The following is a 72,089-nucleotide window of genomic DNA, read 5'->3' as shown; positions in this document are numbered from 1 at the left end:
TCTTAATGAGCGAGTCATTGAATCATTCGCTCAACCAATTCATTCAAACGGCTGATTCATTCAGGAACGAAGCATTTGACTGTCTTAATGAGTGAGTCATTGAATCATTCGCTCAACCAATTCATTCAAACAGCTGATTCATTCAGGAACGAAGCATTTGACTGTCTAAATGAGCGAGTCATTGAATCATTCGCTCAACCAATTCATTCAAACGGCTGATTCATTCAGGAACGAAGCATTTGATTGTCTTAATGAGCGAGTCATTGAATCATTCGCTCAACCAATTCATTCAAACGGCTGATTCATTCAGGAACGAAGCATTTGATTGTCTTAATGAGCGAGTCATTGAATCATTCACTCAGTAAGGAATCGCTGCTGTGTGTTGCTCAGTGATGTAAAACAATCCTGTGTCTTTGTTTGGAACTATTTTCGTTAGCGAAACAAAGCTAAAACAGACAATATTGTGTTTAAAATGTAAGTCACTTAATATTAACTTCTTGTTTATTAAACTGTTGTATAAAATCAATATCACGTTTGTAATCATGCAGATATTTGGAGAAAAAGACGAAACTCTTCGTGTGATATTGACTATATTAAATAATATAATTATAAAGACACACAGAGGTATTTTTGGTCCTTATCTTGAATATTGAGGGCATTATAGATGCATTTTAATGGAGTAAATCACGCAGTGTAAGTGTGTTTGTGTAAACTGAGGGATATACTCAATAATGTCAGATTTCAACAATCATAGACGATATATATCGCACATCCCTACTGTTTTGTATGAGGATGACTTCTCTTCTCCCCAATGATTCCTATGAGCATTAATCAAACAAGTGATGCTTTCTGCTGTAAATGTGTCATAGAGGCATCATCATTTGTTCTCCAGATGACGAGTTGATCTATCTGGACCCTCACACTACGCAGCAGGCCGTGGACTGTGAATCAGGCAGTGCTGTGGACGACCAGAGCTATCACTGCCAGAGGACCCCTCACCGCATGAAGATCACCAGCCTGGACCCTTCAGTGGCCCTGGTGAGAGAGCCCACAGCCCAGAGCCCACAGCCCACAGCCCACAGCCCACAGCCCACAGCCCAGAGCCCACAGCCCACAGCCCAGAGCCCACAGCCCAGAGCCCACAGCCCAGAGCCCACAGCCCAGAGCCCACAGCCCACAGCCCACAGCCCAGAGCCCAGAGCCCACAGCCCACAGCCCACAGCCCACAGCCCAGAGCCCACAGCCCACAGCCCAGAGCCCACAGCCCACAGCCCACAGCCCACAGCCCAGAGCCCACAGCCCAGAGCCCAGAGCCCACAGCCCACAGCCCAGAGCCCACAGCCCAGAGCCCACAGCCCAGAGCCCACAGCCCACAGCCCAGAGCCCACAGCCCAGAGCCCACAGCCCACAGCCCACAGCCCACAGCCCAGAGCCCACAGCCCAGAGCCCACAGCCCACAGCCCACAGCCCAGAGCCCACAGCCCAGAGCCCACAGCCCACAGCCCAGAGCCCACAGCCCAGAGCCCACAGCCCAGAGCCCACAGCCCACAGCCCACAGCCCAGAGCCCACAGCCCAGAGCCCACAGCCCAGAGCCCACAGCCCAGAGCCCACAGCCCAGAGCCCACAGCCCAGAGCCCACAGCCCACAGCCCACAGCCCACAGCCCAGAGCCCACAGCCCACAGCCCACAGCCCAGAGCCCACAGCCCACAGCCCACAGCCCACAGCCCACAGCCCAGAGCCCACAGCCCACAGCCCACAGCCCAGAGCCCAGAGCCCACAGCCCAGAGCCCACAGCCCAGAGCCCACAGCCCACAGCCCACAGCCCAGAGCCCACAGCCCAGAGCCCACAGCCCAGAGCCCAGAGCCCAGAGCCCACAGCCCACAGCCCACAGCCCAGAGCCCACAGCCCACAGCCCACAGCCCACAGCCCACAGCCCAGAGCCCAGAGCCCAGAGCCCAGAGCCCACAGCCCACAGCCCACAGCCCAGAGCCCAGAGCCCAGAGCCCACAGCCCAGAGCCCACAGCCCACAGCCCACAGCCCAGAGCCCAGAGCCCACAGCCCAGAGCCCACAGCCCAGAGCCCACAGCCCAGAGCCCACAGCCCACAGCCCACAGCCCACAGCCCACAGCCCAGAGCCCACAGCCCACAGCCCACAGCCCACAGCCCAGAGCCCACAGCCCACAGCCCACAGCCCAGAGCCCACAGCCCAGAGCCCACAGCCCACAGCCCACAGCCCACAGCCCAGAGCCCACAGCCCACAGCCCAGAGCCCACAGCCCACAGCCCACAGCCCACAGCCCACAGCCCAGAGCCCACAGCCCACAGCCCACAGCCCACAGCCCACAGCCCACAGCCCAGAGCCCACAGCCCAGAGCCCAGAGCCCACAGCCCACAGCCCACAGCCCAGAGCCCACAGCCCAGAGCCCACAGCCCAGAGCCCAGAGCCCACAGCCCAGAGCCCACAGCCCACAGCCCACAGCCCACAGCCCAGAGCCCACAGCCCAGAGCCCACAGCCCAGAGCCCACAGCCCAGAGCCCACAGCCCACAGCCCACAGCCCAGAGCCCACAGCCCACAGCCCAGAGCCCACAGCCCACAGCCCACAGCCCAGAGCCCACAGCCCACAGCCCACAGCCCACAGCCCAGAGCCCACAGCCCACAGCCCACAGCCCAGAGCCCAGAGCCCACAGCCCAGAGCCCACAGCCCACAGCCCACAGCCCACAGCCCAGAGCCCACAGCCCACAGCCCAGAGCCCACAGCCCACAGCCCACAGCCCAGAGCCCACAGCCCACAGCCCACAGCCCACAGCCCAGAGCCCAGAGCCCACAGCCCACAGCCCACAGCCCACAGCCCACAGCCCACAGCCCACAGCCCACAGCCCACAGCCCACAGCCCAGAGCCCACAGCCCAGAGCCCACAGCCCACAGCCCACAGCCCAGAGCCCACAGCCCAGAGCCCACAGCCCACAGCCCACAGCCCACAGCCCAGAGCCCACAGCCCAGAGCCCACAGCCCAGAGCCCACAGCCCACAGCCCAGAGCCCACAGCCCACAGCCCACAGCCCACAGCCCACAGCCCACAGCCCACAGCCCACAGCCCACAGCCCACAGCCCAGAGCCCACAGCCCAGAGCCCACAGCCCACAGCCCACAGCCCAGAGCCCACAGCCCAGAGCCCACAGCCCACAGCCCACAGCCCACAGCCCAGAGCCCACAGCCCAGAGCCCACAGCCCAGAGCCCACAGCCCACAGCCCAGAGCCCACAGCCCACAGCCCAGAGCCCACAGCCCACAGCCCTCTCTCTGCTTCAGCTTCTGTGGGCTTGGAAAACACCTGGAGTTGAGATGTGTTTGGAGGATCAGATCACAAGGAGACGATCATAAAATAATCAAATGTTCATAATGTAATCATTTTCTCAAAATGTAATCATGTCTTGGGCACATAATGTAACAATTTTTACATTATACATTATAAACTCACATTGCCATGTTTTCATAATTTTAATAGCTTTTAAAACGTAAAAAATATTAGTATTCCCTTAACAGTACATTTAAAAAAAATCTAAATCCAGTCTTAAATTACCTGCGAAATGCAACGCATGCACACACACACACACTCGCACGCACACAAGCACATGCTCTCACACACACGCACACACTCACGCACACTCACACACTTACACCCACACTCGAACACTCGCACACACACTTGCACGCGCACACACACACACACTTACACCCACACACACACACACACTCGCATACACACGCGCACACACTCTCAAACACACCCACACACTCACTTACACCTACACACGCACACACACACTCGCATACACACACACACACACTCGCATACACACGCGCACACACTAACAAACACATCCACACACTCACTTACACCTACACACACACACACTCGCATACACACGCGCACACACTCTCAAACACACCCACACACTCACTTACACCTACACACGCACACACACACTTGCATACACACACACACACACACTCGCATACACACGCGCACACACTAACAAACACATCCACACACTCACTTACACCTACACACACACACACTCGCATACACACGCGCACACACTCTCAAACACACCCACACACTCACTTACACCTACACACGCACACACACACTCGCATACACACGCGCACACACTCTCAAACACACCCACACACTCACTTACACCTACACACGCACACACACACTCGCATACACACGCGCACACACTAACAAACACATCCACACACTCACGTACACCTACACACGCACACACACACGCGCACACACTCACACACACATTTTTTTTTGTTTTAAAAACTTTTACAATTATGAAAATGACATTTTTGGTGAGTTTATAATGTAATGCATTTCTCATAATGTAAAATGTTTTATTACATCATGATCTCAAGACAAAAATTATTCTAGTATGAACATTTGATAACAACAGTAATGTGTTGTGCATTATATGCAGTTTTTACATTATGAGTTGATCAGATTGTGATATTAAAGGTGCAAACCTGGCAGATCAGATCAGATTTAAAATACAATAAAAAAAAAAAAAGACTTACTGGAAATAAATCAAAACTAATGCTAAAACTGAAATAACTAAATAGTAATATTTAAAAACAAAATCTCGTCTAGATCACATTTGCCCCACCAACGTGTTTTTATGTTTTTTTGCATTGAAACGTTGAAAATCGGATTGATTTTGATTTTGTTTTAAATGTGCATTTTAAGATAATACCGTTGGATATAAAGCAATGAATTAAAGCATTTACCCTCAGCCCACGTCCCTCAATCTAGAGCCTGTGAAACACATTCAAAGCTGAGAACACTTCCAGACCAATAACTGAGCCAATGAGCCAAGCGTTCTGGGTTACAGATGGCGGAGTGTGTGTAGGCTTTGCTCTCATTGGCCAGTAACCGTGAGTGTCTGTCCCCAGGGTTTCTTCTGTAAGAGTGAGGAGGACTTCGACAGCTGGTGTGATCTGGTTCAGCAGGTAAGACTGGCTCCACATCTGCTGGCTTGCTTTATGGTTTCCACGGGCTCTCATTATTCCTCTCTGCTTTAAAGGAGCTCCTGAAGAACAGAAACCTGCGTATGTTCGAGCTGGTGGAGAAACATCCCTCTCATTGGCCGCCGTTTGTTCCGCCCACAAAGCCAGATGTGCAGACCACAGGAGCAGGTAATGTGTCCGATCCTCACTTCCAGACATTAAAGGGTTAGTTCACCCAAAAATGAAAATTCTGTCATTAATTTCTCACCCTCATGTGGTTGGACACCCGTCAGACCTCCGTTCATCTTCAGACACAAATGAAGATATTTTAGTGTAAAGCTGATGCTGAGAAAGGCTTCAGATAGGCCTCCATTGGCATTCAGTACATTCACACTCACAAGACCCATAAAAGGCACTAAAAACATCGTTACAAAGTCCATCTCACCACAGTGACTCTACAATAATTTTACGATGCGACGACAATAGTTTTTGTGCGCAAAAAAAAATCTAAATAACGCCTTTATCCAACTTGTTCTTGTCTCCCGTGTGTGTCTCCACGACGCATGCGTGAGAATATGAGCAGATCCGGCGTTCGGGAATCCATGAAATGCACACTTTAGCCCCATTTTGAGCACTACACCGAGACCTAAAGCACGATCAATGTAGAATTCAACAGCTTAGATACGTCTTCCTCTGCTTGTAAACAAATCTCTTCTGGTCATCTGTCCGAACGCCGGATCTGCGTCATATTCTCACGCATGCGTCGTGGAGACACACACGGAAGACAAGAACAAGCTGGATAAAGGTGTTATTTTGATTTTTTTTTGCGCACAAAAACTATTGTCATCGCATCGTAAAATTATTGTAGAGTCACTGTGGTGAGATGGACTTTGTAACGACGTTTTTAGTGCCTTTTATGGGTCTTGTGAGTGTAAATGTACTGAATGCCAATGGAGGCCTATCTGAAGCCTTTCTCAGCATCAGCTTTACACTAAAATATCTTCATTTGTGTCTGAAGATGAACGGAGGTCTGACGGGTGTCCAACGACATGAGGGTGAGAAATTAATGACAGAATTGTCATTTTTGGGTGAACTAACCCTTTAACACCTGCTGTTGAGATGTGTTTGGGTCGATCGGATCACAAGTGGACGACGTTAAATACAGGTGTACATTTCTGAAACGTCCCCAGATCAAATTTGTTATTTTGTTAATATTTTATCTGTAGAAAGACAAACATATATAATGATGAAAGCCACAATATTAAATATCACAGATGTGTATTGACTGAGTTTTGTTGAGTCGGTCAAAATGGCGATTTTCACCTGAGATCTGGAGCCAAATTACAGGAGGTAAACATGACTTTAGAAAGACGGCAGCATCATTGTTTTATTTTCACACAGAGATTGGTAGATCTATTAGTGAAATCTGTTGACTTTATCAATCTGTGTTGCATTATAATCCAACGGCGACCGCTCAAAAATGGGAAATAAGCACTTCTTGTGTCATTTTCCCCAAGTTTGACTGCCTGTAACTCAAGAAGTATTAAAGATATCTCAATATCCTTTTAGATTCTGGTTCTTAACACACTTTTCTTGTGGTTTCTCCATTTTAAAGGCCCTCGATGGTCCAATCCCAGAGATATTGAGATCTCAATATGGCTCCGTGAGTCATTTGGTAAAGTTCAGTGGTCAAAAACTAAACGTGGGTCACTTTGCCCACAGCTGATACTTTTTACAAACATAAAACGTAACTCTCTGAGTGTCATAAGTATTGTTTTTCTAAAGTTTGAATGCTTGTAACTCTAAAAGTATTCAAGCAACAATTATCCAAACCATGTTTCTGAAATGAGATTTGGAGCCAAATTAGAGGAGGTAAAAATGACTTTAGAAAGACGGCAGCATCATTATTGTATTTTCACACAGAGATTGGTAGATCTATTAGTGAAATCTGTTGACTTTATCAATCTGTGTTGCATTATAATCCAACGGTGACCGTTCAAAAATGGGAAATAAGCACTTCTTGTGTCAATTTCCCCAAGTTTGACTGCCTGTAACTCAAGAAGTATTAAAGATATCTCAATATCCTTTTAGATTCTGGTTCTTAACACACTTTTCTTGTGGTTTCTCTATTTTAAAGGCCCTCGATGGTCCAATCCCAGAGATATTGAGATCTCAATATGGCTCCATGAGTAATTTGGTAAAGTTCAGTGGTCAAAAACCAAACCTGGGTCACTTTGCACACAGCTGCATTTAAAGATGAATATCGTTAGAATAAATATTGTTTAAACTAGAAATGTATCTTGTTTGTTTCCCTTATACACAATCGCATAAAATTATCGATAAACCTCGAAGTACCAAAGATCCACTGAAAATGGTTGAGACACATTAACTTGCTTTTATAAAATGTGTATTTATAAGAAACTATATTTGAATCAGTTTTGGGGAGATTTGGAAGATGTGATTTTGTTGAGTTTAACAGCTTCTGAAGCTAGCAAGAGTTCAAATACGCAGAATCGTAACTACACGTTATCACATTGACATCCCAATATCTCTAGAATTGACCCATACAGGGCCTTAATAAAATAAAGAAAATTTGGCACTTTTTAGGTTATGTTCTATGAAATTGGTTTGATAGAGGGAAACAAGATACATCTCTATTTTCAGTATTATTTGTTCTTCAAATGTTCTTCTTTAAACACAGTAAGTATCAGCTGTTTATTAAATTGCCTAGATTTGGTTTTTGACCATTAAAAATAGGTAAAATTCAACAATTTAGACATGGAGTCAGGTTGGGGTCCCTGTATCTATGGCACTGAACCATATAGGTCCTTAAAAATGAAGATTACAAAAGAAAAGTTAATTAAGAATGAGAATCTAGGAGGATATTGAGATATCTTGAATACTTTTAGAGTTGAAAGCATGCAAACTTTGGAAAAGGAATACTTATGGCACTCAGAGAGGCGTGTTCTCTGCAGTTGAGCTGATAGAAAAACACAGATTCATTTCTAGTTCCAACACTATTTGTTCTTCAGATATTCCTCTTTAAATATAAAAAGTATCAGCTGTGTGCAAAATGGCCCACATTTGGTTTTTGACCACTGCAAATTGACCAAATTACTCATGGAGCCACATTGAGATCTTAATATCTCTGGAACTGAACCATCGAGGGCCTTTAAAATGGAGGAACCACAAGAAACGTGTGTTAAGAACCAGAATCTAAAAGGATATTGAGATATCTTTAATACTTCTTGAGTTACAGGCAGTCAAACTTGGAGAAAATGACACAAGAAGTGCTTATTTCCCATTTTTGAACGGTCGCCGTTGGATTATAATGCAACACAGATTGATAAAGTCAACAGATTTCACTAATAGATCTACCAATCTCTGTGTGAAAATACAATAATGATGCTGCCGTCTTTCTAAAGTCATTTTTACCTTGTGTAATTTGGCTCCAAATCTCATTTCAGAAACATGGTTTGGATAATTGTTGCTTTAATACGCTCAAGAGTTACAACAAGCTTTTAAACTTTAGAAAAACAATACTTATGAAACTCAGAGAGTTACGTTTTATGTTTGTATAAAGTATCAGCTGTGGGCAAATTGACCCACGTTTGGTTTTTAAGCCACTGAACTTTACCAAATGACTCACGGAGCCATATTGAGATCTCAATATCTCTGGGATTGGACCATCAAGGGCCTTTAAAATGGAGAAACCACAAGAAAAGTGTGTTAAGAACCAGAATCTAAAAGGATATTGAGATATCTTTAATACTTCTTGAGTTACAGGCAGTCAAACTTGGGGAAAATGACACAATAAGTGCTTATTTCCCATTTTTGAGCGGTCGCCGTTGGATTATAATGCAACACAGATTGATAAAGTCAACAGATTTCACTAATAGATCTACCAATCTCTGTGTGAAAATACAATAACGATGCTGCCGTCTTTCTAAAGTCATGTTTACCTGCTGTAATTTTGGCTCCAAATCTCAGATGAAAATGGCCATTTTGACCAACAAAAGAGACGTATTTAAACACCGGGTGTGAATGTGTCTCCCTCATCTACTCGTGATCCGATCAGCTGTGAACAGGGCGTTCGATATTTCAACATGCTGGATAACTGTGGGAAAGTGAATTTGTGTCTCATAACCTGAACGTCATTCTTCTTCTAGAGTTCATCGAGTCCCCAGACAAGCTTTTCGAGTCGGAGGAGGAGTTTGAGATCCTAAACGTGTGACGTCCGAAGCCTTCCTCTGCTCCACAAGTGCCTCAGATCAACACCACACGCAAAAACCACCAGCGTCAGTCTGGGGTTAACCGGAGGAAGGACAAGCCCAGGATCCCGTAGCATCTTTGTGTGGCGTTTAGCCTGGCTCAGAGGCCTGTGTTTTTAACTACGGACACACAGAGCCTGTCCGGTTGCATGAACGGTCTCGTACTGTATGATGGAGTGGCTTTACACCTCAACACTCGACCTCCTGACCGCAGGAGAGCCACCATATGCAGAAGAACACTCAGTGTTACTTTAGAAAACCTCACTGGGTGAAAAAGTGCCTCTATTTGACGTATTTATGTTTCTGACTGGTAAAGGTGACGTTTCCTTTCCTCATTAATGGGTTAATTATTTCACCCACCCCTGCACATCTGTAAATATGGCTTCAAATGAAGATATTTAAATATGATATCGTGTTTCGGATTGGTCCTATCGCTTTTTTAGAACAAATAAACTACCTAATTATGATTTCCTGTCATCTTTTCACTGTCTTTGTGTGTTTGTGACAGAAAACTGGATTCTTCGTTGGTTGATGTATGAAATAATGTGAGCTTGGACCACAAAACCAGTCATATGGGTCAATTTGATGAATCTTTCCATTGATGTGTGGTTTGTTAGGACAATATTTAGCTGAACTATTTGAAAATCTGGAATCTGAGGGTGTAAAAACATCTAAATATTGAGAAAATCTCCTTTAAAGTTGTCCAAATGAAGCCCTTAGCAATGCATATCACCACTAATAATACATATTTACGGTAGGACATTTACTAAATATCTTCATGGAACATGATCTTAGTATTCTAATGATTTTTGGCATGAAAGAAAAATGTATAATTTTGACCCTTACGATGTATTATTGCCACAGATATACCTGTGAGACGCACGACTGCTGTTGAGCTCCAGGGTCACATGATCTTTAATGAAAGAATGTATTGCCCTAAATTAATGAAACATAAAGTACAGATAAAAAATAGTAATGTTTCCAAACTTTTGATACAGTACCAGTCAAATGACTGGTCTCTTCTGCTCATCAAGGCTGCATTTATTTGATAGAAAAAACAGTAATATTGTGAAATATTATTACTATTTAAAATAATGGTTTTCTATTCAAATATACTTCAAAATGTAATTTATATCCTGTGATCAAAGCTGAATTAATCATCATTACTCCAGTCTTCAGTGTCACATGACCCTTCAGAAATCATTCAATATGAGGATTTATTATCAATGTTGGAAACGGTTGTGCTGATTAATATGTTTTATAACCTGTGATACTTTTTCCAGGATTCATTGATGAATAAAAAGTAAAAAAAATAACATTCATTTAAGTTTTTTTTGTAACTATATACACTACTGTTCAAACGTTTGCGGTTCCGGTTAGTCATTTGTTTGTGCTTTTTTTAAAAAAGAAATTATTACTTTTATTCAGCAAGCATGTGTTAAATTGATAAATAAGTCCTGAAAAAAGTATCCCAGGTTCCAAAAAAATATTAATAGCATCAAATCCTCAAATGAGAGTGATTTGTGAAGGGTCATGTGACACTGAAGACTGGAGTAATGATGATAAATTCAGCTTTGATCACAGGATATAAATTACACTTTACTATATATTCACATATAAAACAGTTATTTTCAATTGTAATAATATTTCAAGATTTTTACTGTATATTTTGATTTTAAAAAATGCAGCCTTGGCGAATATAAGAGATTTGAATTTTATGTTATTTTTTTAATCGTACTGACCCCAGTTTGTGTAGCTTTGTGTGTCTTATATAGTAAATTAGGCAATGTAACTTGATTTCCTAATGGATTATATACATATTTAAGGCTTAATTTACCCCTCATTTCAGAGACAAGGTTGCTTAAAGCATTCAAACTTTAGAAAAACAATACTTATGGCACTCAGAGAGTTATGTTTTATGTTTGTAAAAAGTATCTACGGTTTCCAAAGTGACCCACGTTTAGTTTTTAAACCACTAAACTTTACCAAATGACTCACGGAGCCACATTGAGATCTCAATATCTCTGGAACTGAACCATCGAGGGCCTTTAAAATGGAGAAACCACAAGAAAAGTGTGTTAAGAACCAGAATCTAAAAGGATATTGAGATATCTTTAATACTTCTTGAGTTACAGGCAGTCAAACTTGGGGAAATTGACACAAGAAGTGCTTATTTCCCATTTTTGAGCGGTCACCGTTGGATTATAATGCAACACAGATTGATAAAGTCAACAGATTTCACTAATAGATCTACCAATCTCTGTGTGGAAATACAATAATGATGCTGCCGTCTTTCTAAAGTCATTTTTACCTCCTCTAATTTGGCTCCAGATCTCATTTCAGAAACATGGTTTGGATAATTGTTGCTTGAATACTTTTAGAGTTACAAGCATTCAAACTTTAGAAAAACAATACTTATTACACTCAGAGAGTTACGTTTTATGTTTGTATAAAGTATCAGCTGTGGGCAAATTGACCCACGTTTAGTTTTTTAACCACTAAACTTTACCAAATTACTCATGGAGCCACATTGAGATCTCAATATCTCTGGGATTGGACCATCGAGGGCCTTTAAAATGGAGAAACCACAAGAAAAGTGTGTTAAGAACCAGAATCTAAAAGGATATTGAGATATCTTTAATACTTCTTGAGTTACAGGCAGTCAAACTTGGGGAAAATGACACAAGAAGTGCTTATTTCCCATTTTTGAGCGGTCGCCGTTGGATTATAATGCAACACAGATTGATAAAGTCAACAGATTTCACTAATAGATCTACCAATCTCTGTGTGGAAATACAATAATGATGCTGCCGTCTTTCTAAAGTCATGTTTACCTGCTGTAATTTGGCTTTTAGAGATAATTGTTGCTAATCTCCTGTTTTTGTCCAGTAGAGGTCAGCCCTTCTCAAGATAAGAAGTGTAAAACGGGGGTCTTAACATGTCCACAGCGATCTTGCATCATCATTACCAGACATGAGAAATCACAATCACATGACTCAGTCAGAGATACCTTGGCACTTTTTTTTATTGCAATAGCTCTATTACAAGCAAAAAACAATCTAATAAATATACACAAAAAACAAAATATAAAAATGTAGAAGTGACCAAAAAAAAAAAAACTCAAACACCCTCATCCTTGAAACCAAACGAGGTGCCGTGTAGCATGTCGACTAGAGAAGGGATATCAAAAATTACAATATTTACAAAAGGAAGACGGCGCTGATAACGGTCTGCTATTATTATCAACATGTTTCGACCCGATCACAAGCTTAATAAGTGAGTACTGACCATATGAACAGCTCAAACGCTTCTCTTTTCTTTTTTTTGTCCATCTCTTCCTTTCAGTCATTGTAAAAGGCAAACAACTCGACACAACATCAGAATCCCCAAAATATAACCTCAGTAGAGCCCCAAGTATAAAAAAAAAACACACGTTTGATTATTTTCCCAGGCTGTCACGGTAGTTATTGTGTAGCAAAACCCCCAAGAAACGGTACTACTGGTTTTATCATTTCACATTTTACTTACATTAAAGCAACGCAATATCATGACACGATAGCTAGTCAAAAAAAAGAGCGCAACCCCAACCAATGGGAAAAAAGTCACGACGCATGATTTCGTCCCAACATAATCTGGACTACTACTGTAAAGCTTACACATCTTACTACACAGCTTTCAACCACAACCCAAAATCTCTTCATATAAAGCTTCCAGGTACAAGCGAACAAAGAACTCAAGGCCCGAGAGATGAGAGGTCGTCTGAACTTGTATATACACACTGAACTCGCCCTCTCAGCAACGCACCGAACCAACCGTCAAACGCGGAATAAATAACCAATAAATAAAACAAACGCGGGGAATGCGAAGTGGCACCACGACGTCGGGGCAGTTTGTAAGACTAGTAGTGAAATGCGAATACAAAAGTGGCGTCGTCGAGGCCTGAAAACACCCGCAATCTTATGTAAACAATGCATTGCATTCGAAACGAGGACGGAGAAGCCGCGGCGGTCGTGGAGAAACAGTGTTTTGCATCACTAACACGAGGATCATTTCGTGAGCGTTTTCAGGAGGTAGCAACTCACGTCTAAAAAGTGCGCGACCGGGAAAGCGTCTTCGTACACCTAATTCGTTTTCTCGCGGCGTTTTCATGCACCTCTCGGTGGTTTCGTCATCCGAACCGGACCCCTGAAAAAAAACGAAAAAACACTCGAAATCAGTAGAACTAAGTGCGGGCGACACACGGCTCGTCGTACAAAACGAGATTCGCTATACAAGCTTCTCCTATTTACACGGATCTCGCGTGGAGAAACATGGACCTGTAACCCAAAAGAGCTGATGCGATTCGTTTCGCACACACACACACACACACACACACACACACACACACACACACACACACACACACACACACACACACACACACACACACACACACACAAAAATAGAAGTGCTAGATATCTGAAGCTCACAGTTCTGACTCAGCTCTAGTAAACAAGACAGGGAAAAACAAACCGTGTCATTCGGACAGAAACAGACAAATGAAACCGGTTGTTGAGGCAGTTATGTGGGAGATACAGAGCGTAAGAGGTTGTGCAGTTTCTCAGTCTTTGTTGTTGGAGGACGAGGAGGCGGCGGCGGCGGCGTTCCTCTCCGGCGTTCCAGAGGTCGTGGATCCTCCATGTCCTGATTCTCCTTCGGGAACCGGCATGACTCTCTCAATCTGCAGGCGGGAGGAGAGAGATGTGTTAGCAGAGCTCATGGGAAATTGGATCTTTATGAGCTAGAGCTCATTCATATACTGGGTTTACTACCTTAGTATGAAAACTAAAGTGGTCAAGATTCAAACACTACATTGCCGTTTGGGAAAGAACAGACCAAAGATATATTTGGACCCCATTAGGGTTGACAGATGTGAAAAAATATTATCATAAATTGGAAATCGGGATAATGATGATGATGCTTAGACAACTTTTTTTATTTCGCTTCCAGAATAAATGTAAGAGCAAAACCTTTTAATGTTTTTTGCCTATAAATACTCATCTCTTATGAATGACGTTTAAAGGGATAGTTCATCCAAAAATGACCATTCTGTTATCTTTCTTCTGTTGAACACAAAAGATGGTACTTTTTGGAAGTCAATGGCTATCGTCCAACTGTCTTTTATGCTCAACAGAGGACAAAGTTTGGGGAGTAAATGATGGTCATTTTTTTGGGTGAACTATCCCTTTAATGCTTTGCTTATAGTGGTGTGGAATCTCTTGTGTTGTTGTTTATTAACCCTCTGGGGTTCTTCATTTATGGGTCACACTCAGGAGGGCGGGATTAAGATCAAAAAAGATTTGAGTAAAATCAATGAAATATATTTTTGTTCAATAATATTTTTTCTTTTCTGTTTGGGTGTTTTGAGATAATTTTATTATTTATAATTAATATTTATGCAATAATTATGACCCATTTTTTCCCATTGAATATAATAAAAAAATGTTTATATATATTTTTTTTTTACATTTTTTCTATTAAAGCTGCATTTCAATTTAGAGTCAAGCCTAGGCCTCATGAAAGCAATTTTTTTAATGAAATCGTGCCATTCGGTGGACACATTGAGCATTTTTATCACGCAATAGCACATTTTTACAACTATAGTGGATCTTGCGTTTTATTAAAGAATAAAATCGTAGCTTCATCGGAATGGTCCAAAACTTGGTGACTTTATTGGTACTTGGTATATGAACACCCCAAAAAATTGGGGACAGGATTTGAAAAGTCTAAGTGGTCGTGAAAAAAAAATAGTCACACTCAGGACCTTCAGGTCAAAAATGACCCCTATAGGAAATGAATGAGAAATTGGCAAAAACATGAAAATACAGAGTTTTTTTGTGCATACAATCTAGAAATCAGCCAGGATGCAGAAAAAAGACTCAACAGTGAAGATCTCTAAAACATCAAGAGTGCAAAACAGACAAAAAAACTCACACACACACACACACACACTTATACACACAAAAACACACGCACACACAAATGAATGCGTGCCATTCTAAAAGCTAATTGTGTTTTAGTGTTTGTGTGTGTGAGTTTTTTTGTCTGTTTTGCACTCTTGATGTTTTAGAGATTCACCCCTTCACTGTTGAGTCCTTTTTTTCTGCATCCTGGTTGATTTGTAGATTGTATGCACAAAAAAACTCTGTATTTTCATAGTTTTGCCAATTTCCCGAAGGTCCTGACTATTTTTTTTACAACCACTTAGACTTTTCAAATCCTGTCCCCAATTTTTTGGGGGTGTTCATATACCAAGTACCAATAAAGTCACCAAGTTTCGGACAATTCCGATGAAGCTACGATTTTTTTTTTTAAATGTATAAAACGCTTCAAGTCATTTTTGACCCGAAGTACCCCAGATGGGTTAATGTAATACGTGTGAGTGCAAGCCTCATCAAAGCTTTTATACATTTTAAATGGTCAACTTCAGCTTACTTGTATATGGCAATGTCACCTGCAAATGTCTTAATGGAATGATGTGTGCAAGAAAATCAGGGATGCATCTTTGATAGACCAGTCATCTTGTTGGAAGTTTTACTGGACTGTGTATTTTATGCAAGCATGCAAGTGGATTCCTTTAATATCATACTTGCACATTGTGTTCACAAGTTACCCAGTGCTATTCAAAGTGCAAAACTCAAATCAGTTCAATCAATAAAGGAAAAAAAAGAAAGTCTGTGAAAGATGAAATGACCATTCGGCTCCATCGTCTCTTCTCAGGACTGCAGGAAAGACTTGTTTGATTAGGAAAACTGCTACTAAACAACACAGGACAATGTCGACGCAGCATGCAGACTTTACTCGCGGTCACTTATCTTGTAGCATAACGGGAGACAGAGATGCAACCAACCTTTTGAGGCAGTGGCACGTCCTCCCGAAACGGAGAAGTCTATACCAGCGTAGGCATCGCTCTCTTGGAGGTTGCCTTGAGCTGTGTGTGGAGGGGGGGCGACTCTGGGCACTTCTCTCAGGTCCAGAGCGATGTAGTTGAGGTAGCTGGATGAGGTGTTCAGAGTCGTCCCGCTAGCAGAGTCCGGGTGCGACCACGCGCCGTTTTGCCATTTGCTAGCGTCGGCGAGATTCTGATTGGCTGAGGGCCTGATTCCGCAACCGCTAGGCGAGGGGATGAAAGTCTCCGAACTGTGTCGCCTCCTTCCCTGCGGGTCCGCCCTGATGACCTTGGGCTCCGTGTGGACGAACGCCGTTCTCAACGGGGCATCTCCGTGCGTCTCCAAATTGCTCGATGCCTGCCCGTAGGAGCACCCTTGGGGACGGGCGTAGTTGGGGGGATTCCACGGAGCAACAAGAGAGTGGCGAGGAGGACGGTCCTTTAGGAGGCTGTCCATGTTCAGGCCCAAGTAGTCGTGATCCGGTGAGGAGCAGCACAGCCGGTAGCACGGCTGCGAAGGCGGAGGAGTGGAGGGCGAGTCCGCGGCGGGATCAGGACGGGACTGGAAGTCCATGTGAATGTACTCTCCAGGACTAGGCGGGCTTAGCGGCTCAGGTGGGGACATGGGAATGTACTCCATCTTTTCGTGTTTGTCTCGCGACGGGGCTTTGTAGGAGCGCGGGAGAGAGAAGTACGAGGTCTTTGGGCCTTCGGGCGAGGCCTGGGAAAAGCCTTCGGCCACGGTAAGTTGGGACATGTCCATGTAGTCGTCGTACTCCGCCTGCTCGCCCGGGAGCATCATCATGTAAGGGTTTGCTTTGGGATGCATAGGGGTGTAATCCGCATTAGTGGGAGCAATGCTGTAAATCATGGGGGTGTAGCCATCATCTTTTGGGAGTTTCTTTTCGGAGCTGAGCAAGGGAGGCTTGTTTGGGTGATGCAACTCCTTATAGGCCGACTTCAGCATGCAGGAGCAAACCTGGAGCCGCTTCGACTCCACCGGGCTCGATTCATCCAAAGAGGTTTGCGTCGCTTTCTGCTGCGTGATACTCAACCCGCCGCCCAGCTTCGGCTTGGAGGACGAGTGCGCTAGCTTGAGGAAAGTCCTCTCCATGTAACCGCTCTCCTCCTCGAAAGTCCTCGCTCCATCTCGATGCCAATCCATGGTCATGTATTCAGTCAGCCGGGAGTCCTCCCGGATCGGCGGGGTGCTCCCGTGGGATTCGGGCGTGGTACAACTTGCGTGAAAGTACCTGAAGTCACAGGGGCTCGGGCAGAACTCGTCGGAGGAGTTGAATCCGCCATCGCTCGGGGAGCCACAAATGGAGGAGCTGGAGGGGCGGGTGTGTGTGTCGGAGGCCGAGCCGTGCCCGCTACTACTGGATACGCTGATGGGGCTGGTGGCGGACAGGAAGTGAGACACAGGAAGTGAAGCGGAACGGGTGTGATGGGTCGAACTAGGTGAGGCATGTCCGCTTTCTTCTCGGCCTACGCTGAGAATAGGGGTGTTGAGGTGTACCAGGCTGCCCGTGCCTGAGCTCAAGGGGCGCTCTTGAGTCCCTTCGCCCTCGCTGGACGTCCGGTAGCGTTGACCTCGCCCTCGGGTCTTCCCCGTCGGCGGCGTGCCCGTGACGGAATCGGTTCTGGACGGGCGTTGAAGCCCGGTTTGGCTTGGGGGAAGGTTGCCAAGATGCCGGCGCGTAGTTATAAACGCCATGGGGTTCGTACCGGAGGACTGGCTTTTACTCCGCGGCCTAAAGTCAGGAAAGGCCTTCAGAGCCTTCATAGTGTCCAGGATGGTTTCATGCATGTTCTGCGCCACCACCGAATCCTCGACTTGCACCCATATCTCGCCCGGCCCGATGGAAGACGAGCGGCCCACCTCGATAAAGAAGAAGCTCTCGGAGTGGCCGCAGCGGCGAATGTTCATCAGCGGCAGGTTGACGGCGGGCGTCTCCGAGTTCAGCTTCACCAGGTGGATAGTCTTGGCGGAAAGGCACAGACGGTACACCCCCATTAAATTCCTAGTCTGACCTAAGCCTTTAGGTTTGACGTTGACCTGCCACACCTCCTTGAATATCGTTCCCGGCGAAATCGTCCCATAGCCGTCGTCAAGCTCGTCGTTGTCCAGCTTTTTCCCCTCCGTCATAAGTTCGGTGAGGGATAAGTACCACTCCTCTTGCTCCTGCTCGCTTTCGGCGACCACCGCAAAGTACTCGTCTTTCGTATAAAGGGCAATGAGGTATTTGTTCTTGGCATCCGCCCTCTTGTTGACCGTGAAACACTGGGATAGATAAATCACCCTCTTGGCGGGGCACGCGACCCCGGAGGAAGCAGCTTTTAGGGCGTTTCGGAATTTCTTCTCGCTATCGTAGTACTCCAACCGACTGGGGCCCAGATTGCTGGCCCCCCTCAGCACAAAGAACCTCTTATGGCCGTGTTTCTGTTTTCGGAGATATCCGCATTTCCATATATCGCGGTCCACACCACCGGAGCAAACGGCGGCCGCGGCCAGGGCAGCGGCGGTGGTGTCAGCGCTTAACACACGGCAAAAGGCAGAATCGTGGACCTTATACTGGAGGGGGGGCAGGTTTTTCCTCAATACAGCGTCCTGAGGGCTCTCATCTGGGAACAGATGATGCACTTTAAAGTGGTAAGGCGGATGGTACCTCCTCTGAGAATGAGAGGAGGCCGTTAAGTGCATGGGCAAACGGGAGCCGCTGTTATTGATTGAGGTGGAGGAGGTGGAGGATGAGGAGGATGGTGGCTCCCCGGCAGCACAAGAGATGTCGCCGTTACTCGCGGTCGTTTTCGTGACAGCGCGACGCGGTTGTGCCTCCAGTGTCAACATGACGCCGTGATTCGGTAAACGCGGCCGATCTTCCATGGGACAATGCGATGAAAGGTCACTTTACCTCCGCTTTACGCCGATGCACGGCCCATTTTGTTGGCTAGCTCAGATACAATTACACGTTCGAGTAATCCGTGCTGCTGCTTCCCGATGTATCGCCCCGGTGATTGATCAGCACGACGAAACGTTGCATCTTCGCGGAGCCTCCATCATCGCTCGCTGCCATTATAAATCTTTATTTGCCCGCTTCACTCATGGTGGCTACACATCACTACAGCCCAGCGAAAACATCACGTGACGCGCACGTCAACGCAGGGGTGAACGGGGACAGCAGACGCTCCTCATTGGTCCGCTCGCGTGACAGACAGCACTCTAAACCAATCAGAGCTGGCCTTCCAGCAACCGCGTCCTGCCGATTGGATGAGCGCTCTGCCTCAGTGTGCTGGAGCTGGAATATATATCTCTTTGCGATGAAAATAAGTATTATTTCACACAATAATGTAGTGTTACATCTTTTAAATGTTGGAAATGAAATATTGAAGGATTTTATTGATCGATAGGCTCGATAGTGTCTCGCGCTGATCTGTCAGTCAAAAGTTTGGATACTCCTGCTCATTCGTTATTATTATAATTCTTATTATTGGGACACTATTCACATTATTTTACAATAATAGCAAAGTCATCACAAGGAATTGAAGCATAGAAACCGTGTGGCCAGAAAATGTATATAGATACATACACATATATATAGCGATATTATTTTATTATCTACATTGTTTTTATGTTTTGACTGTAGGGCCAGACAATAATCTGACCGTAATATTTCAGATAATTATCGATATCCCTCCATACACCTCGTCAACAGATGTGTTTGCACTGTTTTTCTTTTGTCCTAATAAAGAATAATGTTGTATCTGAATTTACTTAAACACTCATCATGACCCAGTAACACATTAAATATGAGTTTGATTATTGAATAATCTTGATTGTATCTCTGACTGTCACAAAGAAAGTGTTATTATACCTGCTGCTTCAACACCTCGAGACATTATTCTCTCAACCAACAGAAACTAATAAAACATGACAAGTAGCCTAATAACTTTATTTCACGTTATGAGGTCGCATATGTTTTAGAAGGATATAATGTTTGAATATGAGGCTATTAGAGGTGTTTTCTTACACATTTACACACTTGTGTTTCTGCATAGGCAAAGCTATTGGAAATACATTTCATAACTCAACACATCTAAATGCAACATTTACATTGAACATATATTGAAAGGAAAGGCATTGTCTAATGATTTCTATTAAACTGATATTGTAAGCCTTTACAACTCCCCATAACCCTAGTCGGGTCAATATGACCCACATGAAAAAATACTATAGAATATTATAGTAAAATTACAGTAAAATTACTCTAGTTAATACTATAGTGTTTTTGAACCATATAGTAAAGATACTTCAGTAAATTGTAGTATATTGTTGTATATTAAAGTATTTACTACACTTTGTTAATTTACTGTATTATTTACTACGGTTCAAAAACACTATAGTATTTACTAGAGTAATTTTACTATAATATACTATAGTATTTTTTCATATGGGACTCAATTTGAGCTTTCCTTAGTTAAAAAAAAAAATACTGTGATTGTGTGGCTTTTGTTACATTATATGTCTAAACACACACTGAGTAGTCACACTTTAGGTGTTTGGGCTCATTTATAGATTTCATTTTATTTCATTCATTTAAAAAAATCAACAAATCCAGCATGAATATGACAATTTACACACATAAATGAAAGCGTGGTACTAGAGCACGACGACTGATCACACACACACACACACACACACACACACACACACACACACACACACACACACACACACACACACACACACACACACACACACACACACACACACACACACACACACACACACACACACACACACACACACACACACACACACACACACACACACACACACACACACACACACACACAGGTGTCTCTTCACTCCTGGTCATATCTGCTTTTTTTGTTGGTTTTATTTCCTTTTTTTAATTATTTTTTTATTCTAAACATAATTATTTTATTCATTTGGATTATTTAAATAAATAATATGTCATTTCAATCAACTTTTGCAGCATTTGTGCAAAAACAAGACACTTCAAAAGGCCATAAACAACAACCAAAAATGATATATGTATTTTAAAATGTATATATACTGTATATAATCACAGCAGTTGAATGGATCTCTCTCTCCCTCTGCTGGATATATATGGTCAAAACACTTTATTTCTAAAACTGTAATTCTGCCTCTAACATCTAGATCAATATCCACAAACTCATATTTCATTTAGATCATCATTAAAGTGTTTTCTTTTCATTAAAAAAAAAAAAATATTTCCTATGCACGATAATAGTGTAGTTGAGTAATTATAAGGTAAAAAAAAAAAGTACTTCATATCCCCCAAAACACAGCATAAATGTATAGTTGAGAAGTAAATAAAAAAAAAGATATATCATTTACATACTTAAAAATGAATATATTGGCTATGTAATTATTTGGCCGCTGTATACTGCAGAATTATCATTTCTCCTCATCCAGGACTATTACACTTTACAAAATTACACAATTTACAGGGCTATTTAACCTCCAAAAGAACCTTTTTTGTAAATTTGTTAATATTTTCCTCTGTTAATAATCTTTTGTCCAATAAAAAGGTTCCATGGATGTTTAAGGTTCTTCATGGAACCATCAATGCCAATAAAGATCCCTTATTTGTGGTCATTGTTTGATCATTTTAGATTGAAAAATAAAAGTTTTGAAATGTTAAAAATCGCCATTTCATCGGAACGGTACAGAACTCTGCTGTGTGACCACAAAAACTATACCAAGACTTTGAATGATTGTAAAAAAAAAAAATTGTAACACTTGTGTTGTTCGCGGTCAAAAATGGCATAGGACCGGCCTAGGAAACAAATGGGAAATAGACAAAAACACAGATTTTTTTGTGTGTGTGTTGTGTACAATCTACAAATCAACTACAAAAAAAGTTTAGGAAGGAAGAGGTAACACTCTAAAACATTGACAGCATCACAGTGTCGGCCCACATCTGGAAACATGTGGATTCAACACACACCAGATCCGGCCCACATCTGAATCTCCAAATCCCCCAGATCTCAATCCAATCGGGCATCTGTGGGATGTGCTGAACACACAAGTCCGATCCATGGAGGTCCTGCCTCGCAACTTACAGGACTTAAAGGATCTGCTGCTAACATCTTGGTGTCAGATACCACAGCACACCTTCAGGGGTCTAGAGGAGTCCATGCCTCGACGGGGGACCGACACAACGTTATAGTCATAATGTTATGCCTGATCGGTGTAGAGTATACACACCATGGCATTACATCAGTTTTTCTCCTTTTACTCCCACCAGAGGGCACTAATCTACCTCCAAAAATTTAATAAAGGCATTGTCTCTATTTTAACATAAATAATGCTCTCAATGAAAAACAGATTTGACGCTGCACCTGTCATTCAATATGAAAATACATTTTGATTTGGTTAAATATGTATAAATGTAGGCTATTCTGCTGCATATAATATTCCTGAGGGAAATAAAGTAAAATATTAAAAAATGACAGCCCTCAGCTGCTTCTCAACACTTTTAATTTGTTTACATATTCATAAAAATATAATATACGAATGTAACAGTTATTGCCATAACCATTCATAAACACTCTAGTTTGCATAATAACTATGAATATTCAAATGCATATGTTAAACTCTGCTACGTCCTGTGAAGTGAGGTATCGACATACAGGTAAATAACATAATAAAACAATGATTACATTTAAATGTGTTGAAAAGTTAAATTAAAACTGTACATTAAACTTTACTCAAATAAAGATTCAATTAAACTGTAGGGGAGAGCAGGGTAAATCCATTTACTCAGTTTGTGTAAATCCACTTGGGGTTCAGAGGATTTATTGTTTCCCACATTAATTTCACACATGTCTAGTACAATTATGTGGTTTTGTTTCATTAATACAGTGTATACTTTTTTCTTGATTTACCCCGAAAGAATGGAAGTGAAATGTGACAACATGCCCCATAGGTGGAGTACATTATAACATGACCAAATGACAGCTTAAAATGATACCTGATATAATCAAACAAATATACAAGACAAACTAAAATATTTTGTCAAAAAAATACAATTATTCACTTTTTAAAATAAAATAATGGCATTTTTTAATCATTAAAAATATAAGTATTTTTGAGTTTGACTACAAACACATCGCTAAATACAGCTATACAGCACAGTTCAAAACATAATTATGATTATTAATATCTGAACATTAACTCTCAGTCATTATTCACCCTTTTCTCGTGGTTTCTCAAGAATTCATAAAAGTATAGAATATAATGGCATATTTCTAATAGGGGCTGATTGTAACGCAGTGTTAACACACACACCATCTGTGTCTTCTGCTGTTAGATCAGCATTAAAGAACTATATCAACTGATAAATAACAGATAGAAGATTAAAATAATATCGGATTTGTCTTATTTTAAATAAACACAAAAAACAGAGATGAAAACTAAACTTAAGTCAGAAATTTACTTTTGCTCTGGTTAAAAACATGTTCAGTAATATCTTCCAGAGATTTTTTAATTTTGGCGCTATTTTTTCTCTAAATAACTAAATGCACTGAGTTTCGTCATTCTGGCATGTGTGGGTTAAAACGCGTTACATGCGCGTTACAAAATGCACGTTACAACTAATATATTGTCCTAACCCTAACCCCTAACTGTACCACACTTTGAGAACCACTGTCTAAGTTTATCAACCATCAAAAACATAGAGCAATAATTATTTTAAGGATACAAATGTCCCTCAACACTGTTAGTCACACTAGCTGTTCATCAGTTGGACATTAGCATTTCTATTGTGAACACACATTAGTTAACACAAACTAATAATAAACAGTTCTGCTGCAGCATTTATTATTTGTTAATTTCAATATTTACTAATACACATTCAAATCAAAATGATTTACTGTGAACATGATCAGCTGTATTTTTATTACTCAATACTAAATAGATGAATAAACACTGTATAAAATGTATTGCTCATAGTTAATGTTACCCTAAAAACGATGTTTTGCCTGAGACAAATATTGATAAACTGTTGATAAAAGTCACACAAAAAAAAGAGATACAAATTGTTTAGAAAGAGACAGACACAGCTTTATCCACTAAAACATTTATTTAGGTTTCCATTTCATTTCTCTTTCATTTCTTTCTTTCACATTGATGAATTAATGCTGTAGCAGTCCATGGAACAGATCCCATCACGAGCCCCTTCTTTCCATCGCCAGTCTCCAGTATTCAGTGGTGTTTTTGTAGAGACAATAAAAGTAATAAATACACACACTGTCCAGCCGGGCAAAGAGAGCTTTTCTTCCAAAACTTTGATGGCTGACCATGTGGTTAAACTTTCTGCACATTGACCGAGTGAGAAAGGCTCCATCTCCTTCACCACATCTAGAAGAATCTGTCTGAGCAGCTCTGGTGGAAGCTCAATCAAATATACATAACCATTTTAAATATGAAATGACAACAAATAGTTTAATGAAACACTTCATATTAATACATAGGTGGAGTGGGGGAAACGCCCCCTTAAGGAAAATATGACATTACAGTGAAACAAAACATAAATGTGACTAGAATTGCCATCCCGGTTTTGAGTGACTATGGCAGGAGTTATTCACCAAATATTAAAATTGCTCAGCCTTCATAATTAATTAGTATTTTGACTGAAAATATTTTTGTACAAAGGGGGCGTTTTGCCCCAAGGTGGGGTAAAATGACCCCTTTCTTACCAACCAGTTTGCTTCATAGACAGCTAAATGAACAGACTAGTTTTTAATCTCTAAAAGTAAAAGGCAAGTAATGTATCAGGCATATATATATTAATATTTATTTGAGGAATGTCCAACATATCCACATGTTTAACATTTAAATGTATACATATAACTAAGTCATGCAAACAAATATATTGTAATAAATAAACAAACAAATAAATCAATCAATAAATAAATAAACATTAATTCATTAGCCATTCACAGCCATTTTAACATTTATATTTATACATATAACTAAGCCATGCAAACAAATATGTTGTAATAAATAAATACATAAATAAACAGTAATTCATTAGCCATTCACAGCCATTTTAACATTTATATAATTGTTTTTATTTTGTTAAACTATTTTGATTTTATCACCTAGTTATTCTGCATTAAGTGTAAAACAGGATTTGATAGACAGAAATATGTTATTATAGTAATTATGATAGAGAGAAACTATGCCCTCAGAAGGGGGTTTTACCCCACAAGCTATGACTTTAAAAAAAAATATATAATATTCCTTATAAATAACATATCCTCTCAAACTACAGACTTCACTATTCATCTATCATACATCACTGTGATATCTTGCAGAACAATATTCTCTTAAACACTAATATCTGAAAATTATAGCCTTATAAAATTCTATAAATTATTATAATCCTCTTCTCTTCAGATACGTAGATGGTGTCAGCTTCCCCAAGGAGATTTGTTTATCCCCTTTGTCAAACGCAGTGCATAGCAACAGTGAAAATGTATCTTGACTCCCTCTAGTGGTTATTTTAGGAAAAACAAAATAACCTCCAGCTGGGTCCATGACAAACATACTTATTGAAAAACTTACATATATATTTATAACATTGTAAATGTAAATGACTTGATTGATTGCTTGATTTAATTTCTTTATGGGGTAGTTGTAGCAGCCATATATGCATTTAATGTCTGCCAAATGGTTTTGACTGAGGGCAAAGAGAAGTTTCATAACTATTTTTTTAAGGATATTTAAATACACATGCAGTGAAGATAATGTAGGCTTTTCCTGGACCACATTTGTATGGCTATTAATGTTTAATATATATTTTTAATGAAAATGAAAAGAGGCAGAGTGGTGTTTTATGACATATTTTGCTTCAAACGCTCGATTTATACGCGCGTGAATGTGGACGCGCAAATGGATTCAAAATATTCAAGCGTCCAACTAGACGCGGACGCGATAAAGCGTCACGTGACCTAATTAATATTCAAGGTGAGCTAATTATACTCAAACTGCTGGAGACAGGTGTTATGAATGAAGGAGCCTAACACTTTAAAGATGTGTTTTTGCAGCACTAGTCGTTCTATCTTTTGCTGCGTTTGCACACATGGCTTGGCAGGGAGTGAAAGCGATCGTTTTGTTTGTGTGCTGTATCGGTTCGGTTCTAGCACATGAGCCGATCTCCACTTTAGATCGTTTTTCTGGAGTAGATTATGATTCTTCTGATGGTGAAGTGCTGGCTCAAGACAGAGGACATGACATGAAATCAGAGGTGGCCGTTTTCTGTAATAATAACACTATGAAAGTGACTTTGCCCTCTGGTTCTCTCAGTCAGGTGAAGATTTTGGGTAAGTGTTAGTATATCAATTGTTTTGTTTTTCATACATGTGATCTTAACTGACATTTTCAATGTTTGCTTAAATATTTCCAGGTTTTGGAGTAAGTGAATCTGTGCTTGAAGCCCCAGAGACCTGTGGATACTCTCTGACACAAGGCCATGGCCATAATGTTTTGCTTGTTGACTACACTGGCTGTCATGTCACCTTGAAGGTATTGAAGTTATGGAAACATTTCTGCTCTTGAAGTTAACTTCAAGTCAGCTTTTAAAGGAGTAGTTATTTACTCACTCTTGATGTTCCCAACCTGCACGCGTTTCTCTCTTCAGTCTAAAAAATGCTAGGTTAAAAATGGACTAACCCAGCAATTGGGTTGTTTTAAGCAAACATTTAACCCAACTGCTGGGTTAACACAACCCAATTGCAGGGTTGGTCCATTTCCAACCCAACTTGGGTTATTTTTAACCCAGCATCTTTTAGAGTGAATTCTGTGAAACACAAGACTTTTTGAGATGTGATTGGTGTTTGTTTTTATTTATTTTGCGCGCAGTAAAGTCGATGTAGTTTGAACCCTATTGACTGCCATAATGTGTTCCACAGAAGAATTACATTTAGGCCTGTTTGCATTATTGGAAGATGCTCTTTGTCTAAAGTGAGTTACAAATGAGTGGCTTTGGATTAAAACTTACAAAACGGGTGAACAAACTATTTAACTCTGACCCATTCAAACAGGACCATGAATGTATATTCAAAAGAGAAAGTTATAGCAAAATGTAATGTCTTTTATGCACCTCTAGAACAAATGCTCTTCATTTGATGTCCAAGCCCTTATCCCCCCCCCCCCCCAAACCTTTCTCCTCTGAGCTACTCTGAATCTTAAAGGGCCAGTTCACCCAAAAATGAAATTTCTGTCACCCGCATATTGTTCCAAACCCGGAAGACCTTCGCTCATCTTCAGAATACAAATTAATATTCTTTTTTTTATGAAGTCTGACAGCTTTCTGTCCCCTAATATAGACTGAGCTCCACTACCAAAGGCGTAGTATAGTACTGATAATATTTACACTATATAGTAGGCCTACTGATAATATTTACAATAATGTATTGAATTAGATTTCTCACATTGTCCCACAGCAACATTACAACGGTGTACATTAATGTACAATGTTTTATAATAATAATTTATTCTATTTAGTGTCCAATTCATTTAACATATTTAATATTGGGGCATCCAAGTTATTTGACATATTTGAACATTTGAAAAAAAGTAACACAGTAGTTACTTTCCCTGGTAATTAGTTACTTTTATAATGTAACTCAGTTACTATTTGGAAGCAGTGTTGCCATAGTTACTTTGAAAAAGTAATCTGATTACTGACTACTCCTTTAAAAGTAACTTAGTTACTTTACAGATTACGTGATTTTTAAAAGTAACTAAGTTAGATTACAAGTTACTTTATTAGTTACATTCAGCAGCTGCCGACAATACCCCTGCCGCCTCAACATAGAAATCACAACCGTTTTGCCAAAACTCACTTTATTGGAAGTGCATTTTTTACAGTAACGTCAACAATGTATCTCCTGACATTTGAAGTTGAAATAAAAAAATATTTCCTGAAAAAAAAGGTTTGAATAAAAAATGTAAATCTTTCTTGACTTAACTTAATATAAATACTCTCCCCGAGATGCAAGAAGAAAGCAAAAAAATTACTAAAATAGTAACTCCCAGTGACTTGGATAAATTACTTTAATCTGGTTACTGGTTTGGAAATTGGAATGTGTTAGATTACTCGTTACTGGAAAAAAGTAGTCAGATTAGAGTAACACGTTACTGCCATCACTGGTAAGAAGTAACAAGTAACTATTACTAATTACTTTTTTAAAGCGTCCAACATTATTTTAACATATTTAATATTGGGGGCATCAAAGTTATTTGAGATTTGAACATTTGAAGGAAAAAAAAAGTAACAGCAGTTACTTTCCCTGGTAATTCATTACTTTTATAATGATGTAACTCAGTTACTAACTCACTTACTATTTGTAAGAAGCAGTGTTGCCACAGTTACTTTGAAAAAATAATCTGATTACTGATTACTCCTTTAAAATAACTTAGTTACTTTTAAAATCAAGTAATATTTAAAGTAACTAAGTTAGATTACGTTACTTTATTAGTTACATTCAGCAGTTGCCGATAACACCCCTGCCGCCTCAACATAGAAATGACAACAGTTTTTGCCAAAACTCACTTTATTGGAAGTGCATTTTTAACAGTAATGTCAACAATGTATCTCCTGACACAAAATATTTCCTGAAAAAAAAAAAAACCCAACATGCTTTAAAACATTTTAATAAAAACGGTCTTTCTTGACTTCACTTAATATAAATACTCTCCCCGAAATGCAAGAGAGCCTATATATTTTATTAAGGAATGACTAAAATAGTAACTCGCGGTGACTTGGATAAGTTACTTTAATCTGATTACTGATTTGGAAATGGTAACGCGTTAGATTACTCGTTAGTGGAAAGAGTCAGAATAGAGTAACTCGTTACTGGCATCACTGGTAAGAAGTAACTAGTAACTATAACTAATTACTTTTTAAAGTGTCCAATTCATTTAACATATTTAATATTGGGGGCATCAAAGTTATTTGACAAATTTGAACATTTGAAAAAGTAATCTGGTTACTCCTTTTAAAATAACTTGGTTACTTTTAAAATCAAGTAATCTATAAAGCTATGAAGTAACCAAGTTGGATTACAAGTTACTGGCATCACTGGTAAGTAGTAACTAGTAACTAAATTACTTTTTTTTTTTTTAGTGATGCTAGTAACTTGTAATCCAACTTGGTTACTTTATAGCGTTATAGAATACTTGATTTTAAAAGTAACTTGGTAACTTTTAAAATCGAGTAATCGGATTACTTTTTCAAAGTAACTGTGGCAACACTGCTTCTTACAAAAAAGTAACCGAGTTACATCATTATAAATAACTAATTACCAGGGAAAGTAACTGCGGTTACTTTTTTCTTCAAATGTCATAACTTTGTTGCCCCCAATATTAAATATGTTAAATGAATAAATTGGACACTTTAAAAGAGTAATTAGTTAGTTACTAGTACTTACAAATAGTAACTGAGTTAGTAACGGTTACATCATATTAAAAAAGTAACAGTACTTTCCCTGGTAATTAGTTACTTTTTTTTCTTCAAATATGTCAAATAACATCGATGCCCCCAATATTAAATGTTAAATGAATAAATTGGACACTTAAAAAAAGTAATTAGTTAGTTACTAGTTACTACTTACCAAAGTGTCCAATTTATTAATTTAACATATTTAATATTGGGGGCATCAAAGTTATTTGACATATTTGAACATTTGAAGAAAAAAAAGTAACTAATTACCAGGGAAAGTAACTATTACTTTTTTAATATGATGTAAGTCAGTTACTAACTCCGTTACTATTTGTAAGAAGTAACTATAACGAATTGCTTTTTTTAAAGTAACGTGCCCAAACACTGATCCTAGGTGCACATGATAGTTATATTTAAATGAATGAGATGGGGATGGCTTGAGGGTGAGTAAATCATGGGGTAATTTTCCTTTTTGGCCGATCTATCCTTTGCATTTGCAACTCATTTTAGAGGCCGAACTTAAGTTTCACCCAGCTTTCTCTCATGATTGTTCTGTCTTTAGGACGGCCGTTATACTCTGAGGGTCCTCTACCCGACTGAAGCTGGAAAGTTGGATGCCGCTATGTTGTCTTGTCATGCAAACCAAAGTCTCACTGCTTCCCTAAAACCGCTGGATGTGCAGTCAGATCAACCGCTGGATGTGCAGTCAGATCAACCGCTGGATGTGCAGTCAGATCAACCGCTGGATGTGCAGTCAGATCAACCGCTGGATGTGCAGTCAGATCAACCGCTGGATGTGCAGTCAGATCAACCGCTGGATGTGCAGTCAGATCAACCATGTCCAAAACTACCCCTTACAGAACCTTCTCAATCATCGCCTTCCCTATACCCACCATCCTTGATACTGCTGAAAAGCAAACCAGGAGGTGAATGTGACGCTTGCTTATGATTGCTCTTTAATGTTAATGATTTTGACTTCATTTCTTTGCATTAAGTCCTGCTGCTTTCCTCAAATTAACTCAGCTTTTCATGTTTTAATTCAAGGCTGCACCATCAATGACGATCAGAAAGTGTCGTGTAGCACGTCGGGTATAACTCGAGAAGAGTGCCTGACCAGAGGATGCTGCTTTGATGCAGACACCTCGGTCTGCTACTATCCCATGGATGGTGTGTTCTTTCTTGTGTACTAATACTGTAACAATGTCAACAATGGTGCCAGGATTTGCACGTCTTTAGCTAAAATCAATATCATTTGTCTTTGAGTAAATTAACTGAAGTAGTACATAGTCTTGGCCACAACCTACCAAAGGTTTGTTGCTTTTGTACATTAAGCTAGTATGGCAGAAACCTAAAAAAATGACACTGCACTTTATTGAATACCGCGTCTTATTCACTAACCGTGTGTACACACCGATTTGTGTGTACGAATATTTTCACAAACAAATCATGATTCATCATTAACCTTCGTTTCTAAATTCACAAAGTAATGTTGAAACAACACGTAGGCTATGCAAAGATCACGTGCTCTTAAATGTTTTAAGATTTAATTAATTTGAACATTTAGATATGTATGTGTGTATGACTGCGTTATTGTTTGAGTGTTTCCTCTACATCAGGGGTGGCGAACTCCGGTCCTGGATAGTTTTGCTTCAACCCTAATCAAACACCTGAACAAGCTTATGCTCTGAAGGGTTGCTAGCATAGATGTACATAAGGCTAGATGTCTCGTCCGCTGCTGGCCAATGGAGGTGGACGTCTGCTCCTGGCAGCCATCTTGTCTCAGTCAGCTCGCTCACTCCTAACATTGTGTTTTAATGGTGCGTGTGCTTTTTAAATAACCATAACTTGATCAATTTTCTACCGATTTTCAAACTGTTTGGTTTGTTATAAACGTCAGAGATGTAGTTATGACACTGCACACTTATGAATAATTATTCATAATTTGTTCAAGCATCCAGAATTATAGCCACGTTAATAACGTTTGTAAGAAACCAAACCGTTTGTAAATCCGTCAAGATTTCAGCGAGATAAGAGTATTTGTGTTCAGATCACTCGCCTTACAGAAAGCTTGCCTGAGACAAGATGGCCGCCGTGATGACGTTAGAGACTCCGCCGTAAGACATCTAGCCTTTATTATGGATGTCTATGATTTTAAACCCAAAATTACCCACTACATTTGAATGGATACCGGGTCTCATTCACTAACTGTTTGCTGAGAGCGAAAGGAAAGTTTCCAGAATGCACTTTTATGGACCTGTTATGGTTGGAGCATCTAATGCAAATTTCTAACCTTGTGCATGTGGTCACATGTTTCCTTTAGACTACTCCAAGTGTATTACCGTTGGAACGAGGTTAAGAATACACGTGTTGTATAAATACTTGACTGTGCTGTTTCCATTAGTCTCAACCTTGTTTTCCCAGAATGCACTGCTGATATGAATTTTGTGTTTGCAATTCACAACGATTTCGCAAACGTCCCTGTGGACCCGATGAGCTTCATTGTTGCTGGGAAGACTGGTTGCAAACCTGTTATCGCCAACAAAGACTTCGCCATCTTCAAATTTTCTGTCACTGAGTGTGGAACGCGTTCTTTTGTAAGTATTTTGACTTGTTTTTTTCTCTCTCCAATGAATTTTCAAAAATATCAGCTTAATTTTCCATATATATGCCATCTGTATTTGCTCAGTAGCGGCAGGTTTTTATTTATTTAGTCCCTTTCACTTCTTCAGACGCCCCTTCTGCTGGCTCTGGCTTGTACATTGATTCAACTGGTGGATTGAAAGAATATTTTTATTTTATTATTATTTTTTTCTTCCATCAGGTCATCGGCGAGACGACAATTTACCTGGCTGAGGTACAGACCGTCATCAAAGTTCGCAACCTGAAGTATGGCATGATCTCCAGAGATAATCCCATCAGGTTTTTGCAAATTGTTTCTTTTCTCTATTTGTTTGTCCCCGAAGGGCAAGTTGTTTTGCAACAAGACCAACATGCATGCATGAAAACAGTTTACAAACATTAAAAATACCTAAATAATGCAAGACTGCAGCAGCCCAAAAGTCTACACTCTAAAAAATGCTGGGTTAAAAATAACCCAAGTTGGGTTGAAAATGGACTAACCCAGCAATTGGGTCGTTTTAAAGGATTAGTTATCTTTTAAATAAACTTTTGCTGATAATTTACTCACACCCATGTCATCCAAGATGTCAATTTCTTTTTGACTGCAGAAAGATATGAAGTTTTGATAAACACTCCAGGGTTTTTCTCCATATAATGGACTTCAATGGGCTCCAAACGGTTCAAGGTCAAAATGAGTTTCAATGCAGCTTCAAAGGGCTTTAAACGACACCAGATGATGAATAAGGGTCTTATCTAGCCAAACCATCAGTTTCTGAGAGAAACCCAGCAGTATTTATGCTGTTATTTTACCTCTTATCAGACGAACGTGATCATCTCTGAGCTCCACCATAACTTCCACTAAGTGAGGTCAAATACGAGTGTGGTCATAGATATATTGATCGTAGATGCCTCATTCTACTGATCCGTACAGGCGCTAATGAGGCATCTACGTATACATCTATGAACACGCTCGTATTTGACATGACATTGAGTGATTAACTCCCGTCAAGCCAGTGATGACGAAAATAGTCTGCACACTTTCATTCAGCGAGTCTTCAGTCATACCTTTCAATAAAATAAAACCTCATATTTTCTTAATTTTTTACTTAAAGGTCCCATGGCATGAAATTTTCATTTTATGAGGTTTTTCAACATTAATATGAGTTCCCCTAGCCTGAATATTGTCCCCAAGTGGATAGAAATGTTGATCGGTGTAAAACCGAGTTCTGGCTGTCTTTCTCTGCCTTTGAGAAAATGACAGGCCAGACGAGCCAATCCTGAAGTCTCCTGGTTTGACGTCCAAGCAGGAGCGGTTACCTCCCTTTCCTCCGCCCAGAGAATCTGCCACGCCCATGCAAACGCTCGTCGAGAGATCATTGCATCATTGCTTGTGAACGAGTGAACTGGCAGTTTCTCAGTGTTTGGATGTACAAATGAAAACAGAAGTCTTTTTTCAGTTCCTTCTGATCTGTGATCAGTGATTTCTGATGTGTAGCTAATTATTTATTCGTGCACACAATGCGGCTTCTCTCTCTCCAGACAGAATGGTGTTTTCGTGTTTTATATCTTGTGAGTCAGTGTTTTTGTACGTCCTCGTCGCGTCTATCGGTTCTAAAATGTGCATACAGTCATGAGTTTCTGCTCAATATCAGCAGAGATACGCCGAAGCTCGGCCTTCAACATCCCCGACCCCCAGTACTGCATCTGGCCCACAGCGGAGGCACCAAACGCGGCGTGAGATTAAGCAGAAGGGGGGTAAGGGTGAGCATATCCGGGCTAGCCAGCCTAGCCCCACAATAAACTGGATTACATTCGATTACTGCTGTTGTGTCTTTGTTTGCGCTGTGTACTCAACGCGCGTCACTGACGCTTTTATTTTATTTTAAAAATAATGCTATTATCAACACTTTTAACTCGTTCATCTCGACAGCTGTAATGGTACTTTGCATGTGTTACAAAGTTGGTAGAATAATGACGAAGAGACGGACTCGGTGTGACTGTTTATTCAGAACTCTCAGATACAGACACAATAAACTCGCGCTGACTGACAGCGCTCTCATAACTCAGTAGTTACTATAAATAACTTTGTTAGCAATCGCTGAGCTCAGTCTCTGATACATTAGTGATGTCCGGTTCGCGAACGATCTTTCTTTTGAACCAGTTCTTTTTAGTGAACCGAATCAGTTCACCAAATCGGACTGAATCATTCTAAACGGTTCGCGTCTCCAGTCAGCGCTGATCCATAATTTACTAAAGTTACTAACTTTCTGACATGAGTGACAGTCCCTCCGACTAGAGAGACTAATAACCTGAAGTATATGCTGTAACTAAAACAGTTCAGACATGCTGAGAACTGATGTGAAGTGAACTCAGGTCCATCCGTCTCTCTGGCAGACTCGTGCCTGCTCGTGCCTCGTTAAACCACGCCCCCTCCGCTCATATAAAATGCAAAGATGTCAGCCAATCACAACAGTGGGTGTTTTTACTGAAGTCTCACAGCAGACACGCCTCTTGAAGCAGGGCATTCAAGCCACAGGGCAAACAGCAGTATAGAAAAAATGCCTTTTATTTCTAAATTATGACATTTTATGATGTAAAAGTCATACTAACAATATAAGTACAGCTCAGGAAACATTATAAAATAATAGAAAAATGCCATGCCATGGGACCTTTAAGAAAATAAAAACTTCTTAAGAATTGCACTTAGGAACATTCTTACGAACTTCTTAGAATTTATCTTAAGAATTTTCGTAACTTAAGATTTTCGTGAATCCGGCCCCTGATCTTTTAATGCATGGTTCCAAGCCTTTGTAATCTTTCATCAAAATGTGGTAACTTCCTCGGTCTCTGAAACAACCTTCCTGTTCAGCTTTTCTTTTTTTTTTTCTTTCACCTTGGTCACATGGTTGGTGTAGTTTTAAAGTCACAAAGGGTGGGATTGCAGTATTTATTAGAAACTTAAATGCGCACCTTTTTCATATGCCTTGGTAATTTTTAAATAAACCTGTCACTCTGAGATCACAGCAATAGCAAAATCAAGTCCTGCCCTACTTTTCTTCTCTCCCTGAAACGTTTGAGCTATTTCACACAACTTGTCACAATGGGAATAAAAACACTTGCAATGGTTTCATGCCGACTTTAATAAAATGGCAATGTAAAGATTCTTTTATTCTCATTTTTCCTTTTGCTCTGTGCTCCAGACTGATGGTTGAATGCCGCTATCCGAAGGTTTTGGCTGATCCTCGGCTCTCCAGACCTGTGCTGGCCAGTGCAGGGTATATGGTAATGAGTCCCAGTCTTCCTCCATACCTGCTCTCTGAAGGACTGTTTGGAGTTCAGCTTTTGATTTCTGAGGGTGAATATCTCTCTAGTTGTCACACTGGTTTCTCTGGTTGATCAGAATGGCAATCGGATGATCTCTTCTGCCCCCTTTTCCCTTGCAGATGCGACTTTCACCAACTTCTATCCACACTGTCATCTGCCCCTACATGTTCTTCTGGGGAAGCCTGTATATCTGGAGTTGCGTCTGAGCTCTCCCCAACCTGCAGCTACACTTCTAGTTCACTACTGTGTGGCCTATCCACGCTCCGCTACCAGTGCCCTGATTCTGCTTTTTGAGGGGTGAGAACCTGAATTTTAAATTGAAAGCAAATGATTGATGCAGATTTGCAACTTTTAATTTAAATGGAATTTAAAAATTAATTTTGAAATCAAATGCACATCTGCAATGTCGAATTTTTAAATGGATAAACACAATGTATGGTTGTGAGCCCAGTTTGAAAGTTAAACTATTACAAAGTTTAAAATATTACATTGTTAGTTGTCTGTCAGTAGATGCACAATTGTTCAAAATGCCACATATAGAAGCTTCTTTGTCTTATATTTTTATATTTAGTTACCTTCCGTAATGCTTACCTGTGAACTTCCTTGAATTTCAGTTAAATAAGTTACAGAGGCTGGTAAGATCTTAAAGGGTTAGTTCACCCAAAAATGTAAATTCTGTCATTAATGACTTCCCCTCATGTGGTTGGACACCCGTCAGACCTCCGTTCATCTTCAGACACAAATGAAGATATTTTAGTGTAAATCTGATGCTCTGAAAGGCCTCCATTGGCTCAATGCACTTTACACTCTCAAGACCCTTTAAAGACGTCGTTACAAAGTCCATCTCACTACAGTGGCTCTACAATAACTTTATGAAGTGACGAGAATAGATTTTGTGCTAAACCTAAATAACGACTTATATAGTTATGACTGATTTCAAAACACTGCATCATGAAGCTTCGAAGACTTACTGATTCATAACGCTATTTCAGCGGTTTGGATCGGCAAAGTCACGTGATTTCAGCAGTTTGACACACAGATATCCATAATAAAGGCTAGATGTCTTACGGCGGAGTCTCTAACGTCATCACGGCGGCCATCTTGTCTCAGGCAAGCTTTCTGTAAGGCGAGTGATCTGAACACAAATACTCTCATCTCACTGAAATCTTGACGGATTTACAAATGGTTTGGTTTCTTACAAACTTTATTAATGTGGCTATAATTATGGATGCTTGAACAAATTATGAATTATCCATAAGTGTGCTGTCATAACTACATCTCTGACGTTTATAACAAACCAAACAGTTTGAAAATCGGTAGAAAATTGAGCAAGTTATGGTTATTCAAAAAGTACACGCACCATTAAAACCATGTTAGTGAGCGAGCTGACTGAGACAAGATGGCCGCCAGGTGTGGACGTCCACCTCCATTGGCCAGCAGCGGACGAGACATCTAGCCTTTATTATGTATATCTATGGTTTGACACGCGATCTGAATCATGATTCGACTCACTGATTCATAACGCTTCTAAGCTTCATGAGGCCGTGTTTTGAAATCGTCATCACTATAAGTCGTTATTTAGGGGTTTTTTTCCGCACAAAAACTATTCTCGTCTTCATAAAGTTATTGTAGAGCCACTGTAGTGAGATGGACTTTGTATCGACGTCTTTAGTGTCTTTTAAGGGTCTTGAGAGTGTAAAGTGAGCCAATGGAGGCCTTTCAGAGCCATCAGATTTACACTAAAATATCTTCATTTGTGTCTGAAGATGAACGGAGGTCTGACGGCATGAGGGGGAAGTCATTAATAACAAATTACTTTTTTTTTTTTTTTTTTTGGGTGAACTAACCCTTTAAGCAAAACTTTTAAATATGCATATGTCGGATGTCTCTTTATCCATCATGATCAATCCTTGATAGCGATTGTTTATTTTTCTGCAGATGCCCAAATCCTCTGGACTCTGGCAGCACCTCCATCCTTTATGTGAAACATCTGCCTCAGAATCGGTACCAGCGTCGCTTTGAGATTAAAGCCTTTCAGTTCATGGATTTGTCCACCAATAAATATATAAACGAGGAGGTAACGACTAGACGACAGGGGAATCATAATCATGAATTTGGGAAGGTAACCTGACGCTTGTGTTTCCTCCCTGCAAACAGATTTACTTCATGTGTTCAACTGAAGTGTGCATGCCCTCGGTGTCACCCTGTGCAGAGACCTGCTTTGATGGAAAGGTGTGTTGTGCATAATTTATATACATTAAAGGGATAGTTCACCCAAAAATGAAAAATTAGCCCATGATTTACTCACCCTCAAGTCATCCTAGGTGTGTATGACAACTCAGATTTTATTCATCTGAAAGAAGAACATTACAAAAGTCCAGGCTAATCCAAGCATTAGAAGTGGATTCATAGTTGCTCTGTTTTTGAAGTCCATAAAAAGTGCATCTGTCTGTCATATAACTGCTCTGGGGTGTTAATAAAGGCCTTCTGAAGCGAATCAACACATTTGTGTAAGAAAAATATACACATTAACTTTATCAAGTAAACTTTCGACCGACCACCCGTGGAAAAGTGTTGAATGTTGACGGTGAAACTCAAGATGTGTCAGACGAAAGTTAACCTGATAAAGTTTTAAATGTGTATATTTTTCTTACACAAACGCGTTGATTCGCTTCAGAAGGCCTTTATTAACACCCCAGAGCCGCTGGAGCAGTTATATGACGGACAGATGCACTTTATAATGGACTTCAAAAACAGAGCAACTATGAATCCAATTCTAATGCTTGGATTAGCCTGGACTTTTGTAATATAACTAATTTTATTCGTATGAAAAAAGAATGTCATATACACCTCGGATGACTTGAGGGAGTAAATTATGGGCTAATTTTAATTTTTGGATGAACTTTCCCTTTAAAGGCAAGCTCACACTACAGGACTGCAAAACTACCTGTGGCGCTCACAGTAAACCGCAGGGTTTTTGTCATTTTGTCGTAGCAGAGTGTGTACCAAACACAATGCAGATGAGGCGCACAAACTGAACCAGCCAACTTAGTCTAATTTTGTGCATAAATGTATTATAGATTGTTTACCATCTTCAATTTGATTGGCTGGATTAGTTCCACCTTGTTGCATCGAACACACTAAAATCGTGGTAATATTTTCAAATGTGTTGGACATTATGATGATGTCTGTAACCGCTTGGAGACTGGCTCAGATGCTCATAGTGCTGATTTGGCTGCAAAACCCCACAGGAAATCTCTTGGAAATCTCTGCAACCGCAAAATCCAACCAGAAGTCATGTTGTGAGCTTGCCTTGAGTTACTCAAATGTTCACGATGGATTACAATGACTCATTTCTTCTTCTTCTGCAATGTGATGTTGATTTTGTTGTAGTCTTCATGAAGAGGCCCAGCTGAACCGCTGGCAGTTGGAGTGTGTGAATCCTCTTGTGTTTGTGCAGTCTAACTTCAAATAAAACAAATTTTTTTTTTATCTCTCTTTGTGCAAGATGTACATTTCTATCAAGTATTTAAGACTAAAGCATCTTAACTGTCCAGGGATGCAAACTTTTCAGCAGGTTGACAAAGATGTGAACTTGGGTGGAAAAATGTAAGTTGATCGTGATTAAAAACCACACATGAACAAGCTGAAAACTCAAAATACAAGAAACTGTCAACATGACTTTTGAAATATTGCCTTTTTAACATGCGATTTTAAGGGTGTTAACACTTGTTTGGTCCGGACCAAAAAACAAAACGTATAGTCCTGGGGCCTGTACCATGATGGTAGTTTAACAAACTCTGGGTTACAGGATTAGTTTTGAGTTGACAAAACCAAACCAGGCTTTGTTTGGTCACGATGCCGATCATCAGCTTTCTGTCAACTCAGGCTTTGATCCTGAGTTTAAGAGTTTACCCCTAAACTGGGGTAAAGTGAGCCACAGGAGCTTTTTTTTTTATTATTATTATTTTTTTAAATAAGCCACAATTTTTGAACCCTTTGTCAGAGATGAATTCTAATTTAAAATGACATCCTGAAAATACTTTAGACATGTTCATTTCTTATCTTGAGGACCCCATAAGTAAAGAATGGCTCATCTTACCCCACTTTCCCCTATTAACAAATAATCTTCTGTCTCTGACATGGTTTTAAAGATATTTCTTATCCTTTTCTTGGCCTTCAAATGTCTTGAAATGCACATATGTAGATCAGGGAGCGCCTCAACCCCTGTGTAGTGCTTCTCTATATGGGCGAATGACGGAAGGATTTAAAGTGTGAAAATTAAACTGGCAAAAAATGAGGACTTTCTATACCTATTAAACAATTTAATCACAATTAATATAATAAATTTGGGATTTCATAGATCTTGGGCTCATTTTTGGCTGATGATGACTCAAAATTCAGAACCAAATCAGAAAAAAAAGCTGGAATGTTTTCTAAGTAAAGACTTGTTTTATGAGCTCGACCAAAAACAGAATTGTGTAATCTAACACACAGATATGGGTTACATGAATGTACTGCAATATTTTTCAGGATTACCATAAAAACCATCCTCATATGCAGTGTATATACACTTTTCAAATATATTCATTTCAAGATGTAACATGGCGGTGATTTAAATGTAGCCTTTGTAAAAATATAAAGCAAAACATTAAATGTGACTAGTATTTTCCAAATTGACTAGCAGCATTCTTGCACATCCCTAATAATATGCCTAAACGTTTACAAATATGAATTAAACACTAGATTGTTATACATATGTCATTCTGGCTAACAGAGGGTTTTTGTTATTCAAAACAAATGTTTTTTCTTTATAATCAGGCACTAACTGAGCCACCTGTGCAAAACTACAACTGAGCTATCATCACTTTAAGGCCACCTTTTAGCTCAGAGATAGTTTTTGAACATAAGCACATTATAAATGTTTTATTAGTGTTATCCAGAAGGACACGTCATATATCTAAAGTGCACCAGTGACCGAAAAGGTCAAAATATCAACATTTTTACAGACGGTTGCTGATATTTGCACATGATTTGGGGCTCCTACTTATACATTTATGCATTTGGCAGATGCTTTTAGCCAAAGCGACTTACAGTGCATTCAAATTGTTTAGTCGTCTTCCCGCTCAGAAGTGACCGGACACCTACAAATGAAACTTCCTCCACCCCAGTAAAACCAATGCAATTTCTTCAATAATATTTTTTCTATTTTCCTTTGTATTTTGAGATGATTTGATGGTACTTATTAATGTTTATGCAATACACTCTAAAAAATGCTGGGCTAAAAACAACCCAAGTTGGGTTGAAAATGGACAAACCCAGTGATTGGGTTGTTTTAACACAGCGATTGATTGGGTTGTTTTAACACAGCGATTGATTGGGCTGTTTCAACGCACCGATTGATTGGGTTGTTTTAACGCAGCGATTGATTGGGTTGTTTCAACGCACCGATTGATTGGGTTGTTTCAACGCACCGATTGATTGGGCTGTTTTAACGCAGCGATTGATTGGGTTGTTTCAACGCACCGATTGATTGGGTTGTTTCAACGCACCGATTGATTGGGTTGTTTTAACGCACCGATTGATTGGGCTGTTTTAACGCAGCGATTGATTGGGTTGTTTTAACGCACCGATTGATTGGGTTGTTTTAACGCACCGATTGATTGGGTTGTTTCAACGCAGCGATTGATTGGGTTGTTTTAACGCAGCGATTGATTGGGTTGTTCTAACGCAGCGATTGATTGGGTTGTTTTAACGCAGCGATTGATTGGGTTGTTTCAACGCAGCGATTGATTGGGTTGTTTCAACGCAGCGATTGATTGGGTTGTTTTAACGCAGCGATTGATTGGGTTGTTTTAACGCAGCGATTGATTGGGTTGTTTTTACGCAGCGATTGATTGGGTTGTTCTAACGCAGCGATTGATTGGGTTGTTTTAACGCAGCGATTGATTGGGTTGTTTTTACGCAGCGATTGATTGGGTTGTTTTTACGCACCGATTGATTGGGTTGTTTTTACGCACCGATTGATTGGGTTGTTTTAACGCACCGATTGATTGGGTTGTTTTAACGCACCGATTGATTGGGTTGTTTTTACGCAGCGATTGATTGGGTTGTTTTAACGCACCGATTGATTGGGTTATTTTAACGCACCGATTGATTGGGTTGTTTTAACGCAGCGATTCATTGGGTTGTTTCAACGCACCGATTGATTGGGTTGTTTCAACGCAGCGATTCATTGGGTTGTTTCAACGCACCGATTGATTGGGTTGTTTTAACGCAGCGATTGATTGGGTTGTTTTAACGCAGCGATTCATTGGGTTGTTTTAACGCACCGATTGATTGGGTTGTTTTAACGCACCGATTGATTGGGTTGTTTTAACGCACCGATTGATTGGGCTGTTTTAACGCAGCGATTGATTGGGCTGTTTTAGCACAGCGATTCATTGGGTTGTTTCAACGCACCGATTGATTGGGTTGTTTTAACGCACCGATTGATTGGGTTGTTTTAACACACCGATTGATTGGGCTGTTTTAACGCAGCGATTGATTGGGCTGTTTTAGCACAGCGATTCATTGGGTTGTTTCAACGCACCGATTGATTGGGCTGTTTTAACGCAGCGATTCATTGGGTTGTTTCAACGCAGCGATTGATTGGGTTGTTTTAACGCAGCGATTGATTGGGTTGTTTTTACGCAGCGATTGATTGGGTTGTTCTAACGCAGCGATTGATTGGGTTGTTTCAATGCTGCGATTGATTGGGTTATTTCAACGCAGCGATTGATTGGGTTGTTTTTAGCCCAGCATTTTTTAGAGTGTAATTATAGTCTATTTTTGCCATTGAAAAAAAAAAAAAAAAATTATAATAGTTTTTATTAAAACTAGCCTAGAAATCTAGACACACACTACACTCTAAAAAATGCTGGGTTAAAAATAACTGAAGTTGGGTTGAAAATGGACTAACCCAGCAATTGGGTTGTTTTAACCCAGCGGCTGGGTTAAATGTTTGCTTAAAACAACAAGCAGTCAGGGCGTCTAGCAACTCTCCTTTGGCTTGCGAGCTGGAAAAACCAAACTCTGGTCAGGCCAATCACAGCGTGTATAGAGTCGGTGGGCGGGGCTTAACATAATGATGACAGAGTTGCGGCGGTTCGGCGTGTTACTTGTAAACAAAGTATTAATGATAATAACCAGCAAGGCATATCCATAACTTTTAAAGACATTATTTTTGCTCACTATGGTTGTGACTCTTTTAAAAGCAATGCTTACTTTGTTAAAAATGTAATGTGTTTTCTTTGTAAATTGTATATCCACAAATGTAAATTCATCAACAAAAAACTAATTTTTTGTGTCTTTTTGAAAGAATTTAACTTATATCTTTACACTATTTCATCTGTAAATAAGAAAGCAAGACTTTAATCTGTATAACCTAAGTGATGTATTAATATCTTACCCTCATGTTCTTGTTCTTTTTTTCTATCTTCACTTTTTTCTTCTTCTTTTACCTTAATCCTTAACTAATTATTTCTAGCCTTTATATTCTGATGACACTGAACATATGATTGATACAATTTGTGTTCTGTATTACAAACTTGTGTATTATAAACATGTCATCTCTGTATCTTTTTGCATAAAAAAACCCAAAACCGCTGCGGCTCTGGAAGACTTGGAGTTCAGCTTTTCTTTGAGAAAAAAACAAATATCCCGCCTCTCGGATTGAGCCCTGCCAATGGTGAGTTCCCACACCCAACATCTGATGTGGCTCTGGCTGGTCAGGCTAACATTTATACAGCATTTCAGGTTAAAATAGGCAAGAATAAGAAGGCAGATTAGCGCCATCTGTTGGAATGATTTAATTCAACATGCAACCATGGGTGTAACCACTAGAGGTCTCTGTGGAGAGGCTTGAGAGCATTTTGTTACCCTTTTTTATTTCAGAATTTGTAAAAAAAATTCAATGCAATTCATTCAATTATAACACATTATGTGAATTATGTATTTTGTTTTTAAAAATGCTCAGAAAGATGCAAAGGATCAAGCCTGAGCTTCCAAGTGCACAGTTTGTGTGTGTGTGTGTGTGTGTGTGTGTGTGATTTCAGTCTTGAAGTTTTAGAGTGTCACCCCTTCACTTTTGTGACAAACTTTGCTTGTTGCTTGTTTGACAGTGGTTCATAGGTGTGTGTGTGTGTGTGAGTGTGAGTGGATGTGTCATTATCACACTCTTGATGACTGTTTTTCAGCCGATTTGTAGATTGTTTTTGCAGATTTCCCATTAATTTCCTATGGTCGGTCATTTGTGACTGAAGATAATGAAAGGTAGTATTTTTTATGACCACTTGTCATGCTCTAATCATGCCCTCAAAATAGTTTTTGTGTGTTCACAGTCCTAATGCCATAAAAGTCACCAAGTTTCATATCATTTCGATAAAGCTGTGATTTTTAGAATTTCATAACAGAGCATTTTCCGGTCAGAAATGACAGAAGAGTGAACACGCCACTTTTTTTTTTTTTTTTTAAATAGGCTCATTTCCTGTCTCCCCTAGAGTTAAAGGGTTAGTTCACCCAAAAATGTAAATTCTGTCATTAATGACTTCCCCTCATGTGGTTGGACACCCGTCAGACCTCCGTTCATCTTCAGACACAAATGAAGATATTTTAGTGTAAATCTGATGCTCTGAAAGGCCTCCATTGGCTCAATGCACTTTACACTCTCAAGACCCTTAAAAGACACTAAAGACGTCATTACAAACTCCATCTCACTACAGTGGCTCTACAATAACTTTATGAAGTGACGAGAATAGTTTTTGTGCGCAAAAAAACCCTAAATAACGACTTATATAGTGATGACCGATTTCAAAACACTGCATCATGAAGCTTCGAAGCGTTATGAATCAGCGGTTTGGATCGGCAAAGTCACGTGGTTTCAGCAGTTTGACACACAGATATCCATAATAAAGGCTAGATGTCTTACGGCGGAGTCTCTAACGTCATCACGGCGGCCATCTTGTCTCAGGCAAGCTTTCTGTAAGGCGAGTGATCTGAACACAAATACTCTCATCTCGCTGAAATCTTGACGGATTTACAAATGGTTTGGTTTCTTACAAGCGTTATTAACGTGGCTATAATTCTGGATGCTTGAACAAATTATGAATAATTATTCATAAGTATGCAGTGTCATAACTACATCTCTGACGTTTATAACAAACCAAACAACTTGCTCAATTTTCAACCGATTTTCAAACTATGTTTTTTTAAAAAGCACATGCACCATTAAAACACAATGTTACGAGTGAGCGAGCTGACTGAGACAAGATGGCCGCCAGGAGCAGACGTCCACCTCCATTGGCCAGCAGCGGACGAGACATCTAGCCTTTATTATGTATATATATGGTTTGACACGTGATCCGAATCATGAATCGACTCCCTGATTCATAACGCTTCTAAGCTTCATGAGGCCGTGTTTTGAAATCGGTCATCACTATATAAGTCGTTATTTAGGTTCTCGCCTCTTCATAAAGTTATTGTAGAGCCACTGTAGTGAGATGGACTTTGTAACGACGTCTTTAGTGTCTTTTAAGGGTCTTGAGAGTGTAAAGTGTGTCAATGGAGGCCTTTCAGAGCATCAGATTTACACTAAAATATCTTCATTTGTGTCTGAAGATGAACGGAGGTCTGACGGGTGTCCAACGACATGAGGGTAAGTCATTAATGACAGAATTTTCATTTTTGGGTGATTTTCATTTTTGAATCCATTCAGCCGATCTCCGGGTCTGGCGGTAGCACTTTTAGCATAGCTTAGCATAGATCATTGAATCTGATTAGACCGTTAGCATCTCGCTCAGAAATGACCAAAGAGTTTCCATATGTAAAACTTGACTCTTCTGTAGTTCCATCGTGTACTAAGACCAACGGAAAATGAGAAGTTGTGATTTTCTGGGAACTATACTCTCATTCCTGCGTAATGATCAAGAGCTGAGAGCCGCCCCGTGAGTGCAGCGGCGCAGTAATATAACTCCCCTAGGTCACATCTCTGTCTGTATATTTATGCATTCTGCCTTATTTACACTGTTAAAGAGTTGATTCTCATGATAAACACAATAAAAAGAAAACGAGTTGGACATATGACGGAGTATTTCTGTGCCAAATACACTCCTTCAGGATTCAAACAAAGTTTTTTTCCGAGTATGGCCCTATATCATAAAGGGCAAAATCCCTTGTATGGGCACTTCTCTAGGATGAACACACACACACACACACACACACCAGAGCGAGAGCAAGAGTGCGGCGGCGCTGGCGTTGTGTTTTCAAGATCAACAAAGTCACTAAAGAAGTGTGTGTGTGTCAGCTCCACAAATAACCCAGCGTTAAGGGGACAGTGATGCAGTTTGTGTTCCCGGAGTTCTGCAAGTGTGTGTGTGTGTGTTCCCGGAGTTCTGTGAGTTTGTGTGTGTTCCCGGAGTTCTGCAAGTGTGTGTGTGTGTGTGTGTGTTCCCGGAGTTCTGTGAGTGTGTGTGTGTTCCCGGAGTTCTGCAAGTGTGTGTGTGTGTGTGTTCCCGGAGTTCTGTGAGTGTGTGTGTGTTCCCGGAGTTCTGTGAGTGTGTGTGTGTTTGTGTTCCCGGTCATGAGTGGAAACCCCAGGCGTGAGTGAAACTGATCAAATGTGTGTGTTTGGTTGGCAATCGGAGTTTAAGTGCATATAATGTGAACAACACCAACATATAGAGAATCGAGAGTTATCCAGGGTGTGTGTGTGTGTGTGTGTCTCTCTCTTTAGCTCCGCCCACTGGCCGCCTCCACGGACTCGGCTGTTTTCAGAAAGAATCGGTACTTTTATAAATATGATCAAACTAAAGACTCTTTGGACATATAAAGTATGCAAATACTACTCTATAGATACTCAAGATTAACATGAGACTGGCAGAAACTGTGTGTGTGTGTGTGTGTGTGTGTGTGTGTGTGTGTGTGTGTGTGTTATGAACCCTTTAAGCATGTTCCATCATCTTCATGCAAACACATCTTGTGTTGAGGATGGGTTGTCTAACACAGACGTACAAGGAAGTTGAACATGTTGTAAGAAACACAGAAACAAGCAGGAGTTACTTCTGAAAAGCGCTTTAATACACAGAACATGTGCAGATCTACAGCAGCAGAGTTGAAAACAGTCATTGATATAATAATCTGCTTCGATATGGAAGCCCAAACACAACCAGTTATGCTTTAATATTCAGCCGCTTTATGACAAGAACTGTAATATTTTCTCAAGATAGCATCTCAACTCTTAAAACATTAATATTTACATGAACACATAGAGATATATTTGAAGATATATTGATTTCGGTTCTTGGTGTTCTGCTTCAGATCCTCTTCAGAACAAAAGCAAACATCTACAGCTGGGATTTTCGGATGCTTTGACATTGTTTCGGAAGCGTTGTGGTGGCGAACTGGTTTGGACGTGATGGGAAAGAAACCCATCCTCTATGGGCGGTGTGACTGGACATAGCTGTGTTTGCAGTGTGTGATGTTTTCTGCGATGGTCACTGAGGGCTTGGAGCTTCTGAGGAGCTCTGTGGCCGAGATGCGCTCCCCACAGCCGGCCTTGGCGCTTCTGGTCCTCCTCAGGAAAGCCATGAAGTTGTCGTTTTGGGAGCTGGTCTTGGAGGCTCCGCTGCCCAGAGTCTGAGTGCCGGCGTCCCCTGGCTTATTCTCAAAGGAGTCCTTGCGGCCCAGGAGCTTCCTCTTAGACCTGCGGAAACGCCAAACCATTTATAAAAGAGCCCAAAGCTGGAGCCAACATCAAAACAAGACTGGAGCTGGACTGGGAACTAGACCATTCTGTACACTCTAAAAAATGCTGGGTTAAAAACAACCCAAGTTGGGTTGGAAATATAAAAAACTCAGCGGTTGGGTTATTTTAACCCAGTGAATGGGTTGTTTTTACTCAGTGATTGGGTTGTTTTTACTCAGCAATTGGGTTGTTTTAACACAGCGGTTGGGTTATTTTAACCCTGTGAATGGGTTGTTTTAACTCAGCGATTGGGTTGTTTTAACACAGCGGTTGGGTTGTTTTAACACAGTGATTGGGTTATTTTAACCCTGTGAATGGGTTGTTTTAACTCAGCGATTGGGTTATTTTAACCCAGTGAATGGGTTGTTTTAACTCAGCGATTGGGTTATTTTAACCCAGTGAATGGGTTGTTTTAACTCAGCGATTGGGTTATTTTAACCCAGTGAATGGGTTATTTTAACACAGCGATTGGGGTATTTTAACCCAGTGAATGAGTTGTTTATACTCAGCGATTAGGTTGTTTTAATCCAGCGGTTGGGTTGTTTTAACACAGCGATTGATTGGGTTATTTTAACCCAGTGAATGGGTTGTTTTAACACAGCGATTGGGTTGTTTTAACCCAGTGATTGGGTTGTTTTAACTCAGCGATTGGGTTGTTTTAACACAGCGGTTGGGTTGTTTTAACACAGTGATTGGGTTATTTTAACCCTGTGAATGGGTTGTTTTAACTCAGCGATTGGGTTATTTTAACCCAGTGAATGGGTTGTTTTAACTCAGCGATTGGGTTATTTTAACCCAGTGAATGGGTTATTTTAACACAGCGATTGGGGTATTTTAACCCAGTGAATGAGTTGTTTATACTCAGCGATTAGGTTGTTTTAATCCAGCGGTTGGGTTGTTTTAACACAGCGATTGATTGGGGTATTTTAACCCAGTGAATGGGTTGTTTTTACTCAGCGCTTGGGTTGTTTTAACCCAGCAATTGGGTTGTTTTAATCCAGCGTTTGGGTTGTTTTAACACAGCGATTGATTGGGTTATTTTAACCCAGTGAATGGGTTGTTTTAACCCAGCGATTGGGTTGTTTTAACCCAGCGATTGGGTTCTTTTAATCCAGCAGTTGGGTTGTTTTAACACATCGATTGATTGGGTTATTTTAACCCAGTGAATGGGTTGTTTTAATCTAGCGGTTGGGTTGTTTTAACACAGCGATTGGGTTGTTTTAACTCAGCGGTTGGGTTGTTTTAACACAGCGATTGGGTTGTTTTAACTCAGCGGTTGGGTTGTTTTAACACAGCAATTGTGTTGTTTTAACACAAGGTTAAAAGAACCGAATCACTGGGTTAAAACAATCCAATCAATCGCTGGGTTAAAACAACCCAATCGCTGGGTTAAAACAAACCAATCACATTCTAAAATTCTGGAATCGGATACTTGTTAATAAATGTAAATTAAAATTCCTCTTATCGATTCCTTTGTTTGTTCATTTTAATATGACTAAACCAATGAAACGCAAGAAGACGCGCACGCTGTTTTCTTTTTGTGCTGCACAGAAAGCCGCACTCATACTGGGTTTAAAAAACCTTTGAGGTTCCTTCCTAAAAGCCATCGGTATAGTTTTATGCACAAAAAAACATTTAAACTGTTAGATAAATTGTAAGTGTGACATTATAAATACAACATATTGTTTCCAAACATAAAAACCCCTGCTGTACGTGATACTGAACTGAGTTCTCTTCTACATCTTTTTGCACTTGAACGGACAAATACACACAAAAATATGTCAAAATATCCTCGTAAACACAGTCAGTTATCTCTTAAAGGATTAGTTCACTTTTAAATCAACTTTTGCTGATCATTTACTCGCCCCCATGTCATCCAAGATGTCCATGTTTTTCTTTCTGCAGTCGAAAAGAAATTAAGGTTTTGGAGGAAAACATTCCAGGATTTTCCTCCATATAATGGACTTCAATGGGCTCCAAACGGTTCAAGGTCCAAATGACAGTTTCAGTGCAGCTTTTCAGTTTCAGTGCAGTTAAGAGGTAAAATAGTAGCATAAATACTGCTGGGTTTCTCTCAGAAACTGATGGTTTGGCTAGATAAGACCCTTATTCATCATCTGGTGTCGTTTAAAGCCCTTTGAAGATGCACTGAAACTGTCATTTGGACCTTGAACCGTTTGGAGCCCATTGAAGTCCATTATATGGAGTCCTGGAATGTTTTCAATAAAAATCTAAATTTCTTTTCGACTGCAGAAAGAAAGACATGGACATCTTGGATGACATGGGGGTGAGTAAATTATCAGCAAAAGTTTATTTAAAAGTGAACTAATCCTTTAAGTGAACGTAAACAGTTGAGAAAGACGCGTGTGTATCAGTATAATGGATCCGTGCAGCTCTTAAAGAGACAGAAGTCTAATATTCATGCTGCCATCTCTATAATTAACATTTGTACAACAGTTCTTTCTGGTTCTTAAATCTGATTGGCTGAGAGCCTTTTCCACCCGTGCGATGTTAAATTAAGTTTCATAGCTTTATATTTAGGCTATATTTATCTTGAATCCTGTACTGCTTTTGTACATTTGACTGAATTGTTTGCTTGTGTTTATTTCCTGTTGTCTTTTATAATGGCTGTTGTTGTTCAGTTAAATATTGTTGTTCAATAAATGTTATTTTATGTAAATAATATGCCGTATTTGGTGTTGAGAAAGGGTCCGTTAGTGATTGTGAAATGGACTTCAGTGAAAGTTATAGATGGAGGCAAAGACTGTCTTTATGAGGGAGTCAGAACAAGGAAGTTTGTTTTAGCGCCATCATGGGAAATCTTTTGAAAGTTAAACCGATTTTTAAATTATTATAATGGATATAATATTATGGACATCGACCTGGAGAATGAATGCTGTATCAGATGCAGATAATACACTCGTTTGGTCAATCTCTTTCTCTCTCTCATAATACTCTACATAATACAATAATCTTCAATGAAGCGACTCAGCGTTCCTTCGTTACTAGTTTTAAAGGTGCAGTGTGTAAGTTTTAGCGGCATCTAGTGGTGAGGTTGTGAATTGCATCCCCCGCCCCTTTCGAAGCACATAGAGGAGCTACGGTGGCCAACACAGGACAAAGATGTCGACGTCTAAGACAGCAGAGAGTAGCTAGCGCTCTGCAGTTTGTCCCTTTAGGGCCACTGTAGAAACATGGCCGCGCAAAATGGGACTGCACTGTAGATAGAAACGGCTCATTCTAAGGTCTTTATACACCACTGAAAACATAGTTATGGATATTATATTGCATTTCTGTCAATATATCCTCGTAAATATTACACACTGCACCTTTAAAGTGATGTTTTAGAATCAGTAACGGAGGCTTGGGCTCGACTGTCAAACTGTCCGATTTGAATCCGTGGCGGTATATATGTAACTATATTTCTAATGTATATTTTATTCATAAAGTGCAGTGTTGTTTTGCATTTGATCACAGTTTCTGTACCCAAAGACCTGGAAATCTTAAAACACTGTTTATTTCAATCGTATCTTTGTTGAGGTGTATTAATTTGTTCATTAGTTTTTTTTGAGTGTTTATTTGTCTTTAAAAATGCTTGAAATATAATAAATTAGGCTAGTTGTTTTTGCTGTGGTATTTTTAAGCAACCATTGAATGGAATAACACAAAATAGGTATCAATTCAAGCTTAGAAACTCAGATTCTTTATGCATCAAACCATTTTGATCAACTCTTAAAGGTCCCATGGCATGGATTTTTTATTTTATTTTATAAGGTATTCTGAGGTGTACTTATATTGTTAGTATGATTTTTACATCATAAAATGTCATAATTTAGAAATAAAAGGCAATTTTTCTATACTGATGTTTGCCCTCTGGCTGAATGCCCTGTTTCAAGGGGTGTGTCTGCTGTGAGACTTCAGTGAAAACGCCCACTGTTGTGATTGGCTGACATCTTTGCATTTGAAATGAGTGTTAGATCTTGTAGCGGAGGGGGCGTGGTTTAACGAGGTCTATGAGGCACGAGCCTGCCAGAGGAACGGATGTCACTTCTCATCAGTTCTCTCAGCACGTCTCAGTTCAGTGAACTGTTGGATTTACAGCATATACTTCAGGTTATTAGTTTATTTCTAGTCGGAGGGACTGTCACTCATGTCAGAAAGTTAGTAACTTTAGTAAATTATGGATCAGCGCTGACTCGAGACGCGAACCGTTTAGAACGATTCAGTCCGATTTGGTGAACTGGTTCGACCGGTTCACTAAAAAGAACCGGTTCAAAAGAACGTATCGTTTGCGAACCGGACATCAATGGACCAGAGGCGGAGCGATTGCTAACAAAGTGATATTGTACTAGTTGTGAGAGGTTTCAGCGCTGTGAGTTTATTGTGTTTGTATCTGAGAGCTCTGAATAAACACAAGTCTCAGTCACGCCGACCCGTCTTCCTCCTTATTCCAACTTTGTAACACATGTAATGTACCATTACAGGAGATGAACGAGTTACGAGTAAGTGTTGATTATAGCATTATTTTGAGATATTTTCCTATCATATGAAAGGCGTCAGTGACGCGCATTGAGTACACAGCGCAAACAAAGACACAACAGCAGTAATCGAATGTAATCCAGTTTATTGTGGGGAAAGCTGGCTAGCCTAGCCGGATACCCTCACGCTTACCCCCCTTCTGCTTAATCTCGCGCCGCGTTTGGCGCCTCCGCTGTGGGCCAGATGCAGTACTGGGGGTCGGGGATGTTGAAGGCCGAGCTTCGGCGTGCGTGAGGACGTACAAAAACACTGACTCACAAGATAGAAAACACCGTTCTGTCGGGAGAGAGAGAAGCCGCAGCACGAATAATACAGTTCTGTGTGAACTTGAATAATTAACTACACATCAGAAATCACTGATCACAGATCAGAAGGAACTGAAAAGAGACTTGTGTTTTCATTTGTACATCCAAACACTGAGAAGCATTCACTCGTTCACAAGCCATGATCTCTCCAGGACAAATATAACGCTTGCATGGGCGTGCCAAATTCTCTGGGCGGGGGAAGGGGAGGTAACCGTTCCTGTTATGACATCATAACAGGAAAATTCAAGATCAGCTCGTCTGAGCGCTCATTTTCTCAAAGGCAGAGAAAGACACCCAGAACTCGGTTTACACCCATCAAAATGTCTAGCCACTTGGGGACAATATTCAGGCTAGGGGAACTCATATTAATGTTGAAAAACCTCATAAAATGAAAATGTCATGCCATGGGACCTTTAACTAATGCTGAGGAGTCTCTCTAAACCGCCAGCGAATGCCAACTAGCTACGGAAAAAATTAATAATCATATTTTGATCAGAGTCTTATGTAGCGTTCACGCCAGACGCGAATGACGCAAATAATTTGTGCTACTCATGCAGTGACATTCACTTCACAACAGACATAAATTCACCTCATGGGAGGGGCTTCTGCCAGCGGCTCGTCTCGTTGAGAAATGGCTGACATGGGCTGTGTTCACACGTCTTTTTTGTTAAAATTCTACCTTAGTGTGTGACAAAATGTAGTTTTAAGACTTTTTCAGGCGATAAGTTGTTTAAAGCTCAAATCTGTGGTTTATTTATAAAGAGAGCGCCTATTTGAACATGTGATCTGGCGTTTTCGGAGTTGTGAGCTCCAGCGGATCAGCCCTGGCAAATCGTTTAGGCTGAGGGCAAAGTGAAGTTTCATTACTTTTTTATTTTTAGGCTATAAATTTACGTTACCGTTGTAGCCGACTAGCACTGACTTTGAATGTTTGACTGAATTGTTTGCTTTATTTCATGTTTAGCTTCTTATACCTTTTACTTTTACTTTTGTATTATTGATCATACAAAAACTTGCATTTAACTAAAAGAGACTGGGTTGTGTTTCATGTCATTTAATGTCACAGTGATAATCATATGCACACTTGTCTGAACCAGATATTAATATACAGATTTTCTCCTCATTGTTGTCACTACTAGGGCAAGCTCCTGATTGGTTAACGCGGCGTAAATATCCGCCAAAGTTCAGATTTTTCAACTTGAGCGATTCGCACCATTTGCACAAATAACATGTCAAATGCTCAATTCACGTGAATCGCACCGCAGAATGTCTATTTGTATTGTCTTTGCATTGACTTAACATGTAAATCACTCGCGCGAATCGCGTCATTCGCATCCGGTGAGAACGCACCATTAGAGCTCTGAACTTTACAATGACTGTAGACAATTTGATTAACTCCTAAGTGTAGTGTAGAGTGATTTGCTTATAAATAAAACATTTTTTTTCTTAATTTTCTTAGACGGGACAGATCCGGGTCACATCTGGCACTTGTGGATTCAACGGGTACCAGATGTGGGCCGGATCTGTCGTTTTTTCATCCGTGTCATTTGAAAGGTCTGCTTGAATACATCAAGCATTATTGTTTTGGGCTTTGACTAAACTTGAGCGAGTTTTTGTATGTGAAGCCCTGCATGACCCATATGCAAATAATATACAAATGCTGCATTTATGTCACGTTTTCACTCATAACTTGATTGCGTCAATCACGAGATATTCCTCACAGAGGAACAACAAAAATACTACCTTGGTTCCAAACGCTGTTACTTTTGATTAGTTTATGCAATTTGACCCAGATGCAGCTCACATGTAGGGGAACTTCACCAAAAAAAGAATTGTCCTCCTACCTTATTTCCTTCTTGAGTTATTGCATGTCAAATAAGAAAGATATGTAAAAATTATAATAAAAAATTATTAAAAATGCCTTCAGGGCTTAAAGGGCTAAACGTTCCTTGTGTAAGTGCTCTTTAGCCTGCTGGTTTTTGTTCATGGTATTCAGCTACTGTTAAATATTTTGCAAAAAGACAGAATAAATGTGATTTCTGAACTGAAATTAGGAATCGGAATCATTAAAATTCAATAGATACCCAACCCTACCTGTGAATTATGGTGAATAGATCCTCCGTTGTTTGAGATTTGGACTTGTAAAGAAATACATCATCTTCCTCTCCTACTAACTGCAGAGGTCCAAGGTCGGGCATTCGGTCCCTCTTCTCTACATCGTATGTTGGATGATCTGTTGACATGAGACGGCAATTGATTATATGGGAGTTTCAGGGCTCCAGACTCACATTAGAGAGCAGTGGCACCTGATTTGGTGGCGCTGGTGGAAAATGTATCATGAAGTTAATTTAAAGGTGCACTATGTAAAATTTTTTCAGTAAAATACCCCAAAAAAACCTCGGGCCAGTGTTATATATTTCGTTCAGTTGAGTACTTGCAATATCCCAAATGTTTCCAACTATTTGTAAATCGTGAGAAAATTGCTATTTTACCCGAGGAACCGGGACGTGTGAGGGCGTGGCCTGTCGATGGCGTCATATCTTATTAACAATCGCTCCAGCGGTTCTTCAGCTCCACAACACTCGGTCCTGCTCTGCTTCACTACAGTAATGTTAATAATCATATCAACATGATTTCTGCCCGAGTCCTATCCCGATTCTTTCCCACCGGCTGAGGTGAAGACCACATGTCCCAAGATTCTGCGCTCAAACGCGACGTCATCAAACTACGCCTTTGTTTTGAACAGGCGACCTCTAGCGGATGGAAAAGTTACATAGTGCACCTTTAATCATAAAATTACTATTGTATTGCATTGTTTTGTTAATAAGTGCAGTTACTAATAATATTACGTGTTTGTTTATTGGACATTTAACAGTCAAGCGCTGAGCTTAAATTGATATGAAGAAAAAATTAACTTTTATTAACAACAATAATGTGCAAAAACCTCATTTTTATAGGGAAAATGTAAATATTCTTCTCTTATTAAATGTGCCATTGTTCTTTTATAGTCTCACACTGAACTGGCCGACAGCTTCAGTGATTATTTAAAGAGCTCTTTACTTTTTTCTGTGTATTTCAGTCACAAATCGACAAAAAGTCTTCCTACTTTTTCCCCATATATTAGGAAAGGGGAGTGGAAATGGCTAATAAGTCAATAAGTGCTCCTTTGCTGCCATCTACTGGTTATAGTGGGCATTTCATGTCCTTTTTTAAAAAAAATAAAGGTGTAAGTTTTCCTACACCTTTAAACTTTTAGTTTTACAAATCATCACATTAAAAACAAATAACATTAAAACTGGATAATATTTAGAGCTTTTAAGTGACGTAAAAGTGCTTGAATTTCACCCTCAGAAGGTTGTACGAACCCTGAGATGAATAATGTAAAAAAACAAAACAAAACAAAAATTAGACAATTTCTGCCACAATACCATGGTTACAGTTAGAGTTACTACAGTAAATCATGGTGAATGTTGGTGATTTGTGGACTGAAACCCCTTAACTTTATTCATGGCTCAATGCTTCTCCTTTATTTCATGTATAGCTTATTATATCTTTTACTTATACGTTTGTATTATTGATCATACATAAACTTGCATTTAACAAAAAGAGACTGGGTTGTGTTTCATGTCATTTAATATCACAGTGATAACCATATGCACACTTGTCTGAACCAGATATTAATATACAGATTTTCTCCTCCTCATTGTCTCAGAATCACGCGTCAGTGATTATTAAAGGAGCTCTTTACTTTTTTCTGTGTATTTCAGTCACAAATCGACGAGAAGTCTTCCTACTTTTTTTCCATATATTAGGAAAGGGGAGTGAAAATGGCTGTGACGTAAGAGCTTTTAAGTGACGTAAAAGTGCTTGAATTTCACCCTCAGAAGGTTGTACGAACCCTGAGATGAATAATGTAAAAAACCCAAAAAACATTAGACAATTTCTGCCACAATACCATGGTTACAGTTAGAGTTACTACAGTAAATCATGGTGAATGTTGGTGATTTGTGGACTGTAACCCCTGAACTTTATTCATGGCTTAATGCTACTCCTGGTCTCCATGTCAGCTCTGTTTTATCTGATACCTGTGGTTTATAACCACATTATAACACCATATTGATGTTTCTCATATGTAACAGAAATGGCAGCTCTTATCAGTTGGGCCCCAGTGTGACCTCTAACAAAATTTAGTTGCACCCGCTGGAAAAAAAAGGTTGCAAAATGCCACCATTTAGTCTCAGTCTGGAGCCCTGAGTTTCACAAAACGAAAGATGAATTTCAGTTCTCTTACCTGGTGCTCTTGAGTGCTGTTGCTCAGTGACCGAAGGGTAAGTTGGAATGACGCCATACAACGTGACATGATATTGACTCGCAGAGGTTGGAGACTTCGGAGACTTGCAGAGTTTAGATGGAGACTGGGCTTCGTCTGGGCTCTTCATAGCGGCTGAGTTGTGATAAAGCGAATGGTCCACTGCGGGAGTCTTTGCCAGAGGCGGTGGTGGGGCTCGTCTCTTCTTGTAAAGTTGGTTGCAATTGGTTGTGTTGAAGGGGACCACATTTGGATTCTGTGGCTCAAAAGTGCATGGCTGACGGGGTTGCCCTTGCAAAAAAAGCTGCCTCTGATGATGTGCTTGTTCAATACTCTGTGATGGTAGAGTCCCTGTGGGTTTTGCTTTGTTAATCATTGCGTAAACGTCTTCCGATCTTTCACTGGCGATGACCGTTGTCGGTTCTGGAGCAGATGCCGCTCCAAGATGTGGCTGTACCATGGTATTGGGTGGCCATTTATTTCTCTGAGGCTTCGGAGCCACCGGTGGTTTGGCTTTATGGTTGTGCGTAGGGCTTAAAGAGTTTCCCACCTCCTCCTCGATAATGTCCGCCGTAGCTTCCTGAGCATTCTCGAGATCCGAGCTGCTGACCGCCCGTAAACGGACGCTGTTCAGGTCCTCTTGAGTAACCACAGGCATTATAAACATGCTGTTACTCATCCTTTGCTTGGGTCTGGTGGCTTCAGTAGTGTCCGAGTAGCGGCGATTCACTTTCGGCTGAACTGCGGAAGGCTCTGGATCTGGAGTGTGTTGCTGAAACTCAGGAAGCTGAAGAGAGAGCCTCGCGTTGCGGTTTCTCACCCTTTGGCCTGGAATAATGCCGGAAGGCTTATGGCGCATTCTACAGGACAGGACTGACTGAGTGGGCGTTTCACACTGGCTTGCGTAGCCGCTCGATGGAGAGTTGCGTTTGGAAGGTGATGAGATGGAGGGCTGGGAGGGGGATGAGTGAGAAGAGGATGGGGAGGTGTTTATTTCAGAAGAGGTACCTTCATTTACAGGAGTTGCCATGGAGGGGCCTAGGCCCGACTTGCACGGTTCGCTGGATCGAAGCTCGTTTAGTGCTCTGTGACAGGAGACGGTTTTAAGGGCAGCCTTGCCCGGTGCCTCAGCGGTGGGAGTTGGTTTCTTGCACTTGCCAACGTCTTCCTTCGAGGTTGGAATGAGATCTGGCAGTATCTTGATGCTTTGGCCGACTTTTAAGAGGTGAAATCCCTGTTTCTTGTGTTCCGCTGCGAGCCTTTGCAGGGACACCGTTCGTACAGGTGGAGCTGGTTTCCTTTTGGCCTTCTTGAGGACAATGCTCCGGGATCTGGACCGTGGTACCGCGTCTGGAAGTCGATCTCCCCTCCGCGCAGAGGTGCTGTCGCTCCCACTGTCCTCCGAGCTGCTGCTGGGATATGAAAGCGCGTAGCTTTCGCACCGGCGTCGGGCCACACCTGGGTTGGAATTGGCGGCGGTGGAAAGCGACAAGGAGCGCCTGTGGAGCTCTATGTTACTGGTTGGCCTACTCCTACGCTCTTTCCTCTGGGAGCTCACGCCGTCTTTATCTCGTCTCGAGTTGGTGGGTGATGCCTGGCTCGGCTCCTCTGGATCCTGGAACTGTGGAGGGGGTTTGATCACGTCAGGTGCCATCAGAAAGGAGTTCACGCTATCATCCCACTCGGCGGAAAAGGTGGAAACGTTTGGGCCGCACCAGCCCTGGGCGGCACAAACCAGGGTTGTGTTTTCCATCTTCGATTTCAGTACTTTCTCGTGAGATATTCCATCGGCTCCTTCAAGCTATTCTTGAAAACACACAACCTGCACGGGGAAAGAGAAAGAAGAATTCAATGCAGGGCTGTGATGTTGGCTGAATCTCTTTCCCACTAAAAATATCACTGGGTGACATCACTGTCCAAATGCTCCAAACAGAGCGGACTAAAAACTGTGGAAGGGAAAATCTGCCCATCTCAGTCTTTGTTTGGCACATGAGTGGGTGTTTGCCATGGCAACAGTTACCTGTTCATCCATATAGCGACTCAAGAGAAATCTCCACTGTATGTACACACGCGTTTATGGCTCTCAGAAGAGTGGCGAAAGACAACTGAATGCATTTCAAAATGAGATGCTTTGATAATTTACACCAAAGTTAGTAGTTACATACTGTACACTATCAGAAAAAAAGGTACAAAAGCTGTCACCCTTTCAAAAGATACACCATTGTACCTGAAGAGTGCATATTAGTACCTCAAAGGTACATATTGCTACCAAAACTGTACATATTAGTACCTTTTGAAAGGGTAGCCTACTCTCCCAATGACTGCTTTTGTACCTTTTTCCTGAGAGTGTGGGAATGTCATTTTATTGAAAGTAAGGTTACTATATCATCTTGACAAAAGTGATCTGAAACAGTTTGGTCTTTGTGGTTATCTTCTCTGAAAGTTGTTAATAAGAGAAAAAGAGACATTTCTAGCTATCAAAGTGATCTTGTGAATTCTTCTCCTTGTGCTTCCCAAGGGCCTTGGACGAAATGAACATCTTCATTATTCACCCCTTAACTGCCTTTTCCCCCTATCACATATTTTATTAATTATCATAAATTAGGTATCATTCGAAAGCTCACAACCTTAGCATTCGTCCTGTTAAAAGCAGTTTGAAATCGGACGTTGCGTTTCCATGGAAACATTCCTAGTGGGCGGTGTCATGTTTCATCTTACACAATTTACTACACTATTTTATAATCAACTTTTTCTAATCTTAGCCAAACATATTGTTGGAAAGGTCTGAGACTCAATGTTCCATATTTGTTGGTAGAAGGGATATTGTGACAGAAATGTATTAATTTGTGACAGGAGAACGCGTAAAAAAAGTTTAAATGGAATGTGGGTGACACCGGTGGCTATTTTTGGTATAGCGCCTAAACAAAATCTCATAGAAACGTCAATTTTTGTGATATTAACTTCAAATTTGGAACGCAACTTGATTAGACATATGACTTTTTATGGAAGCTCGTTTCCACCACTGAATAAAAAATGAAAAAGGTAATTGCGACTTTTAATCTCACAATTCTGACAATTGTGAGTTTACATATTGTAAATATGACTTTTTTTCAGAATTGCGTCATATAAACTCACAATTGCGAGTTACTAAATCCAATTCTGAAGGGAATACGTTTTTTTTTTCTTGCACACTGCAAAAAAAATGCTTTTCTTATTTAGTGTTTTTGTCTCGTTTCCAGTCCCAATATCTAAAAATTCTTAAATCAAGATGCTTTTACTAAATAAGGGAAACGACATAAGAAATGTTTTCCGGAAAATCAAATCAAAATGAAGTGAGTTTTTGCTTAAAACAAGCCAAATTATCTGCCAATGGGATAAGAAAAAGAAAAAATAATCTTGTTTCTGTTTGAAATCTGGTTTCTGTCCCAAACAACAACAACAACAAAACATTTCTTACCCCATTGGCAGATATTTTTGTCTGTTTTAAGCAAAATCTCACTTCACTTTCACCTTTTTTACATTTTTCATTTCACTTATCTAGTAAAAGCATCTTGATATAAGATTTTTTTGATATTTCGACTGGAAACAAGACAAAAATACTAAAAAAGAAAATAATTTTTTGCAGTGCATTATATCATCATATAGTCAGATTTGCAAGATGTAAACTCACAATTGCAAGAAAAAAGTCAGAAATTAGATAAAAAGTCAGAATTGCCTGATAATATTATCTTTTAAATAGTTTTATTCCGAGACGGAAACAAGCTTCCACAGATTTTACAGCATTTTCAAAAGAAAAAATATTTTCTAAAATATATATTTTTTGTATAAAATAAAAAAATGTTTAGTACAGTACATTTGCTTTACAAACTTCTACAACTTTTTTTACTCTTTCCTTTTTGAAGTGCTATCCCTTCAGCGTTGTCAACCCGAAAGAATTCACGAATCGCAACCATCTAGTGCATTTCCATGTCCCTGCTCAAAAAGGAGGTGTGACAGTTGAAGGGTTAATATAAAATTAATGGAGTGATGATGTCATGTGACACGTCATTGCTGGAAAAATAACAAAAACAGAATATCTGCACTCGCTGGAATGACTCATGATTTATTCAAAACATAAAAAAAGTCGATTTACTCGTGAAATTTATTCCAAGTATCTCAGACAGCCAAACCCACCATACGCCAGCGTCCATTATATAACCAATGCTAAAAACATAGTAAAATATAAAACCTCTCAGATACAGTGTGTGTGAGGATGCTCAAACGCCATAAGAAAACGAAGCCTATCCCAGCGCTTATGATGAAAAATGAGACTTGTGGAGCCAACTGAACACTCGCTCTGAAGATGATGCCACATGTTTACACCTGCTTTTCCATGGCCGGGATCTCAAACCCAGACAACCTGTCGCTCTGTGTTGATGATACGCAGCATTACTCGCATTAAAGTTGTCATGAGTGCCATTACCATAAAGAGATCTGTGGAGGATTGTCAAAATGTAACCATATTGATGCAAGTCGCCCAGCTGGAATAAACACGCGAAAATAAAACCCTACGAAAATGAACTGCGACTGGCATCGCACGGCCAAAGTCAGAGGTCACTCTATCAAAATGCACAGCTTTGCCGCAGATGACGAACAAAACGTCACACACAAAGGCACGAGATCGACCATCCAACCTTTAAATGCAGAAAAAAAGGAGATGTGAGGATGACCAAACCCAGCCGGCTCTCGAAAACATCCCATATTCTCCCCTTCGCCTTACCTTTCGCTCGCCTCGGAGACCGAGCCGTGCCTTCTGATGCCGTTCCCACTCGATCGCCGTCTCTCTCTCTCTCTCTGGCTCAACGCATTCACATGCTGTTGCCATGACGATAGGAAGTGGGCTGCTTGCTTCCTCCCCGAGTTCAAGTTCGTTGAATGCTGCGTGAAGATAGAGAGAGAGAGAGAGAGAGAGAGAGAGAGATATTACATAAACACCAAATCCTCAGAGACGCTGCTTGTCAAAAACACAGAGCCAGCATCGATCCTCAGCTAATGGTCACACTGTACTGTCAAATCTGCACTAAAATCCACTATGCATTGGTAATTACTCTGATTAATCAGATGTAATAACCCCACAGAAACGGCGCTTTCATAATTGATATTAAGAATGATGTTATGTAAGGTTAAGTGCGAACGCTGGATGAGACAGATGTGCAGCATTGCAGTGCAAGTCTGTTCCACCCATTTTCAGGAAGACTGCGAAACCGTCCATTGTTCTGCATTTTCCACATTTCAACAACAGAGGTGGTGTGAGTGCATGTTTGAAGAGGTGTGAAATATATAATCATTCCGGATTACACAACTCTGTTGCATAACAACAAGTGCATTTGATCGTAAAACTTCATGGTGATGTACGGTTGTGGCAATCCGAGCTCGGACCGGGGGGTTTTACTCGATGTTTGGGAATAGGCTCAATCAATTTGATTTATATAATCATTCAAAGAGGAGATCATCTTCTGCAAGATCTAAACACTGTACAATCCAACAGTTAAGACTTTTTTAGTAAACTTTACTTAATGTCCAATAATTTGTTGAACTTACTTCAAACAATTAAGTAATCTGAACTATTTGCATGCTATGCCTTCGTTACTTAGAAAACTCAAGTAAACATTACTTGACTGGTTTGAGTAACATTTTGCCAAAGCAAAAAAACAAGCAGGCGGACGGGCAAAGTGTGTTTGAGGTGGTGCAATTTTGTATTATTTTGTATTGACTTATCATCACTGATTTCCTCCACTTCCTCTCGCCATAATTGTGATCAGTGTTCCCTTTGGTTGGACTCTTGGAACTTCATTCATATTATAATAATTAACTTCCTATTAATGCAGCAATGCAACAAGAAATCATAGTTGTATGATTTCAAGAGAAGGGAAGTAATAAATATATATATATATATATATATATATATATATATATATATATATATATATATATATATATATATATATATATATATATATAAAATATTTGTCAATTAATGATGTAGAACATCACTATATTTAATGTCAAATAATGATCTTTTAATATTATTTTTGCTAATATTTATGGCATAACCTTTTAATTGAGTTGATATAATCCCTCTATATTTGTCACAATATAATTTGACCATGCTTGAGTTTGTCGCACACAGACTTCAACATCCAGCATGCAAAACACAACAATGGTAACAAGGATTTTTAAAAAAATTTTTTTTATTATTAATACGACCTTTACTATTTTACTTGCTGTCATTATTCAGGTTATACTGACAAAAGACAAATAGTAAAATAAAGCTAAAAATAGTAAAACGAAGCAATTAATTAATTCATGCCACAATGGACTCTCGGAGTACACTTCCTCAGATCCCAGATAGAATTAAGTTGACAAAACTTAAACGGTTTAAGTAACAACAGCTATATGCAATTAAGTAATGCTTACTTAATTGTTTTTAGTACCTTTAGACTATTGATAAGTAATAAATAAGTGTTGAATGGAGTTCAGTTGTTGCTTTTTGTCTTCACGTATTTTTTTAAGTTCAGCTTACTTGAGAATTTTAAGGCAATCGGTTTCCTAATATTTTCCTAGTAATGTGAGCACTAATAACAAGTTAACATAACTAATAATTTTGAGTTAAGTATACTTCATTAACAAGTTTTCTGTACAAATTTTGTTAAGTTTAGCCGACAAAAAAATAATACTCTGCTTTACTTGAAAATTTTAAGGCAATCGGTTTCCTCACTTTTTCTAAGTCAACTAATTATGTTTTACAGTGAATGCAATGTTTGTTGGTGCACATGTGTCATTTGTGACAATTATAGCTTTGAGCTTGTCCACTTTCGTCCACTTCCAGAGGGAGTTAAACACACATTGCTCTCGTATGTAAACGCTCATGTGGTCAAAACAGCCTCTAAAAGACGCCCTACTCTCCTCCCACTGACCTACACTCAAAAAAATTATACGCAAGTTTTACTTAATTTTTTTATGTCAACAGGTTCCACGTAATTGGGTTATGTTGAATTTAATTAAAATAGTTTATTTCAGTAAACTTACGTTTTTTACGTAAGGTTAATTCAATGCCATTTAGTTAAATCAGGTTAACATTCACTGAAAAAAATGGTATGTTGGAATTACATGATTTAATCATGTACATCGGTTCCACATGAATCAATTAAGTTAAACAAACATAATTTCAACATAATGGAATTAAGTAATTTTTAAGTAACCGAATTAAGTAGTCTCACTGATTTTAATATGGCTCCCTAACAACAGTGGTGCACACAGGGGCTCACTTTACTCACTTTAAAGTCACTTTACTGATCTATAACGCAGTACTCAGTAGCTTTCATTATATTTGCCAGCAATAGCACATCATATATGTTCTAAGTGTGAAATGCTCTTTAATGACATGTGCTAAGCAATCGCTCCGCTCTTCTCCACTACGGTAACCCAGTGTAATTTAAATGGTTCGAATAATTCCACCTTAATTAAACATTAAACACTAATAAACAATATAAAGTCTCCCCCTTTTTCTCATTTTGCTCAAAAACACATAAAATGACACTTAATTTCAACAATTTTACTCTAGTCGTCAAGTCCCAAGCAAAGCATGCTGGGAACTACAGTTTCAGCAAAAGATAATTTTCGAGTACTTCATTGGTTCACATTCACCCCAAATAATTTAATCTTGTAGATTGCGCATTTTAGAGAATTACATTCATCGAAAGCAATGAAATCATGTGAGAAACACAAATTTGTTGCGTAGATCACAAATAATATGATTAAGTAACAACATGTGTTTTCCTTAATTTTGTCCAAAACTATTCAATTTAATTATTCTAAAATTAATATAAAAAACAAACCAAAACAAGTAATCCAGTTTAATTGATTATTTTTATTTAGTGAAATACTATTTTTTACAACATTTACAAAACCTTTTAAGGTCTTATTGGCTAGCCAGATGGTTTTGTTACATTCATGTCATGCCCAAAGTAGTCGTATTTTATTATTAAAACAACTTTAAATGTTATTAGCAGGTCCTCACCCCAAGCACATGCTCTACACTTCACCATAATGGTAATCTCCAAATACACTAACATAACACAAACTTTTAAATACCAACAAAAGATAAAGCATTAAAAAAGTCTCTCCATTTTCTCATCTTGTTAAAAACGCATCACTTTATTTAAACATTTACTCTCCGAATTCAGCCCCTTTGCAAAGCATGATGGGAAGTGAAAGTATTATTTCTTTGGGTTACTTAATTGAAACATGTTATTTCAAAATAAAAACATCAAGTTATGTCAAAGAGTAACGGTTTTAAGTCAGTTTAACATGAATCAATTACATTTGAACCAGAAACCTGATATAATGGTGTTAAATCAAGATGAATTGCTTAAATAAAGTGAACAGCATCATAAAATAATTATTTGAGTGTAATGCTAAACATTATGGGATGCGCGCTAGCCAGACGGGATTTAAACTCTCGGCTGGAGACTCAAGTTTGGTTTGAAGATGAGAAACGTCCCGAGCTCAATGTTCTCTCTCCATTCCTGATGTCTGACACACACTCACAGCGTTCGGCTGCTCTTGAGTCTGTCAGAGCAGAAACTAAAGCTGATGCTCTCCGTGTGTTTCTCCGGTGTCTCCGCTCGTGTTCATATGGAAATTACATGAGCTTATTTCATCCAGTAGATCTAAAGATCTGAAAAACACCCGCCCATAGACCGAAGAAATCAGGACACAAGTGGCTGAACGTGGACAAAAGAGACGGATTAAAACACCAGGAGTGAACGGGAATGTGTCTCCCTCGTCTAATAATGATCCGATCCACCAAACGCATCAACACCAGCTGTAAACAGGACCGTAATGAATCCGTTTGGAACGCATTGGCAAACAAATATACATTTAATGTATAAAAATAATATGGTTTATATTCAACTTTAACCCTCCGATGCTGCTCACGTGGCGGTCAAAAATGACCAGAATTATATATTTTTTTTTTAATGAAATAAATGTACTATATTTTAATTCGAGAAAGTTTTTTTTATTTTAATATTATGTATTTTTAGAGGATTTTATGGTAAAAAAGTTCTAGAAATTTAAGTTTATGATTATGAAAAATGCACAAAAGTACTATTTTTTAATTGTATGTGAAATATATATATTTCTAAAACATCGAAACAAGTTGTGTTTCCAAATTTGAAGTTGAAATCTCAATAAATGAGCGTTCAGTCAGATTGTGTGTGTGTGCAGTACCAAACGCTTCCACTAGAGGTGAGATCTGATTCCCATTCATTTCCAGTGCAGACATTTTTGACTGTAATGCTGCGTTCACACCAAACGTGAATAGAGCGTCAGGAAAGAGTGATTTCAATGTTAAAGGGTTAGTTCACCCAAAAATTTAAATTCTGTCATTAATTCCTCACCCTCATGTGGTTGGACACCCGTCAGACCTCCGTTCATCTTCAGACACAAATGAAGATATTTTAGTGTAAATCTGATGGCTCTGAAAGGCCTACATTGGCTCAATGCACTTTATACTCTCAAGACCCTTAAAAGGCACTAAAGACGTCGTTACAAAGTCCATCTCACTACAGCGGCTCTACAATAACTTTATGAAGTGACGAGAATAGTTTTTGTGCGGAAAACCCCCCCCTAAATAACGACTTATATAGTGATGACGATTTCAAAACACGGCATCATGAAGCTTCGAAGCGTTATGAATCAGTGAGTCGATTCAGCAGTTTGGCGGTTTGACACGTGATCCAAATCATGAATTGACTCACTGATTCATAACGCTTCAAAGCTTCATGAGGCCGTGTTTTGAAATCGTCATCACTATAGAAGTCGTTATTTAGGGTTTTTTGCGCACAAAAACTATTCTCGTCTTCATAAAGTTATTGTAGAGCCACTGTAGTGAGATGGACTTTGTAACGACGTCTTTAGTGTCTTTTAAGGGTCTTGAGAGTGTAAAGTGCATTGAGCCAATGGAGGCCGTTCAGAGCATCAGATTTGCACTAAAATATCTTCATTTGTGTCAGAAGATGAACGGAGGTCTGACGGGTGTCCAACGACATGAGGGTGAGAAATTAATGAAAGAATTTTCATTTTTGGGTGAACTAACCCTTTAAGTCAATGGAAAGGCGCGTTGACGCGTGTCTGGAGGTCCAACCTCATGTCCTGGACGCGATTCTGCCTCATTCGCGTGAACTGGATGCAAATTGAGCGTCTTGCGCGAGTTGTGCTTTTGTGCATTCACACGTTTGAAGCAAATTTGCGTCTGACGCCCGAGTTGAAAAATGTGAACTTTGGCGTCAATTCGCGCCGTATTAACCAATCAGGAGCCTGCTCGCTGCTGTCACGTGGTGAAGTGACATGAGGAGAAACCCCGCATAATATAAAAATACTACTATTGTGTCACAAAATGAAGTTTTAAGACTTTTTCAGGTGAGAATGTAGTAGTTTAAAGCTCAAATCTGTGGTTTATTTATAAAGAGAGCGCCTATTTAAAAAAAATTATCTTGTGTTTGTGGAGTTGTGAGCTCCAGTGGATCAGCGGCGCTCAGCGCTCATTAACCCCAGCGAGAGCAGCCTTTCCTCGGCCAGTCCTTCTGCCATCTGCCTCTGGCTCTGATGTCCTGCAGTGGTTAAACATGAGATATAATTCCTCTTGTGTGGATCTAACGGCCGATTTTTGGTGTCATGAATCATCATTTGTTGTCTGCCAAATCGTTTTGACTGAGGGCAAAGAGAAGTTTCATAACTTTATTTTTTAAGGATATTTAAATACACATGCAGTGAAGATAATGTAGGAGTTGCCTGGACCACATTTGTGTGGCTATTAATATTTAATATATATTTTTTGTGAAAATGAAAAGAGGCAGAGTGGTGTTTTATGACATATTTCTCCTGGAGCGCCTTGAACGTGCGTTTATTTAACTTCAAACACTTGATTTATACGGCCGTCCAATTCACTGTGGACGCGCAAATGGATTCAAAATGTTCAAGTGTCAAACTAGACGCGATTTTGACGCTCCATATTCGCATTTGGTGTGAACGCAGCATTATGGTGAGTTCACACCAGACGCGAATGAAGCATTAAGCTAGAGTGATTTACATGTTAAGTCAATGGAAAGACGCGAATAGACATTCTGCGGCACGTTAACCAATCAGGAGCTTGCTCTAGTAGTGACAACAAGGAGGACAAAATCATATGTGGATACCCGGAGCTGTACGTACTTTATAGAAACAGGAATAAAGGATCTTGCTTGGTAGAAAGTGAGTGAGGAGGTCAGTCTGGTGAGTTGTAAAAAATGCTCTTTACTCAATTTGAGCTGTACATCGGGTGATTTCAGGGTGATTGGGACACTTTTTGCCATTGAGATGACTTGGAAAAGTGTCCCAATCACCCTGAATTCACCCTATTGAGACTACAGGGAGTGCAGAATTATTAGGCACGTTGATTTTCTGATCATATTTTTTTTCCAGGCACATTTGACCAATTCCAAACCACAGTAATCCTAATAACTTATTGATTTAGTATTTAATAATGTATAAGTGATATATAATTGTTCATGAAGGCTGGAAATGAAAATCACCTTATATTCAGGTGTGCAGAATTATTAGGCATGTTTTCTTTTACAGATAAATTGAGCCAAAAAAGAGATTTAACTCAGACTGAAAAGTCAAAAAGTATTAAATGCCCATGAGAAGGATGCAATATGCAATACTAGACATTGCAGTTAAGGCATGACCATTGGACAGTGAAATGCTCGTTGGGTCAGACGGGTCAGACAAAAACAGGTGGTGAAGAAAAGACACCTATTAACTGCAAAAGAATTAAGAATTAAGGTGAAGAATTAAGGGTGAAACCATCAGGAACCCTTTAGTCTCCAGCGCCACCATTTTCCAGAGCTGAACCTACCTGGAGTCTCCAGAAGTGAAGGTGTCAGGATCTCAGAGACTTCAGTTAGCTAAAGAATCCTAAAAAATGACCCCCACTAGATAAGAATCACAAGCTGAAGTGTTGTAAAATACATGAAGAAGGTTTTTTTATAGGCTTTCTGGACAGATAGGTTGAGAGTGACTCTTGAAGGACCAGCACCACATCCTCTAGTACCACTGTTTGAAGAATTCATCTTCCAGAATCTGGCAGTACGTTTTGGGAGTTCATTTTAGTCCATCCTGAAGTCCGTTTTGCAGAGATGGACTAAAAATGAACTCCCAAAACGTACTGCCAGATTCTGGAAGATTAAATAATTAGAGACAGATATCAGCAATTTTTGAGGAAACTCAATGCTGTTTGACTGGGCCCAGAAGTGGACAGTAACTAAAAAAGTGTATTTAAGCACTGCAAAAAATGCTTTTCTTACTTAGTATTTTTGTCTTGTTTTCAGTCCAAATATCTAAAAAAAATCTTACAGTTTTTGTCTTGTTTTGGGGGAAAATAACTCAAAATTACGTGAGTTTTTGCTTAAAATAAGCAAAACAATCTGCCAATGGGGTAAGCAAAATAATCTTAATTCAAACAGAAAACAAGATTATTTTTTAAGATTTATTTTTTAACAAGATTAAGACAAAAACTTTTTTACACTCAAAAAAATTATTTATGATGCTGTTCACTTTGTTCAAGCAATTCATCTTGATTTAACACCATTAAATTAGGTTTCTGGTTCAAATGTAATTGATTCATGTTAAACTGATTTAAAACCGTTACTCTTTGACATAACTTGATGTTTTCATTTTGAAATAACATGTTTCAATTAAGTAACCCAAAGAAATAAGACTTTCACTTCCCATATTGCTTTGCAAAGGGGCTGAATTCGGAGAGTAAATGTTTAAATAAAGTGCAACTTGATGCATTTTTAACAAGATGAGAAAATTGAGAGACTATTTAATGCTTAATCTTTTGTTATGTTGGTATTTAAAAGTTTGTGTTATGTTAGTGTTTTTTCGAGGTTACCATTATGGTGAAGTGTAGAGCATGTGCTTGGGGTGAGGAGCTATTATTAACTGTTAATGTTGTTTTAATAATAAAAAATTAGTTTGGGCATGCCAACAAATGTAACAAAACCATTTTTTGGCTAGCCAATAAAATCTTGTAAAAGGTAATGTAAATGCACTCAAAAGCTATTCTTTGAATTAATGTAATTAAATCATGGAAAGGATTTCCATGTGATTAAACGGCTTTCTTTCAGCATTAAGCACTTTTGTTAGGCTAACTTAAATAAATTAGTTGGTCCAAAACATTGCGAATTAGTTGGGCTGACACTATTAAATTAAGCTGTGCCTAACCATAGTAAATAAGTTGAATCAACATAAGTACATTAAATTGGAATAACAGAATTGCATAACGCTGAAATAAAGCAAGTTAATCATGTGGAAATACTTTCCATGATTTTTTTATGTTCATTCAAAGAGTTATTTTTTTGAGTGTATTTGGACTGAAAACAAGACAAAAATACTAAGTAAGAAACACATTTTTTGCAGTGTGACGGTGACTCCCTCACACTTTCCTCTGTGTTAAAATCACAATTTTCTCACGATTTACAAATAGTTGGAAACATTTGGGATATTGTAAGTACTCAACTGAACAAAATATATAACTCTGGCCTAGTGGTTTTTGGATATTTTAATGAAAATAATGTACATAGTGCAGCTTTAATATCTTCACTTCACTTCACTTCACTTCACTTCACTTCACTTCACTTCACTTTATTCGTTTATGTCCCCGAAGGGCAATTTGTTTTGCAACTAGACCAACATACATGCGTAAAAACAGTTTACAGACATTAAAAATAGCTAAAAATCAACACAACGCAAGACCGCAGCAGCCCAAAAGTCTACCTACTTCCCACAACTCCTCCCATTCCCGAATTTAACAAAGAAACCACAGTAGGAATAAACAAATGTTTATAGCTGTTGCTTCTAACGTGGGTATCTAAATCTCGGGAATCTAAAGTCCCAAATGTAGAAAATGTAATTCAGACTGTAGGGGATGGGAGGAATTCATTCAGATGGATTGGGCTTTCCTTACGACCCGATTATACAAGTCAGTAGAGTGGCTCTGATGAGTTCCTATAATTTTACTACTGGTATTGACTATTTTTACCACCGCATTCTTGGCTTTGACACTAAGACCGCCATACCAGCATAATAAAGAGAAAGTTATAACTGACTCAATGTAAGACTTATAAAAACAAGGTCATCAACGACCTGTCAATATTAAACGTAGACAATTTCCATAAACAAAACAGGCATTGCTGTCCCTTTTTACAAATCATCTCCACATTGGAATTGAAATTCAACTTATTATCAATCACACACCCCAAATACTTGTAAGATTCCACCAATTCAACATTCTGCTCTTTAATAATTGTACTCAATTGATCAATATCTGACAAATGTTCAGCGACCGACAGTAATATCCAGTGATGCACACAACTCAACTTTTCAAATGAAATTTCACTCTCATGATTCAAGTATTTCCTAACTGAGGAAATGAGGGAACCAGTACGGTGTCGTAAGGACAAAACATGCAACTTTAGAATGCAATGCACAACAGTCTTGCATTTTTGACATATTAGAATAAGAGTGAATGTGTTGTTTGCAAGTTTAAGTTGATTACTTCACAAACACTGGAATTATTATTTATACCCTTAAAGGCACAGTATGTAATTTTTCACCGCTAGAGGTCTCTTATTCAAAACAAAGGCGTGTCTTGATGACTTGATTGGGCGGAGCTTTTATTCTGCCACAGAGGAGCGCTTCTGCTTCTTCTGCTCATGTGTGTGTGTGGTAACACAGCGCTGTTTTATCATATCACACACATTTGAGTCTGTTAAATGTTATAATGCTACTCTGTGCGTTGGCTCGGCGCTACTATGCTAGATCATTTCAGGCGGTAAAACATGGCACTCGCGGTAAATCAACAACACCAGATTTACACAATAAGACTAACTGTGATTGGTGAACACTCAAAAAAATAACTCTTTGAATGAACAAAAAAACATGGAAAGTATTTCCACATGATTAACTTGCTTTATTTCAGTATTATGCAATTCTGTTATTCAAATTTAATGTACTTACGTTGGGTCAACTTAATTTATTAAGGTTGATTCAACTTATTTACTATGATTAGGCACAGCTTCATTTAATAGTGTCAGCCCAACTCATTTGCAATGTTTTGGACCAACCAATTTATTTAAGTTAGCCTAACAAAAGTGCTTAATGCTGAAAGAAAGCCATTTAATCACATGGAAATACTTTCCATGATTTAACTACATTAATTCAAAGAATAGCTTTTGAGTGCATTTATAAAACCTTTTACAAGATTTTATTGGCTAGTCAGAAGATGGTTTTGTTACATCCATGGCATGCCCAGAGTATTTTTTTTATTTTTTATTATTAGAACAAATTTAAAGGTCCCGTTCTTCGTGTTTTTTTGAAGCTTTGATTGTGTTTACAGTGTGCAAT

At 39.7% G+C, this 72,089-nt stretch overlaps 4 protein-coding genes across 7 annotated transcripts in view; 2 read left to right on the top strand and 2 right to left on the bottom strand.

The window, feature by feature from the left end:
* atg4a (autophagy related 4A, cysteine peptidase) overlaps positions 1–10,594 on the top strand; it is a 26,665-nt gene extending 16,071 nt beyond the window's left edge. For 2 of the 3 annotated variants that reach the window (XM_079835112.1, XM_079835114.1), the window contains exons 10-13: positions 893–1,038; positions 4,965–5,021; positions 5,096–5,207; positions 9,188–10,584. In XM_079835112.1, coding sequence (XP_079691238.1) covers positions 893–1,038; positions 4,965–5,021; positions 5,096–5,207; positions 9,188–9,252 — 380 coding nt within the window. In that variant the 3' untranslated portion in view covers positions 9,253–10,584. Of the gene's footprint in view, positions 1–892; positions 1,039–4,964; positions 5,022–5,095; positions 5,208–9,187 lie in introns of all 3 variants that reach the window. The other variant, XM_079835113.1, reaches the window with a different exon arrangement.
* A 1,702-nt stretch (positions 10,595–12,296) lies between these two features.
* Positions 12,297–19,381, bottom strand: irs4a (insulin receptor substrate 4a). The gene is made up of 2 exons (XM_079835872.1): positions 16,179–19,381; positions 12,297–14,009 (listed from the first exon to the last, which is right to left on the bottom strand). Exons 1-2 carry the CDS (start codon positions 19,102–19,104, stop codon positions 14,005–14,007), a joined length of 2,931 nt encoding a protein of 976 aa, XP_079691998.1. The 5' UTR covers positions 19,105–19,381; the 3' UTR covers positions 12,297–14,004.
* Positions 19,382–26,298: 6,917 nt separating this feature from the next.
* Positions 26,299–39,158, top strand: LOC307137321 (zona pellucida sperm-binding protein 4). Its single transcript, XM_079834921.1, has 11 exons — positions 26,299–26,597; positions 26,681–26,799; positions 30,282–30,645; positions 30,764–30,886; positions 32,141–32,313; positions 32,541–32,638; positions 35,539–35,693; positions 35,782–35,959; positions 37,601–37,739; positions 37,820–37,894; positions 39,056–39,158. The coding sequence occupies exons 1-11, from the start codon at positions 26,357–26,359 to the stop codon at positions 39,062–39,064; spliced, it is 1,674 nt and encodes a 557-aa protein (XP_079691047.1). The 5' UTR covers positions 26,299–26,356; the 3' UTR covers positions 39,065–39,158.
* Positions 39,159–46,757: 7,599 nt separating this feature from the next.
* LOC307137658 (NHS-like protein 2) lies at positions 46,758–61,778 on the bottom strand. 2 transcript variants are annotated; one of them, XM_079835470.1, is made up of 4 exons: positions 61,357–61,778; positions 56,580–58,419; positions 54,383–54,521; positions 46,758–47,402 (listed from the first exon to the last, which is right to left on the bottom strand). In XM_079835470.1, exons 2-4 carry the CDS (start codon positions 58,348–58,350, stop codon positions 47,135–47,137), a joined length of 2,178 nt encoding a protein of 725 aa, XP_079691596.1. In that variant the 5' UTR covers positions 58,351–58,419; positions 61,357–61,778; the 3' UTR covers positions 46,758–47,134. The 2 variants fall into 2 exon arrangements, with proteins under 2 accessions (XP_079691596.1, XP_079691597.1); XM_079835471.1 differs by having other exon boundaries at positions 61,271–61,388.
* Between the last annotated feature and the right edge of the window lie 10,311 nt (positions 61,779–72,089).

The sequence above is a fragment of the Gobio gobio genome (genome assembly GCF_949357685.1).
Source record: "Gobio gobio genome assembly, chromosome: 14".
Lineage (NCBI taxonomy): Eukaryota > Metazoa > Chordata > Actinopteri > Cypriniformes > Gobionidae > Gobio > Gobio gobio.
Note: the sequence above shows the minus strand (reverse complement) of the source record. Positions and strands in the feature narration are given on the sequence as shown.

Coding starts and splice junctions, on each gene's coding strand:
- irs4a (XM_079835872.1), bottom strand. CDS start 19,104: ATGGAAGATCGGCCGCGTTTACCGAATCACGGCGTCATGTTGACACTG.
- LOC307137321 (XM_079834921.1), top strand. CDS start 26,357: ATGGCTTGGCAGGGAGTGAAAGCGATCGTTTTGTTTGTGTGCTGTATC. Junction 32,639..35,538: donor TCCAGAGATAATCCCATCAG/GTTTTTGCAAAT, acceptor TCTGTGCTCCAG/ACTGATGGTTGAATGCCGCT. Junction 37,740..37,819: donor ATAAATATATAAACGAGGAG/GTAACGACTAGA, acceptor CCCTGCAAACAG/ATTTACTTCATGTGTTCAAC.
- LOC307137658 (XM_079835470.1), bottom strand. CDS start 58,350: ATGGAAAACACAACCCTGGTTTGTGCCGCCCAGGGCTGGTGCGGCCCA. Junction 54,522..56,579: donor ACAGCACTCAAGAGCACCAG/GTAAGAGAACTG, acceptor TCATGTCAACAG/ATCATCCAACATACGATGTA. Junction 47,403..54,382: donor CTATTCACCATAATTCACAG/GTAGGGTTGGGT, acceptor GCGTTTCCGCAG/GTCTAAGAGGAAGCTCCTGG.